A 72,089-nucleotide genomic window follows, 5' to 3' on the forward strand; every position below is an offset into this window, starting at 1 on the left:
ATTACGCACCATACTTAATGCAATTGTCCGTTGTTTGCAACTTAATACTGGAAGGGGTTCGGATGATAACTCGAAGGTGGACTTTTTAGGCATAGATGCATGCTCGGATAGCGGTCTATGTACTTTGTCGTAATGCCCAATTAAATTTCACTATACTTATCATATCATGTATGTGCATTGTCATGCCCTCTCTATTTGTCAATTGCCCGACTGTAATTTGTTCACCCAACATGCTATTTATCTTATGGGAGAGACACCTCTAGTGAACTCGTGGACCCCGGTCCTATTCTTTACATCGAATACAATCTATCGCTATATTTGGTCTTTACTATTTTCTCGCAAACAATCATCATCCACACTATACATCTAATCCTTTGTTACAGCAAGCCGGTGAGATTGACAACCTCACTCGTTTCGTTGGGGCAAAGTACTTTGGTTGTGTTGTGCAGGTTCCACGTTGGCGCTGGAATCCCTGGTGTTGCGCCGCACTATACTTCGCCGCCATCAACCTTCAACGTGCTTCTTGGCTCCTCCTGGTTCGATAAACCTTGGTTTCTTTCTGAGGGAAAACTTGCTACTGTTTGCATCACACCTTCCTCTTGGGGTTCCCAACGGACGTGTGTTAATTGCACGCATCAAGCACATTTTCTGGCGCCGTTGCCGGGGAGATCAAGACACGCTGCAAGGGGAGTCTCCACAATCCAATCTCTTTACTTTGTTTTTGTCCTGCTTTACTTTATTTACTACTTTGTTTGCTGCACTTAAATAAAACACACAAAAATTAGTTGCTAGCTTTACTTTATTTACTGTCTTGTTCTCCATATCAAAAACACAAAAAAAAATTAGTTACTTGCATTTACTTTATCTAGTTTGCTTTATTTACCACTGGTAAAATGGGTACTCCTGAAAATACTAAGTTGTGTGACTTCACAACCACAAATAATAATGATTTCCTATGCACACCTATTGCTCCACCTGCTACTACAGCAGAATTCTTTGAAATTAAACCTGCTTTACTGAATCTTGTTATGAGAGAGCAATTTTCCGGTGTTAGTTCCGATGATGCTCGCTGCCCATCTTAATAATTTTGTTGAATTATGTGAAATGCAAAAGTATAAGGATGTAGATGGTGACATTATAAAATTAAAAATGTTTCCTTTCTCATTAAGAGGAAGAGCTAAAGATTGGTTGCTATCTCTGCCTAGAAATAGTATTGATTCATGGACTAAATGTAAGGATGCTTTTATTGGTAGATATTATCCTCCCGCTAAAATTATATCTTTGAGGAGTAGCATAATGAATTTTAAACAATTAGATAATGAACATGTTGCTCAAGCATGGGAGAGAATGAAATCTTTGGTAAAGAATTGCCCAACCCATGGAGTCGACTACTTGGATGATCATCCAAACCTTTTATGCAGGACTGAACTTTTCTTCGCGGAACCTATTGAATTCAGCTGCTGGAGGTACCTTTATGTCCATCACTCTTGGTGAAGAAACAAAGCTTCTTGATAATATGATGATTAATTACTCTGAATGGCACACGGAAAGAGCTCCACAAGGTAAGAAGGTAAATTCTGTCGAAGAAACCTCTTCCTTGAGTGATAAGATTGATGCTATTATGTCTATGCTTGTGAATGATAGGACTAATGTTGATCCTAATAATGTTCCGTTAGCTTCATTGGTTGCTCAAGAAGAACATGTTGATGTAAACTTCATTAAAAATAATAATTTCAACAACAATGCTTATCGGAACAATTCTAGTAATAACTATAGGCCATATCCTTCTGCTAATGGTAATGGTTATGGTAATTCTTATGGGAATTCTTACAACAATAATAGGAGTGTACCCTCTGGTCTTGAAGCCATGCTTAAAGAATTTATTAGTACACAAACTACTTTTAACAAATCTGTTGAGGAAAAGCTTGATAAAATTGATATTCTTGCTTCTAAGGTTGATAGACTTGCCTCTGATGTTGATCTTTTAAAATTGAAAGTTATGCCTAATTGGGACATTGATAATAAGATTGTTACTACAGCAAATGCCATCCAAGTTAGAATTAATGAGAATATAAGATTAACGGCTGAATTGCGAGCTAGGTGGGATAGAGAAGGAAATGAAAAACTAGCTAAAGAGAATAATGTAGCTAAAGTTTGGACTATTACCACCACTAGTAATGTTAATGATTCACATGTTGCTACACCTTTTACTATCAATGGTAAAATAATTGGTGTTGGCAATGTTTCTACTCCTAGTGCAAAGCACGCAAAATTACCTGAAATTGCTAAAACTGCTGAAACTGCTTGTGATAAAACTGCTGAATTTTTTTCCAACATTGGGGACAATGATCCCATTGCTGTAGCTCATAATGGTTTAGATTTTAATGATTGCCACATCTCTGAAGTTATAAAGTTCTTACAAAAACTTGCTAGAAGTCCTAATGCTAGTGCTATAAATTTGGCCTTTACAAAACATATTACAAATGCTCTCATAAAAGCTAGAGAAGATAAACTAAAACTTGAAACTTCTATTCCTAGAAGGTTAGAAGATGGTTGGGAGCCCATCATTAAGATGAAGGTCAATGACTTTGATTGTAACGCTTTATGTGATCTTGGTGCAAGTATTTCTGTTATGCCTAAGATAATTTATGATATGCTTGACTTGCCACCATTGAAAAATTGTTATTTGGATGTTAATCTCACTGATAATGCTAAAAAGAAACCTTTGGGGAGAGTTGATAATGTTCGCATTACCGTTAACAATAACCTTGTCCCCGTTGATTTTGTTGTCTTGGATATTGAATGCAATGCATCTTGTCCCATTATATTGGGAAGACCTTTTCTTCGAACTGTTGGAGCTATCATTGATATGAAGGAAGGCAATATTAAATATCAATTTCCTCTCAAGAAAGGTATGGAACATTTCCATAGAAAAAGAATGGGTTACGTTTTGATTCTATTATTAGAACAAATTATGATGTCGATGCTTCATCTCTTGATAACACTTGATTCACACTTTCTGCGCCTAGCTGAAAGGCGTTAAAGAAAAGCGCTTATGGGAGACAACCCATGTTTTTACTACAGTACTTTTATTTTATATTTGAGTCTTGGAAGTTGTTTAATACTGTAGCAACCTCTCCTTATCTTAGTTTTGTGCATTGTTGTGCCAAGTAAAGTCGTTGATAGTAAGGTTCATACTAGATTTGGATTACTGCTTGCAGAAAAGATTTCTTTGCTGTCACGAATCTGGGCCTAATTCTCTGTAGGTAACTCAGAAAATTATGCCAATTTACATGAGTGATCCTCAAATATGTACGCAACTTTCATTCAATTTGGGCATTTTCATTTGAGCAAGTCTGGTGCCACTTTAAAATTCGTCTTTACGAACTGTTCTGTTTTGACAGATTCTGCCTTTTATTTCGCATTGCCTCTTTTGCTATGTTGGATGAATTTCTTTGATCCATTAATGTCCAGTAGCTTTGCGCAATGACCAGAAGTGTTAAGAATGATTATGTCACCTCTGAAAATGTAAATTTTTATTGTGCACTAACCCTCTAATGAGTTGTTTTGAGTTTGGTGTGGAGGAAGTTTTCAAGGATCAAGAGAGGAAATGATGCAATATGATCAAGGAGAGTGAAAGCTCTAAGCTTGGGGATGCCCCGGTGGTTCACCCCTGCATATTTTAAGAAGACTCAAGCGTCTAAGCTTGGGGATGCCCAAGGCATCCCCTTCTTCATCGACAACATTATCAGGTTCCTCCCCTGAAACTATATTTTTATTCCATCACATCTTATGTGCTTTGCTTGGAGCGTCGGTTTGTTTTTGTTTTTGTTTGAATAAAATGGATCCTAGCATTCATTGTGTGGGAGAGAGACACGCTCCGCTGTTTCATATGGACAAATATGTCCTTAGGCTTTACTCATAGTATTCATGGCGAAGGTTGAATCTTCTTCGTTAAATTGTTATATGGTTGGAATCGGGAAATGCTACATGTAGTAATTCTAAAATGTCTTGAATAATTTGATACTTGACAATTGTTGTGCTCATGTTTAAGCTCTTGCATCATATACTTTGCACCCATTAATGAATAAATACATAGAGCTTGCTAAAATTTGGTTTGCATATTTGGTCTCTCTAAAGTCTAGATAATTTCTAGTATTGAGTTTTGAACAACAAGGAAGACGGTGTAGAGTCTTATAATGTTTACAATATGTCTTTTATGTGAGTTTTGCTGCACCGGTTCATCCTTGTGTTTGTTTCAAATAACCTTGCTAGCCTAAACCTTGTATCGAGAGGGAATACTTCTCATGCATCCAAAATCCTTGAGCCAACCACTATGCCATTTGTGTCCACCATACCTACCTACTACATGGTATTTCTCCGCCATTCCAAAGTAAATTGCTTGAGTGCTACCTTTAAATTTCCATCATTCGCCTTAGCAATATATAGCTCATGGGACAAAGTAGCCTTAAAAACTATTGTGGTATTAAATATGTACTTATGTGTCTTATTTCTTAATAAGTTGCTTGTTGAGCGGTAACCATGTTTTCTGGGGACGCCATCAACTTTTTACCTTTGTTGAATATCATGTGAGTTGCTATGCATGTTCGTCTTGTCTGAAGTAAGGGCGGTTTTCACAATCAAATGGTTTGAGTATGCATACTGTTAGAGAAGAATATTGGGCCGCTAACTAAAGCCATGAATCATGGTGGAAGTTTCAGTTTGGACATAAAACCTCAATCTCTTATGAGAATATTATCTGTTGTTGAATGCTTAAGCATTAAAAGAGGAGTCCATTATCTGTTGTCTATGTTGTCCCGGTATGGGTGTCTAAGTTGAAGAATGATCAAAAGCGAGAAATCCAATGCGAACTTTCTCCTTAGACCCTTGTACAGGCGGCATAGAGGTACCCCTTTGTGACACTTGGTTGAAACATATGTTATGCAATGATAATCCGTGTTAATCCGAGCTAATTAGGACAAGGTGCGGGCACTACTAGTATACTATGCATGAGGCTTGCAACTTGTAAGATATAATTTACATGATACATATGCTTTATTACTACCGTTGACAAAATTGTTCCATGTTTTCAAAATAAAAGCTCTAGCACAAATATAGCAATCGATGCTTTTCTCTTTGAAGGACCTTTCTTTTACTTTTATGTTGAGTCAGTTCACCTATTTCTCTCCACCTCAAGAAGCAAACACTTGTGTGAACTGTGCATTGATTCCTACATACTTGCATATTGCACTTGTTATATTACTTTACATTGATACTATCCATGAGATATACATGTTATAAGTTGAAAGCAACCGCTGAAACTTAATCTTCCTTTGTGTTGCTTCAATACCTTTACTTTGATTTATTGCTTTATGAGTTAACTCTTATGCAAGACTTATTGATGCTTGTCTTGAAGTACTATTCATGAAAAGTCTTTGCTTTATGATTCATTTGTTTACTCATGTCATTACCATTGTTTTGATCGCTGCATTCATTACATATGCTTACAATAGTATGATCAAGGTTATGATGGCATGTTACTCCAGAAATTATCTTTGTTATCGTTTACCTGCTCGGGACGAGCAGGAACTAATCTTGGGGATGCTGATACGTCTCCGACGTATCGATAATTTCTTATGTTCCATGCCACATTATTGATGATATCTACATGTTTTATGCATACTTTATGTCGTATTTATGCATTTTCCGGCACTAACCTATTAACGAGATGCCGAAGAGCCAGTTGCTGTTTTCTGCTGTTTTTGGTTTCAGAAATCCTACAAAGGAAATATTCTCGGAATTGGACGAAATCAACGCCCAGGGGCCTATTTTTACACGAAGCTTCCAGAAGACCGAAGGAGTCACGAAGTGGGGCCACGAGGCGCCCCCACAACAGGGCGGCGCGGCCCAGGCCTTGGCCGCGCGGCCCAGGCCTTGGCCGCGCGGCCCTGCTGTGTGGGGCCCCCGTGGCGCCTCTTGACCTGCCCTTCCGCCTACTTAAAGCCTCCGTCGCGAAACCCCCAGTACCGAGAGCCACGATACGGAAAACCTTACTGAGACGCCGCCGCCGCCAATCCCATCTCGGGGGATTCGGGAGATCGCCCCGGCACCCTGCCGGAGAGGGGAATCATCTCCCGGAGGACTCTTCACCACCATGATCGCCTCCGGAGTGATGAGTGAGTAGTTCACCCTCGGAATATGGGTCCATAGCGGTAGCTAGATGGTCGTCTTCTCCTTATGTGCTTCATTGTTGGATCTTGTGAGCTGCCTAACATGATCAAGATCATCTATCCGTAATGCTATATGTTGTGTTTGTCGGGCTCCGATGGATAGAGAATACTATGTTATGTTGATTATCAATCTATTACCTATGTGTTGTTTATGGTCTTGCATGCTCTCCGTTATTAGTAGAGGCTCCGGCCAAGTTTTTGCTCTTAACTCCAAGAGGGAGTATTTATGCTCGATAGTGGGTTCATGCCTCCATTAAATGCGGGACGATGACGAGAAAGTTCTAAGGTGGTGGATGTGCTTGTTGCCACTAGGGATAAAACATTGATGCTATGTCCGAGGATGTAGTTATTGATTACATTACGCACCATACTTAATGCAATTGTCATCGTTGTTTGCAACTTAATACTGGAAGGGGTTTGGATGATAACCTGAAGGTGGACTTTTTAGGCATAGATGCATGCTTGGATAGCGGTCTATGTACTTTGTCGTAATGCCCAATTAAATTTCACTATACTTATCATATCATGTATGTGCATTGTCATGCCCTCTCTATTTGTCAATTGCCCGACTGTAATTTGTTCACCCAACATGCTATTTATCTTATGGGAGAGACACCTCTAGTGAGCTGTGGACCCCGGTCCTATTCTTTACATCAAATACAATCTACGCAATATTTGTTCTTTACTATTTTACTGCAAAGAATCATCATCCACACTATACATCTAATCCTTTGTTACAGACAAGCCGGTGAGATTGACAACCTCACTGTTTCGTTGGGGCAAAGTACTTTGGTTGTGTTGTGCAGGTTCCACGTTGGCGCCGGAATCCCTGGTGTTGCGTCGCACGATACTTCGCTGCCATCAACCTTCAACGTGCTTCTTGGCTCCTCCTGGTTCGATAAACCTTGGTTTCTTTCTGAGGGAAAACTTGCTACTGTCTGCATCACACCTTCCTCTTGGGGTTCCCAACGGACGTGTGTTAATTGCACGCATCACGCTGCGAGGCCTGCCACTGCCAGCTCGACTGCTTCTTTTTCAGTTAAACGAACCGAATAACATCGGTTCTTGACAGTTCTGAAACGCTGAATGTACTCGAACACCGTCTCTCCCCGCCTTTGCCGCACCTGCGTCAGATCGGCAATGCCAGCTTCCGTAGCTTCTGAGTGATATTGTACATGGAACTGCTCTTCCAGTTGCTTCCATGTCCGAATTGAATCTGGTGGCAACGAGGTGTACCACCCAAAAGCTGGACCCGTGAGCGATTGCGCAAAGAACCTTACGCGTAGCTGGTCGGATGCTGAAACCATGCCCAACTGTGCCAAATATCGGCTCACATGCTCAATTGAGCTAGAGCCTTCCGATCCACTGAACTTTGTGAAGTCAGGGAGCCGATACTTGGGCGGCAGCGGGATCAGGTCATATTCATTGGGATGCGGCTTGGAATAGCCGATTGTTCTCTTCTTTGGCAGGATACCGAACTGATCTCTCAGGATTGCACTGATTTGATCCATGGTATGAGCTGCAGGGGCTGAGCTTTCATAACTCGTTCCGGTGGCATATTTAGCTAGCCACGCCTGTTTCTCAGCATCTGCTCCAGAACTCCCTCCTGCTCCAGCAATCACTCCTGCTGTAATCTGGTTCGTGTGTGCCCAATTGTTGCAGTCCGGCACGTATGTGCACACGTATCCATGTGGAATCTCTTTGGGTGGCTCATACAGGAATTGGTAATCGCCAGGATCACCTCCAACCTTGTAGACAACATATGCCGGTGAACCTTGTTGCTGAGCCGCAAGCGTGAATGGGAGTTGCGGCCTGGTGTGGAACGGTATCTCTCCCTGGTGAGTCCCTAAGGCAGGTCCTGACGGAGAATACTGATGCTTCATGATTTCCTGAACCACACGGAGCGCAACACGCTCAAAAGCGTTCACCAGGCTCTCAGAATGACGATGTAGAGAATGAGCCACCATATAATTGGTTTCCTGGCGCATGGCTCTGGTGCGCTCCTCCGAAGGAAGAGACAGATCTACTCCATCGAGCACGCCTTCAGGTGTGAATCCTTTGAACCTAATGCCGTGTGAACGGGTTTTCTCGAAAGAGCCGATGAGATCGGCTTTGAAGAGAGCCTTAAGCTCATCATACTTCTTCTTGTGCTCGTCAGGCAACTCTTCGTACTTGACTGGTTCGCCTGACATCTCAGCTGCAGATGTTGACGTGGTTGTTGCAGACTGTCCCACCGGGCGTGCCAGAATGTGTTGCCTGCCAAAACCCACCGGCGGGTAGCAGCGAGCAACACGAAGAGCCGGGAGGGTCCCAAGACTGCTGGTGGGCCCTGGTCCCTCGGTCGTCGTCCCGCAATGCTCCGGCACACGCCCTGGCGGTTGCAAGGGCGTGCCACCTGACCTATACCTGGTCAGGAAGGTGTTGTATCGCGTCGATTAGTTTCCTGCATGGTAGACACGTAAACATTAAATACGAGCCCCGATCGGCTCTTAAGTTGTTCCGTGGATCGGCTCAAAGAGCCGATTGCCCCGTGGTTCACGTTAGATTTACAATGACACGGGGATCATGCTTTATCAATATCAAGCTAAGCTAATCTACGATAGTCTAGGGTTTTCACTGCATAACCGGAACATCCTACGCGTAATTGAGCCTAACAGGTACGTAAGATGATGGAAAACCAACCCTAACGAGGCCTAAAAACCAACATGAAGTTGATCCCCGGAACAATCCCTTTAGGGTTTAATAAACCACATCTTACGCACTACCGGATCGTTCAACCCGTTTGTAAGGCCTAACCATGCATATATCAAACTAATCCTTGTAGAACAAGGAACGACTATAACAGATCGGTTCTACTAAACAAAGATAAAGCAAGATGCCGCCCTTACACCTAAGATAGGTGTAAGGGCGGCTAGATATCGAGGGGCAACGTAGCTAAGCAAGCTTAACATAAACACGTCGACGTAAGCCCCAAAACATCTAAGATAAAGGTGTCGCTCGCCATCAACAAGGCTTCAGTACGAGCAACACCAAGAACGAATAAACTGATACTGCCTAGATCGCAAGATGCGATCTAGGCAGCATGTTGCTTACCCGGGAGAAACCCTCGAAACAAGGGGTGGCGATGCGCCTAGATTGGTTTGTTGTGAACGTGATTGTCCTCCTTTCTCAATAACCCTAGATACATATTTATAGTCCGTAGACTTTCTATCTTTGGAAATACACCTAACCGTGTACGGGCTAAACTCTATCTTTTAATTCTAAACTACCATAATATACAGATACACGGGCAAACTAGCCCAAAATCTCGTGCAAGGCCGCTTCAGAGACGCTCCACGTGTATATTCTCCAAGCCCATCTCAAATACGGCCCATCTCCTGATTTGGCCAAAATCTGGTGATAACAACAACATATATGATACAATTACAATGGAAAGATACAAGAAAATACTGACATCAAAAGGAAGACCATTCTAGCTTCAACATTGCTACAAGTTGCTTGAGCATAGTGACAAATAGAAGTTGCGATAACAAGAAGCACCACCGGCGAGGGGAGCATTTATCCAATTGGACGATAATCCGAACTGTTAGCTCACCGCCAAGAAGAACAATGGCCGCATATTGTCGCATATTGTTGGATGTCATTGAAACTTTACAAACCAAACCATGTGTTGTGGTTAACTTGGGGCGCCTCTCGCAGACCAGACCTCGTGATACGTTGCAAATGTATCTATAATTTTTGATGATCCATGCTTATTTTACACCAATTGATATATGTTTTCTTTACACTTTGTGGTATTTTTATGTAGTTTCTAGAACTAACCTATTAACAAGATGTCATAGTGCCAGTTCCTATTTTTTTGTTTTTGTATTTCAGAAAAATTGTACGGGAAATATTCTCGGAATTGGACGAAACAAAATCCGAAGTTCCTATTTTTCTGTCACGAAGACGGAGTCCAAAGGAGAGACGGAGAAGAGCTGGGAGGTGGCCACACCACCCATAGGCGCGGACCCACCCATGGTCGTGCCTAGGTATCGTGTGGGCCCCTAGGGCGTCCACCGCCCTCGCTCTTTTGCCTATAAATTCACATCCTCAGGAAAACCCCAGATACATGAGCCTCCATCCATGAAAAGTTCCATCGATGCCGCCACCGTCAACCCTAGTTCGGGAGGGTTCTGAAGCTTTTCCTGGCACCCTGTCGGAGAGGGAGATCATTAGTGGAGGTCTCTTCATCACCATGCCCGCCTCCGAAGTGATGCGTGAGTAGTTCATCTCTAGACTACGGGTCTATAACAGTAGCTAGATGGTTGTCTTCTCCTCATTATGCTTCATATTTACATCTTGTGAGTTGCCTATCATAATCAAGATCATCTTTATGTAATGGTACATGTTTTGTTTGCTGGGATCCGATGAATATTGAATACTATGGTTAAGTTAATTATGATATGTTACATATGCTCTCCGTTGCTAGTAGATGCTCTGGCCAAGTATGTGCTTGTGACTTCAAAAGAGAGTATTTATGCTCGATATTAGGTTCATGCCCCAAGTAATCTGGGAGAGTGACAATAACTTCTAAAATTTTAGATGTGTTGTTGCTACTAGGGAGAAAACAACAATGTTTTATCCAAACATATTCTATTATTTACTTTACACACTTTACTTAATGCAATAATCGTTGCTTGCAACTAAATACTGAAAAAGGTGTGGATGCTAACCTGAAAGTGGATTATTAGTCATAGATGTAGTTGGATTACGGTCTATGAATCTTGTTATAATGCCCAAATGAAACTTATAGTAATCATCTTGTTATGTATGGTCTTTATTCTGTCAATTGTCCAGCTGTAATTTGTTTATCCAGCATGTTATTTATCTTTATGGAGAGACACCTCTAGTGAACTATGGACCCCAGTCTTTTTCATTTTACAATTGATAAATTATCTACTGCAAAAAGCTATTCTATTTCCTTACTGCAAGCATTGTTCTCTTTTCACTGCAAATAAACATCTTTTTCCACACAATACGTCTAATCCTTTGTTTTCAGCAAAACCGGTGAGATTGACAACCTCACTGTAAGTTGGGGCAAAGTATTTTGGTTGTGTTGTGTGCAGGTTTCACGTTGTTGCTGACACCGGTAGTTCGCCATGCCAAAGTCAGCTAGCAACACCTTCAGAAATGATTTCTTTCTCCTACTGATCAATTAAACCTTGATTTTTTACTGAGAAAAAACTTGTTGTTGTGCTTATCATACCTTCCTCTTAGGATTTCCCAACTGCGTTCTCTGCACACATCACCCCGCAATACCAAACGGCATAACTGCATATTTACGAATATGTTGTTATGCCTTATGATATTGCGGCGTACGGTCTGCGCGAGCCGTTTTCAGCTAGCAAAACGTGTTGCACGTGTCTTGCATCCACGTGTATAGCAAGGTCTGCTAGAGATGCTTTAGTGGGCTTGTCGGACGGTGCAGAAGGCGACCAATACCCTCAAGCAATGCATCAATTAATATTATAACGCCCATTACCACATGAGCTGAACTTTACGTAACATCCCAAAATTTCAATAAAGAAAGTAAAGGAGTTTCCAATATTCAAAATTTAGAACCAACAAAAAATTTTATTAACACTTGTGCTATGCATAGTACCTATGTTTAATTCTTGTGCTATTGCCATGATGGATGTGTGTGTGATTAGCAATAATGCTAAAACCCTAAGATATGATCCAATGATCAACAAAGGAGAGAGAAAAAGAAATAGAAAAATTAACAATTCAACACACACATGTGCTTATGGACATTTTGCAAAACCTTGACCTAGGCCAAGTTAGCTTGTGCCATTGCTTGTAGAATGTTACTAAACACTTAATGACACTTTTTGAATCAAAGAAACTCAAATCAAATCAAATTTGAAATTAAATTATGCTCACATAAGATAATGGCCAAATCTGCCATTTATAACATGACACCTACTTTGAGCCTCTTTACTAAGAGTTTTCCAAACTAAACAACCCCAACTCTTTGCACCTCATCCAAGACCACATCAAGGTGAACAACTTTGCTCAAAACCACCCCTGCAAATTCTTTCCCAATTTCAAATTATGAGCAAGCAAAGTAGCACCCTTGAAACAAAAACAAGATCATCCACATTTTGAATTTTTGCAAATCAACTCAATTTTGAACACCACCACCATTGTGTTCCATTTATTATATGAATCAACTCCACCAAAAATCATTTCAAAATTTGAAAGTTTCTCTCTCTCGGCCATTGTGTCGAACACTTGGTGGGCAGGAATCACACAAGACACAAAACACTATTTCAAATAGTGATCTGTACAAATGTTGATCCCCATTTGATCCTACACTGTCCCCTTGTCCCCTCCAACACAATGCCCCTACTCTGCAACCCTAGACATGGCCAACATGGCAATGCTATGCCCATGCCGGCCATGCCATGCACTCACCATGCCATCCCTAGCCTCTCTCCATTCTAGCCGTGCCGACCATGTCCCTCTGCTCCCCCTTGCTCCCCTGAACCCGCTGATACTTGCCATTGGTCAAGGAGAGCACGACACGGCCCAGACCAGGCCGTGCCCACGACGCCCCGTGTCGCCAGGACGTGCACGGCCACGTCGACGCGTGCCCGACAGAGCGCGCCAGGATGCCGCGCCGCGCCACTGCCATAGCCCTCGCCTAGCCTCCGCACTGCACCGTCTCGCTTCGCCACTGCTCCGCGAGCATCACTGACACCCTCGCTCCCCCGACCGTAGCCCGCCATCGCCGGAGAAGGAACCAAAAGCCGCCACGGCCGCGCAGAACATCGCCTGCTCCCGACCGTGTTAGGCACCGCCCAGCCTCGCCATGACCACCAGGACGACCGCCAAGACATGTTGAACAGCACCGCGCCCTCGCCTACACCTCTCCGCCGATGTAGCCGTGTCGCCATGGTCGACCCTCCCGCAGCACACGGCCTCGCTCCGCCGCTATAAAAAGGGGACTCCCCTCGCTCAACTCACCACACCAGCACCTTCCCCTCTCCTATCTGACCCTCCTCGTTCACTCGCCACTCGACATTGCCTGCCGTAGCCACCCAATTTGATCGTCGGAGCCCGTGACCGCCGCAGAAGCTCGCCGGAGATTGACGCCGCCCCAAGAGACGCCGCTGGTACCAGGAGCTTCGACGTCGTCGACAACGTCCCCGCGCACCTCGCCGAACCTCGCCGGAGCTCCGGTGAGCTCGCCGACCCCCAACTCTCTCCGCGCCAGTACCCCTCTCTCGCTGGAGATGACGACGGCTGTGCGCCGTCCAATCCACATCTAATCCAACGCACCAGAATCGCCCATACCGCTTCGCTGTTTAAGTGAGGCTGACTGGTGGAGCCCGCTGTCAGGCGGCCTGCTAGCGCTAGACGCGAAGTGGGCCGGCCCGTTCTATTTTTCTCTCTGTGGCCCAGCTAGTTTCCCGCCTAAGCCCATTAGTTTAAATTCAAATATTTCGAGTTTAATCAAGTTGCTTGCAGATACTATTTTCAAAATTGAATAGAATAAAATCTACTGAGCCAAATTTAACAAAGTATATATATTTGGAAAGCTTAGGAAATTATCTAAACAACCCCACTAGTCTCAACCCTAGATTCATTGTAGAATTAATGTGATAAAAATAACAAGGCAGGGACTTTTCAAACTTCAAACATTTATTTAAAATCAACCAAAAATGCTTTTGAGTTGATTACAACTCTCAAAAATCACATTTCATATTGTCTATCCGAATATGTAAAAATATGACATAGTTGTTTTTATGATCATGGTCTAGATTAAATAATGGCTCTATGGCTATTTCTAGTCCATTTAAATTATCCAAAAATAATTATTAAATCATATGAGAGGTATTCTCTCATTCAAATCTTGTCTCAAGTAACTCAACATAAGGTAGGGACCATTGTCTATAGAATCTCATATTGAATTATTTGATAACATTAAATCACTACTATGTTGGTATTAAATTGCATGAGCGTTGGGGGGATGACCCCCGGTATGCCAAAGGCATGCCAAACCGGATGGTTTGAGCCATCAAGATACCGGTTTAATGTTTATTCCGGAGTGCGAAGTTAAACGTTTGGCTAAGTAAATCTATACCGGTATGCCCAAGAGGGGTATACCGGTATGAGCTAAGAAGACACCGGATGGTCGGTAAGAGGTGCACTGTAGCACGTCGGCAAGACTGGTCAAAGATTCTCTCAAAAGCTAGAGGACAAGGATGAGCTAAGCAAAGTAGCTTTAAACAAAGCCCTGACGCCAAAGAGGGAGGTGACGCCAAAAGCAACCGGAACCCTTTAGGGGAGCGCGTGGGGGAAAGATGCTTACCGGAACGGGATGCGAGGCACCGTCTGGACAGAGTGCACCTTTCTAAAATAATTGAAGCTGAGGGTCCACCAGGTCCGCAATGTTTTGGCCCAAGCAACATGGGAGAAGAACCACCAGTACGCAACTTCCAGTTGCCCCGGGATACAAAAACATACGATGGCACGACTAAGCCGGAAGATTGGCTAGCAGATTCTGTCACAGCTGTGTACGTCGCTGGTGGCGGAGGAAACCGTCGCTGGGCCGTGAGAATCATACCGTCCTTCCTAGTGGGACCGACAAGAATTTGGCTTAACAATTTGCCAAGGGGAAGTATCAACGGATGGCTGGACTTTGAGGAAGCTTTTGTGAGCAACTTTAGCAACACTTACAAAAGGCAAAACAGACCGCAGCAGCTCGCTCTATGCTTGCAGCGTCCTAATGAAACAGACCGGGATTACCTGACCCGGTGGAACTCAACAAGAAATACATGTGAAGTGGTGATAGAAGCGCAAGAAATTGCTTGGTTTCGTCACGGATGCCGGAGAGGATCACCGCTCTGGCAAAGGCTACAAAGGAACATGCCAACCACATTGGCTGAAATGATGCGGGTAGCAGACAATTATGCGTTGGGAGACCCAATGCAACCGGCAGTACAAGCCGAACCGGCACAAACAAGCCAACCATGCCAAGATCAGTACCGGGATAACCGGCACAACAAAAGAAGAGAAGATTTTCCGGATAGAAGGTATGGGCCGCAACAAGTAGCCGCGGTGCAGCAACATTCCGGCCCTAGCGGGAGCCAAAGGCAAAAAACCAGATCGCAACCATGGGCGGGTCCTAAAAAACAATGGGTTGAAAAGAAGAAGTGGGGAGAGAAAAAAGATTGGCAAGAACATATGAGATACACCATGGAAGCAGCAATGGAGCAACCATGCCGGTTTCACACTCCGAATCCGACGAGGCCGGCAAACCATTTGACAAAAGATTGTTCTTGGATCAAGCACTTGATGCTGAGAGGTGCGGCAAAAGATGCGCAAGCACAAGGATGTTCCACAGTACTGCCACCCTCGCATGACATGTTGCAGCAGCATCCATTACCACCGCCACCACCGCTTACCGGAGCCAATACCATACCGCTACAGCAGCACCAGCAAGTTCACCAGGTGGAAGAGTGTAATGACCAACCACCACCGCCAGCACTGATAACCCACAAGTATAGGGGATCGCAACAGTCTTCGAGGGAAGTAAAACCCAAATTTATTGATTCGACACAAGGGGAGGTAAAGAATACTTATAAGCCTTAACAACTGAGTTGTCAATTCAGCTGCACCTGGAAAAGCACTAGTAACGGGGGTGATGTGAAAGCAGCAGTAATATGAGAGCGGTAGTAATGAGTAACACAGCAGCAGTAGCAGTAATATGAGAGCAATGGCACCAGAAAATAGTTGATACTACTTCCAATGACATATAGGACCGAGTATATGATGATGAGAGATGGACCGGGGTTCCCAGCTATCTACACTAGTGGTAACTATCCAATAACAAGTGTTGGATGAACAAAGTACAGTTGGGCAATTGATAGGATTGAAATAGCATTAAGACAGAACATCAAGATTATTAATCATGTAGGCATGTTTTCCATATATAGTCATACGTGCTCGCAATGAGAAACTTGCATAACATCTTTTGTCCTACCGGCCGGTGGCAGCACTGGCCTCTAGGGAATCTACTTGGAAATTAAGGTACTCCTTTTAATAGAGCACCGGAGCAAAGCATTAACACTCCGTGAAAACATGTGATCCTCATACCTAAGCCTTCCCCTCCGGTTATCCCAGTTGTTGTTACTGCGGGGCCTCGGGTTCCGGACATAGACATGTGCAAACAACTTGTAGATACAATCTAAGCAATAAGTATAGAGCTTAAATCTAAGATCATGCCACTCGGGCCCTAGTGACAAGCATTAAACACAACAAGATTGCAGCAACAATAACTTCACAAACTTTGTAGATAGACTAATCATAATGTAACAATCCATCGGATCTCAACAAACACAACACCGATTACATCAGATGAATCTCAATCATGTAAGGCAGCTCATGAGATCATTGTATTGAAGTACATGGGAGAGAGAGTACCAACTAGCTACAGCTAGAACCCGTAGTCCATGGGGGAACTACTCACGGAGCATGATGGAGGCGGTGGCATCGATGGAGATGGCTTCCGGGGGCACTTCCCCGTCCCGGCAGCGTGCCGGAACAGAGATTCTGTCCCCCGAATTGGAGTTTCGCGATGGCGGCGGCGCCCCTGGAGTCTTTCTGGAGTTTCGTCAATTCGTCTCGCATTTTTAGGTCTAAAGGGGTCTTATAGGCGAAGAGGCGGCGCAGGAGGGCGCCTGGGGGCTCCTCACAATAGGCTGGCGCGGCCAGGCCTGGGGCCGCGCCGCCTTATTGTGTGGTGGCCCTCTGGCCCGCCTCCGACTCTCCTTCGGTGTTCTGGGTCTTCCGGGAAAAATAAGATGTTGGGTCTTCATTTCGTCGAATTCCGAGAATATTGCCCGAATAACCTTTCTGGAACCAAAAACAACAGAAAAGAGGAACTGGCACTGTGGCATCTTGTTAATAGGTTAGTTCCGGAAAACGCATAAAAACATTATAAAGTGTGAGCAAAACATGTAGGTATTCTCAATAAACAAGCATGGAACATCAGAAATTATAGGTACGTTGGAGACGTATCAGCATCCCCAAGCTTAGTTCCTACTCGCCCTCGAGTAGGTAAACGATAAAAAGAATAATTTATGTAGTGACATGCTACTTACATAACCTTGATCATACTATTATAAAGCATATGAGATGAATGCAGTGACTCAAGGCAATGATCTATAGTTGCTAACAAATAGATAACATATAGCAAAACTTTTCATGAATAATACTTTCAAGACAAGCATCAAAAGTCTTGCATAAGAGTTAACTCATAAAGCAATACATTCAAAGTAAAGGCATTGAAGCAACACAGAGGAAGATTTAAGTTTCAGCAGTTGCTTTCAACTTTCAACATGCATATCTCATGGATAATTGTCAACACAAAGTAATATAATGAATGCAAATAAGCAGGTATGTAAGAATCAATGCACAGTTGACACAAGTGTTTGCTTCTAAGATGGAAAGAAGTAGGTAAACTGACTCAACATAAAGTAAAAGAAAGGCCCTTCGCAGAGGAAGCGAGGATTAAATCATGTGCTAGAGCTTTTTAAGTTTTGAAATCATATAGAGAGTATAAAAGTAAAGTTTTGAGAGGTGTTTGTTGTTGTCAACGAATGATAGTGGGTACTCTAACTACCTTATCAACCAGACTTTCAAGAGCGGCTCCCATGAAGGACGTTATCTCTACCAGCAAGGTACATCATCCCTCTTCTCTTTTGTTTACACATGTATTTTAGTTTTTATTTATGGTTGACACTCCTCCCAACCTTTTGCTTTCACAAGCCATGGCTAACCGAATCCTCGGGTGCCTTCCAACATTCACATACCATGGAGGAGTGTCTATTTGCAAAATTAAGTTGCTTACTGATAGATCAGGGCAAATCATGTGAAGAGAATTATTAATGCAAGTTAATTAATCGGTGCTGGGAACCCCATTGCCAGCTCTTTTTGCAAAATTATTGGATAAGCGGATGAAGCCAGTAGTCCATTGTGAAAGTCTGTCAAAAGTAAATGACAAGATCGAAAGATAAAACACCACATACTTCCTCATGAGCTATAAAAAATTGACACAAATAAGAGATAATAGCTTTTGAATTGTTTAAAGGTAGCACATGAAGTATTTTCTTGGAATGGCAGGAAACACCACATAGTAGGTAGGTATGGTGGACACAAATGGCATAGGTTTTGGCTCAAGGTTTTGAATGCACGAGAAGCATTCCCTCTCAGTACAAGGCTTTGGCTAGCAAAGTTGTTTGAAGCAAACACAAGTATGAACCGGTACAGCAAAACTTACATAAGAACATATTGCAAGCATTATAAAACTCTACACTGTCTTCCTTGTTGCTCAAACACTTTTACCAGAAAATATCTAGACCTTAGAGAGACCAATAATGCAAACCAATTTCAACAAGCTCTATGGTAGTTCTCCACTAATAGGTTTAAACTACATGATGCAAGAGCTTAAACATGATTACTTGAGAGCTCAAAACAATTGCCAAGTATCAAATTATTCAAGACAATATGAAGCATTTTCTGTTTCCAACCAAATATCAATAAGTGCAATAGCTTCCAACTTTTGTCATTGAACATTAAAAGTAAGAGCGAAGAACACGAGTGTTCATATGAAAAAGCGGAGCGTGTCTCTCTCCCAAACAAGGATTGCTAGGATCCGAATTTATTCAAACACAAACAAAAATAAAAACAAACAGACGCTCCAAGCAAAGAACATATGATGTGACCGAATAAAAATATAGTTTCAATTTGGTATGCGGCATGCACTCTTTGTTTGCTTATTGTGCGCATTACAATGATCTTGTTATAACGACGAAATGATGAGTTCCAAATTCTTTGGCAAACAATATTGTAGTGTCTTTGCCTTTCCATTGTTTTTGTCTTAACTTGTAATGTCTTTGTTTCGGATATAGGTGCTGCATGGACAACTTAAAAGATTGCCGGATCCCTTCATTGTATTGCTAGGTTTAATTACCATTCAATTTCTCTGGGTTATGTAATATTTTTTCAATGCCTTGCAGCTGATGTAATATTTAGTTAGTTTTTATAGTTCTTTCGCGCATTTTTTCTTTGGTGCTTGTGGTAAGTGAGGCTATCAGCGACGAAATCAATGCTTGCGTAAATATTCTCAATATCTAAATCACGAATTCCCATCCCTTAAACGGCCCAATTAAGCGAAATCACATATGTGCTCGGCCCGCAAAATCCTAAAGCGCCTATTACGCCGGCATATAAACAGCAACTAAACGGGCTGGCCCACTTACTTATTGGGCCAGCCCACTTGATTCTTGCGGACCCCACACTTTTATTGGGCCGGCCCACTTGCTTTAAGGTGGACCCCACCCGGCCAGCCCAATTGCTTTTGTGGTGGCCCCCACATACTAAATGGGCCGGCCCTTTAAGACGAAAGTGGGACCCACCTGTGTTTTTGGCCCGGCCCACTATCTTGCTGGGCCGGCCCACTTGCTATATGGTGGACCCCACATACTAAATGGGCCGGCCCTTTAACTGGAAAGTGGGACCCACTGTGTGTTTGGCCGGCCCACTAGCGTGTTGGGCCGGCCCACTTGCTATATGGTGGACCCCACATACTAAATGGGCCGGCCCTTTAACAGGAAAGTGGGACCCACCGGTGTTTTGGGCCGGCCCACTATCTTGTTGGGCCGGCCCACTTGCTATATGGTGGACCCCACATACTAAATGGGCCGGCCCTTTAAGCCGGAAAGTGGGACCCACCGGTGCTTTTGGCCCGGCCCAGCGGCTTGTTGGGCCGGCCCATTTGATCAAATGTGGACCCCACGTACTAAATGGGCCGGCCCGATAGCGGGAAAGTGGGACCCACATGCTAATGGGCCGGCCCAATAACTTCTTGGGCCGGCCCGATTGCCTTAATGTGGACCCCACTTTGTAAATGGGCCGGCCCGATACAAGGAAAGTGGGTCCCACATGTCTTGTGGGCCGGCCCTTTTGCTCGTTGACCAGGTCAAACGAGTGCATTCGGCCGGCCCACATGCTTAGTGGGCCGGCCCATTAAAGTTTTGACCGGTCAACTTTAGAGGTTAGGCCGGCCCACGTAACTAATGGACCAGCCCGGCTATATAGTTGGCCGGTCAAACTAAGTTAGCTGGCCCGGCCCGCAAACTTAATGGGCCGGCCCGCTTAAGACGTGGCGAGGCCTCGTGTGGGCCTACCATCTACCACGGGGTTTCGGCCGGTTAACGCCGTTAGCGCCGGTTAACGGCGTACGCCACGTGTCGGTTGCATGACGTCGGCGGTCAATGGGCTCCCGGAAACACTTGGGCAACGGTCCGATTTTCCGTGGCGGAAGGGCGCCCAAGCACGACGGACCGAAAAAATCGTCGTAGGACTTTGCCTGACGCAGTTTCCACAACGGAACCCATATCGTCGGGTTAGGCCCATAGGCGACGAAAAATACCCCTTAGCGGACGATTTTGAGACGTTGTCTATCAGAACTTTTCTTGTAGTGGTCTACCCCTTTGACTGTAGGATAACGTAGCATAGAAAACAAAAATTTTCCTACCGCGAACACGAAATCCAAGCCAAGATGCAATCTAGAAGACGATAGCAACGAGGGGATTATCGAGTCTCACCCTTGAAGAGATTCCAAAGCCTACAAGAGGAGGCTCTTGTTGCTGCGGTAGACGTTCACTTGCCGCTTGCAAAAGCGCGTAGAAGATCTTGATCACGATCGGTTCCGGCGCCACGAACGGGCAGCACCTCCGTACTCGGTCACACGTTCGGTTGTTGATGAAGACGACGTCCACCTCCCGTTCCAGTGGGCAGCGGAAGTAGTAGCTCCTCTTGAATCCGACAGCACGACGGCGTGGTGTCGGTGGCGGTGGAGAAGTCCGGCGGAGCTTCGCTAAGCTACGCGGGAGATATGGAGGAGAAGGGGGCGGCTAGGGTTTGGGAGGGGGTGGCCGGCCACTTCAAAGGGGGCGGCCAGCTTGTGGTCTTAGGGTGGCCGGCCCCCTCCCTTGGCCCCTCATTATATAGGTGGATTCCCAAGAGTTGGTCTCCAAGTCTTCGAATAAGACCCGAACCAAAAACTTCCCATAAGAGGGGGAAACCTAGCAAAGCTAGGACTCCCACCAAAGGTGGGATTTCCACCTCCCATATGGGGGGGTGGCCGGCCCCCTAAGGGGGAGTCCACTTGGGACTCCTCCCCCACTAGGGTTGGCCGGCCATGGAGGTGGAGTCCCATGTGGACTCCACCTTCCTTGGTGGTTTCTTCCGGACTTTTCTAGAACCTTCTAGAACCTTCCATAGAACCTTCCGCGACATTTTAATTCACATAAAATGACATCCTATATATGAATCTTATTCTCCGGACCATTCGGAACTCCTCGTGATGTCCGGGATCTCATCCGGGACTCCGAACAAATATTCGAACTCCATTCCATATTCAATTTCTACCATTTCAACATCCAACTTTAAGTGTGTCACCCTACGGTTCGTGAACTATGCGGATATGGTTGAGTACTCACTCCGACCAATAATCAATAGCGGGATCTGGAGATCCATAATGGCTCCCACATATTCAACGATGACTTTAGTGATCGAATGAACCATTCACATATAATACCAATTCCCTTTGTCACGCGATATTTTACTTGTCCAGAGGTTTGATCTTCGGTATCACTTTATACCTTGTTCAACCTCGTCTCCTGACAAGTACTCTTTACTCGTACCGTGGTATGTGGTCTCTTATGAACTTATTCATATGCTTGCAAGACATTAGACGACATTCCACCGAGAGGGCCCAGAGTATATCTATCCATCATCGGGATGGACAAATCCCACTTGTTGATCCATATGCTTCAACTCATACTTTCCGGATACTTAATCCCACCTTTATAGCCACCCATTTACGCAGTGGTGTTTGGTGTAATCAAAGTACCTTTCCGGTATAAGTGATTTATATGATCTCATGGTCATAAGGACTAGGTAACTATATATCGAAAGCTTATAGCAAATAACTTAATGACGAGATCTTATGCTACGCTTAATTGGGTGTGTCCATTACATCATTCATATAATGATATAACCTTGTTATTAATAACATCCAATGTTCATGATTATGAAACTAATCATCCATTAATCAACAAGCTAGTTTAAGAGGCATACTAGGGACTTCTTTTTTGTCTACATATCACACATGTACTAATGTTTCGGTTAATACAATTATAGCATGATATATAAACATTTATCATAAACATAAAGATATAAATAATAACCACTTTATTATTGCCTCTAGGGCATATCTCCTTCAGTCTCCCACTTGCACTAGAGTCAATAATCTAGTTTACATTTGTAAAGATATAACACCTTGGCCTTCCGGTGTTTTATCATGTTTTGCTCACGGGAGAGGTTTTATTCAACGGATCTGATACGTTCAGAAACGTATGTATTTTGTAATTCATTTGCGTCTCAACACATCACTCATTTCCAAATGAGTCGGCATTAAATATGTTTGGTCTTCTGGTGGAACCTTAATTCCGCGGTCTGAAATATGTCACTAATATTGTCACACACAATATAGCTTCAAAGTTATGACACTATCGGAACTACACCAAGTTCTCAAAGAACTTCTTGACTTAACATCCTTTGTCATTGTCAAAACAATGACATACTCTGCCTTCTTTTGTAGAATCCGTCACAATATTTAGAACTCTTCTAAATCTAGCATAGACAACTTCTAGCTCATCTGTGCTACCTTTTAAACAACACTTAGTCTAATTTGAGATTTGAAATTTTATTTTCATATGTGACAAAATTAGTATCGGTGCAACACCTTACAGCGATTTGTTTTGTCATTTCTCCATATAAAACTATATATATACTTGGTTCTTCTTAAGTACTCAAGAATATTCTTACTGTTTTTCAGTGATCAACACATGAATCATGCTCATAACACTCTTAGAGCATAGGATATCTGATTGTGTACATATTATTCGTGATCTATAATCACTCATGTGTTTTTACTCATTGAGTGTCAGATACACTCAAGTCTTGTTAAAACTTCACATGACAAGAACATCTTCTTAATATTTCTATATTGAACTATTTCAATATCCATTCTATGTACTTTGACTTAAACTTATTTTGTGTTTCAATCTATCTTCATAGATCTTGACACTAAATTTGTTTCAGATCCATATCTTTTCATTGAAGTTAATTTCTCAATGAAACCTTTTTAATCAAGTATATAATTACATTATTTATAACCAACTATATGTCACCTACATAAAGTATTATAAATATGTCTTAGCGCTCCCACTTAATTTCTTGCAAATGCAAGCCTCTTCATCGTCTACGATGAAATCAAAAACTCTTTGACTATTTCATCTGGTGAAGATTCAAACTCCGCGATACTCACTTCATCAAATTGAAGTTTGTATACCTATCTAATATTTCACGGACCAGCAAAACTCTTGGTTGTATCTTGTATACACCTTTAATACATACTTCTGATAAGTAATGTATTTTGCCATCCTACTAGAATAATCCATATAGACTATAAGCATTTCTACGGAAGATCTAATCTTATCGTAGTCAACTCTTTGAACTTTGTCGTAAACAATTTTTCGACAAGTCGAGCTTCTTCAAGGATATTTCATCCAAGTCTATAGATCCATTTACTTTCAAAAAGTATTCATCTATTATGGATTTCATGGTGCATGGCCATTTTAACGGAGCCAGGGCCCATCATAACTTCTTTGTTTGTAGTTGGTTTATCATTGTTCAAAATCAATCCTTTGTCCACAAATCATTTATTTGATCACAAAGTAAACCATACCTACAAGGTTCAATATGTACTTCGATCTCCATGGCTAAAACACTTTGTAGTCATGGGAGCCATGATCGTTGTGGCCGCTTCAGAAACCAATTCCGATGCTACGCTACTCTGATCATTATGCTCAGGTTCATAAACCTTATCAAATTATATTGTCCTCCCACTCAAATACTTCACTAGAAACAATTTCTCGGAAATAAGAAACATTGACAAACACTTTTGTCTTTGTCTCGTGGGAAGAATTCCCAATTAAATCTCTGGGATAACCAACAAAGACATTCATCCGATTTTGGTTGTAAACTCTTAGACCAAAATTTAAAGAAAGGACTATTAGGGTTTATACCCATGCCATAACTCGTATGGTGTCATTTCAACGGATCATGATGATGCTCTATTCAGTGTAAAAGCGGTAGTCACTAAAGCATAATCCACACAAAAATATAATGGCGTCATAATATTTTATCTCATCATTAATCCAACAAGAATTGGATACATCTCTCGGATACTATATCATCATTATGATACTTCAAGAAATGTGAGTTGTAGAACAATTTCATGACTCTCTTTGATGTTCGCTAAAACTCGTAATTCAAATATTTCCACCATGATCCAATCATAGATATTTGACTTTTCTATTACGATGATTTCCACTTCATGCTGAAATTTATTTGAATCCATTCAAATGTTTCAAACTTCTTCCTTATTGAATATATCCACATATATACTCAATTCATTGTTGAAAGTTTTCATGAAGTAGAAGAATCTCCCGCACACAACTATGCCCAGTGAACCGCATACATCATCATGTATTTTTCCACTAAGTTAGTTGCCCGTTCAACTTTTGGCCTATGAACGGTATTTTAATCATTCTCTTTAGAAAAGATTTGCAAGCGCCAAATGATTCAAAAATCAAATGACTCCAAAAATCCATTTGCATGGAGTTCCTTTATGCGTTCCTTTCTAACATGACCTAAATGGCGGTTCCACAAATAAGTGGAATTCAAATCATTTGCCTTATGGAATTTTAGCGTCAGTTTTATGTATGTCTGTTTCACCATTAAGATTTATAATAACTTATCCATCGTACATGGAGTAATGTCATAATTTGAACAACTCATTGTTTTCATTTGACCAGAGCAAAATAACAATTATTAAGTTCTTTATTATAAATTCTAAGGGCTAGATAGAATGCCAATGACGAACACAATAACACTTTATTTTTGTTCCAGACGTGCATTCCTATCATATTCCTTGTCAGTCACTTAGGCCATTGTATTCTTGTATTGCGTTGTTTTGTATGACACTTCATACCAACCAATATGGTACTAATACCCAAGAATTTCATTGTGTGACCAAACAAAGAATACATTCATAATATGTATATCATTTATATACACCCGAGCTAGACTTTCTAGTCTTTTCTTTCTTTCTGCCAATAATCTTTTTGTAGTTTCTCTTTTAGCTTTCCTCATTATTCAGAAAAACACTTCAACATCAATAACTTCTAGGTTTGTTGGTCAAATACCAATAACCTTGAGGTTCTTACTTTGAAGTTGATCATCATATGACAAGTGTTCCGGATTTCACTATTAGTAACCTTTTAATATGATGAACAATTTCACTCATAATATTATCATATCATGAAGACTTTTCGAGACCATGTCTGTACATGCTAGGCTCGTAAAGTATAACCTCCGTATTCGCATGTGCAAATCTGGCTTGCACCCGTTGTATGCACACGTAGAATCTATAACACCCGATCATCACGTGATGCTTCGAAACGACGAGTCTTAGCAACGGTGCATACTAAGGACGATCACTTCATGGATATGCGAATATTGTTAGTGCCCCAATAGTTGGAGGATTGGGACGCCTTGCGTCTTCAACCTTCGTACATTCCCATAAAACTTATGAGTTTATGTAGTCTCACCAAATTATATTCTATCATCTTGCAATAAGGTCTTAGATATCATATATATCTCATACCTTGATTATTTCTGAAAACTAAATTTTCAGCTCCTTACTTTTCAAACAGATTTGAACTTCAAGTTTCATCGAGACAAGATAACTTTAGGTACTAGTTGAAACCATAGCTCTCTGAATCAACAATGTGAGGTTTACTAAAAGTTTGCAATAGGACTTAATCATTTCTTGATTCTTTAACAATACGGTACCAATCCGTAAAGTTACTTGTCAGATTTTAACAGTATTTCTATCTCAATTACAAGACTTAGCGCATGATAGAAAACGGATGCCAATACTACAAAATTAATTCAAAATACTACTCAGACTATGTTTATGATAATTAGTTCATGTTTTAATCTAATTACTAATGAACTCCCACTTAATACAACATCCCTCATAGTTGTTAAGTGGTACACGATCCACATCCACTACACCAAAACCGATCATCACGTGAGATGATGTAGCTTCAATGGTGAACATCAACATGTTGATCATATCATCCATATGACTCGTGTTCAACCTTTCGGTTTCCGTTGTCCCGAGGCCATGTCTGTACATGCTAGGCTCGTCAAGCAAACCCAAGTATTCCGCGTGTGCAACATGGCTTACACCCGTTGTATATGAACGTTGAGTCTATCACATCCGATCATCACGAGATGCTTCGAAACGACGAACCTTGGCAACGGTGCATACGAGGGGAGAACACTTTATTATCTTGATATTAATGTGAGGGATCATCTTATAATGCTACCGTCGCGATCTAAGCAAAATAAGATGCATAAAGGATTAACATCACATGCAATTCATATGTGATATGATATGGCCCTTTTGTCTTTGCGCCTTTGATCTTCATCTCCAAAGCACGGACATGATCTTCATCATCAACGGGCATGATCTCCATCATCGTCGGCGTAGCGTCAAGGTTTATGGCGCTGTCTTCATGGTTGTTCACCTCATGTAGAAACTATTACAACTACTTTGAAATACTACTCAACATGAAATTTAAAGACAACCATAAGGCTCCTGCCGGTTGCCACAATACAATAATGATCATCTCATACATATTCATCATCACATTATGGCCATATCACATCACCAAACCCTGCAAAAACAAGTTAGACGTCTCTAATTTGGTTTGCATATTTTACGTGGTTTAGGGTTTTCGAGTAAGATCTAATCTACCTACGAACATGAACCACAACGGTGATACTAGTGTTGTCAATAGAAGAGTAAATTGAATCTTCACTATAGTAGGAGAGACAGACACCCGCAAAGCCACTTATGCAATACAAGTTGCATGTCGAGCGTGGAGCAAATCTCATGAACGCGGTCATGTAAAGTTAGCCCGAGCCGCTTCATCCCACTATGCCACAAAGATGCAAAGTACTCAAACTAAAGACAACATAAGCATCAACGCCCACAAACCATTGTGTTCTACTCATGTAACCATCTATGCATAGACACGGCTCTGATACCACTGTAGGATAACGTAGCATAGAAAACAAAAAATTTCCTACCGCGAACACGAAATCCAAGCCAAGATGCAATCTAGAAGACGGTAGCAACGAGGGGATTATCGAGTCTCACCCTTGAAGAGATTCCAAAGCCTACAAGAGGAGGCTCTTGTTGCTGCGGTAGACGTTCACTTGCCGCTTGCAAAGCGCGTAGAAGATCTTGATCACGATCGGTTCCGGCGCCACGAACGGGCAGCACCTCCGTACTCGGTCACACGTTCGGTTGTTGATGAAGACGACGTCCACCTCCCCGTTCCAGCGGGCAGCGGAAGTAGTAGCTCCTCTTGAATCCGACAGCGACGACGGCGTGGTGTCGGTGGCGGTGGAGAAGTCCGGCGGAGCTTCGCTAAGCTACGCGGGAGATATGGAGGAGAAGGGGGCGGCTAGGGTTTGGGAGGGGGTGGCCGGCCACTTCAAAGGGGGCGGCCAGCTTGTGGTCTTAGGGTGGCCGGCCCCCTCCCTTGGCCCCTCATTATATAGGTGGATTCCCAACAGTTGGTCTCCAAGTCTTCGAATAAGACCCGAACCAAAAACTTCCCATAAGAGGGGGAAACCTAGCCAAGCTAGGACTCCCACCAAAGGTGGGATTTTCACCTCCCATATGGGGGGGTGGCCGGCCCCCTAAGGGGGAGTCCACTTGGGACTCCTCCCCCACTAGGGTTGGCCGGCCATGGAGGTGGAGTCCCATGTGGACTCCACCTTCCTTGGTGGTTTCTTCCGGACTTTTCTAGAACCTTCTAGAACCTTCCATAGAACCTTCCGCGACATTTTAATTCACATAAAATGACATCCTATATATGAATCTTATTCTCTGGACCATTCCGGAACTCCTCGTGATGTCCGGGATCTCATCCGGGACTCCGAACAAATATTCGAACTCCATTCCATATTCAACTAGAAGCTACCCCGCGCGTTGCAGCAGAAAGTTATGCAATGGATTTGCTACAAAACATAACGTAAAAAAGTTATAACATAATAATGTGATGGCAGAGAAATGAACTAAAGCAAACAGACGCAACATGTTTCATGTATACCATGGCAATACAACAAATGGTTTGTAAACATACAATGAACATATGTAAACGTGATATAAAAATGGTTACCCGTGGCCTTAATCTGTAGGTGCATGGTTCCAAAATTAGAGGTACAATCCGCAGGTTTGCACACTTAAATGGCTTAGGCATCCTCAAGCCATCAAATGTTCCAATCAAGTTTGCTTACCCTGCCGCAAGATGTCTTGACTAAGAGCTGCAGGAAATATGAGAGGGATCGAGGTTATTGGAGCTTGAAAGATAAAGTAAAAATTGAAACCTTGCCAGCAGAGTAAAGGACCAGAACATAAAATAAATGCTTCCTCTAGCAGCTAGTTGTCTCTCCTCTATGTCGGCTAATCGTTGATCCATATCTTTGTTAGGAAAAAATAATGCCACAACGGTGATACTTCTATGCCACACCCTATAGTCGAGTCCAATAAACCATTTCTTAAATTTGGTTTTGCCGAAAAAATTCTGGTTAATACGATCTTTTTTTATAAACATAGAGGAAATGAACCAGACTACAAAAATGATAAAAGATACTTACCTCTGCAGACCGCTAGAATTTGGTATGATAGTAGAGACATTTCATCAAGCATCCGTCGAGAAACCGAAGGAGCCTGAATCAACAAAAATAAATAGATATGTAGTCATAGAGCATAATACATCACTTGCTAAATAGATTAAGATATATATGAATGATGAGATTGTCATTCGCAGCTCCCTGCGTTCCATGTCAGATGTGCCTTTCCAATTGCCATACTGCCATTTGTATGTAGCATGTGTACAGAGAACAAAACAAAAATAAAATTATAGATGACTACCTCACCAGACAAAGCAAAATTGGAGCCCCTTGAAGTAATTATAGAGGAATCGAGAGAGTAGAAGTATTGTGTGACACGGCCGGACGCTAGCTTTTCCCAATGCATGACCTGATTTTGGGTATTGGTACGACTGGAGTGGCATGGACTCAAATCAACACGTGGGTTAAGCAATATCCAAAAAACATAGAGGAAATATCAACTTCGATCAGCAAGATATCTGGACTGGTGTCAAAGTATATGGTCATTTATATTCAGGAATACCTTGACATCGATCTGCTACTGGAGGTCGTCACGAATCCTGCTTATTCAACTAATTCCACGGTCCTGTACTGCTCCCGGATGATGCCCCCCAGCAACAATCTTGCATAAGGAAGTTGTACAGAGAAGTTTCAACACTCCCTTATGGAGGCTGCTGCATGATAGTGGAGGTCCCTCCATGGCGATTATTGCTGGTTACCAATGAATGGGATAAAGGATGGGAAGATTTGGAGAGACGTGGAGGTTCCTCCATGGCTATTGTTGTTGTTTACCAATGACTGAATGGGATAAAGGATGGGAAGATCTGGAAAGATCTGGTTAAGAAATAAGGGAGATAGTTGATGGCTTGATGCGTTACTACTTAGTGGGGAGAGGAGTCGAGCAGCCGTAGAGAATTGCAGGAAAATCCAATGTGACGGCTACCCAATCTAATTATAGAGCCTCGGTGGCTTGGTAAAATATTGGCACAAAAGAATTCTACTTAGTGGACACATGATGATGTGGCATAGCTGCATGTTTAGAGAAATAGGTTAGTGGGGATGAACTTCTTAGTTATATAGGATTTATACCATTTCAACATCCAACTTTAAGTGTGTCACCCTACGGTTCGTGAACTATGCGGACATGGTTGAGTACTCACTCCGACCAATAACCAATAGCGGGATCTGGAGATCCATAATGGCTCCCACATATTCAACGATGACTTTAGTGATCGAATGAACCATTCACATATAATACCAATTCCCTTTGTCACGCGATATTTTACTTGTCCGAGGTTTGATCTTCGGTATCACTTTATACCTTGTTCAACCTCGTCTCCTGAGAAGTACTCTTTACTCGTACCGTGGTATGTGGTCTCTTATGAACTTATTCATATGCTTGCAAGACATTAGACGACATTCCACCGAGAGGGCCCAGAGTATATCTGTTATCACCAGAATTTGACCAAGTCAGGGGTGGGCCGCGATCAAGATGGACTTGAAGATTATTATTGAAGATTATACGTGAATCGGCCTTGAATATCAAGTTTGGGCTAGTTTGCCCTTGTATCTGTAACATAGTAGGATACGTGTCGATTTAGCTAGAGTTGGGCCCGTGCCCGGTTGGGACTATTCCCACGATTAGAAAGTCCGCTGGACTATAAATATGTATCTAGGGTTTATGGAATAAACAACAACTCACGTTCAACCCAAAAACAAACCAATCTCGGCGCATCGCCAACTCCTTCGTCTCGAGGGTTTCTACCAGGTAAGCGACATGCTGCCTAGATCGCATCTTGCGATCTAGGCAGCACAAGCCCCACGTTGTTCATGCGTTGCTCGTACTGAAGCGTCTTTGATGGCGAGCAACGTAGTTATCATAGATGTGTTAGGGTTAGCATAGTTCTTCGTATAATATGCTTACGTAGTGCAACCCTTGCATGTCTAGCCGCCCTCACATCTATCTCAGGTGTGGGGGCGGCACCCTGCTTGGTCTTTATTTAGTAGATCTGATCCGTTACGATTGCTCCTTGTTCTGCAAGGATTAGTTTAACATCTGCAATAGTTAGGCCTTACAAAGGGGTGGAGGATCCAGCGGCACGTAGGGTGGCGTTCGCAAGTCCTAAACAGGATGTTCCGCGGATCAACTTCATGTTGGTTTTTAGGTCTTGTTTAGGGTCGGCTTACGATCACCGTGCGTGGCCGCGAGGCCCAACCTGGAGTAGGATGATCCGATTATGCGGTGAAAACCCTAAATCGTCGTAGATCTCATTAGCTTTATCTTGATCAAGCAGGATCACCATATATTCGTGCACCCCGTACGAATCATGGGTGAATCGGCTCTTTGAGCCGATTCACGGAGATAACCTGAGAGCCGATCGAGGCTCGTATTTAATGTTTACGTGTATGCCATGCAGGAAACTAAGCGAGGCATTCCCATCACCTTCCTGACCAGGTATAGGTCAGGTGGCACGCCCTTGCACTTCGCATCGGACGTGTGACCAGAAGAGCATTGCGGGCCGTCGCTCGGAGGGGTCTCAGCCAGCCGCAGCTCTAGGCTCTTCCCGGCTCTACCGTGTTGACCGTCGCTGCACGCCGGTGGGTTTTGGCAGTCAACACATTCTGGCACGCCCGGTGGGACGAATCGTCTACATCAACCACATCGCCATCTACATCTGAGATGGCGGACGGCACGCCAGTCACCTACGAGGAGCTGCCTGACGAGCTCAAAAGGAGATATGACGAGATCAAAGTCACCCTCGAAGCCGACCTCATCGGCTCTTTTCAGAGAACCCGTTCCCATGGCATCAGATGGAAGGGATCCTCACCACAAGGTGCACTCGATGGGATAGACCTCTCTGCCCCGTCGGAGGAACGCACCAGGGGCCTGCGGCAGGAGATCAACTACCTGGTGGCTCACTCGCTATACCGCCACTCTGAAAACTTGGTCAACACGTTGGAGCGTGTCACTCTGCGCGTGATCCAGGAGATCATGAGCCACCAGTACTCGCCGTCAGGACCAGCTCTCGGGACGCATCAAGGAGAGTTGCCACTCCAGTCCCGTCCGCCGCTGCCATATGCGTTGGCAGCACCAGCTGAAGTGCCGGCTACACCGGCATTCGTCGTCTACAAGAACGGTGGTGACCCTAGCGACTACCAGTTCTTGGCTGAGGCGCCCAAGGAGATCCCTCAAGGATACACGTGCACGTATGTGCCAGATTGTGGCAACTGGGCTCTCTCAAACCAGGCCACGACGTCAGGGACTCCGGCGAAGACAGGAGGAGCGTCAGCGACAGAGCTTGAGAAGCAGACGTGGCTAACAAAATACGTCACCCCGACGAACCTCCAGAGCGCAGCTCCTGCAGTTGGCTCGGAATCAGAGAAGCAAGCGTGGCTGGCTAAGTACGCCACTCCGGCAAATCTTCAGAGTTCCACTCCCACAGCCAGCACCGTGGATCAATTCTGGCACGCCCGGTGGGACCAGTTCGGCATGGTACCGAAAAGAAGGACGATCGGCTATTCCAAGCCGTATCCCGACGACTACGAATTGGTCCCACTACCACCTAAGTATCGGCTCCCTGATTTCTCCAAATTCAGCGGAACGGATGGCTCCAGCTCCATCGAGCATGTAAGCCGATACTTGGCACAGCTTGGAACGGCGTCAGTGTCGGATCCACTACGCGTGAGGTACTTCTCACAGTCCCTCACGGGATCGGCTTTCGGGTGGTACACCTCGTTGCCACCGAACTCGATCCAGACTTGGAAGCAGTTGGAAGAACAGTTCCACATGCAGTATCACTCAGACGCTGCCGAGTCTGGCCTTGCCGATCTAGCACAAGTACGTCAGAAGCGTGGAGAAACCGTAGCAGAATACATCCAGCGCTTCAGAAATCTAAGGAACCGATGTTATTCGGTTCGTGTAACCGAAAAGGAAGCAGTCGAGTTGGCAGCAGCGGGCCTTGCTTCACAGATCAAGGACATGGCCTCCCAAGCAGACTATCCCTCGCTGGCGCACATGGTTCAGAAACTATCAGCATATGAACAGCGCCACCCGGACCTGTACCAAGACAAGTTCAAGCGTGCAGTAGTCCTGGTCGATGCAGAGAAAGACGAAGTTCTCGCGGGAGACCAAGAAGTAGCAGTGGCTGAGTGGACCCGGGGAGGAGCCCCCGTGTCCTGCAAATGGGTAAAGCCACCAGGGCCGCCCAGGGGATTTGATTTTGACGTGACCAAGACTGAACAAATCTTCGACCTCCTGCTCAAGGAGAAACAGTTGACGATTCCTGAAGGTCTCAAATTCCCCACGGCGCAAGAGCTGAACGGAAAGCCGTACTGCAAATACCACAACTCGCTCTCCCATGCCACGAACGACTGCAGGGTGTGGCGTCAGCACATCCAAGCGGCGATAGAGAAGGGGCGGCTAATTTTCAACCAGTACGCCATGAAGGTCGACACCCAACCCTTCCCCGCCGTTAACATGGTGGAAGTCACCTACCCTGAGGGTTGCCAGCCAGGTCCCTCGTTCAGCATCAACATGGTAGGACCTGGGGGCCACTCTGGCAAGGATGGAGATGAGGGCAGCTGCTCTCATAGCAAGGACACAGAAGAGGCCGCTCCACGCGATCGGCTCCATCATGATGGCAAGCGCTACGTCACAGAGGGAGAGGTGAAGAATATAAGATACCAACGACCTCTCTCTGATCACCTCCTCAACAAATATGTGAGTCAGTACGACCAACGCCGACGGTCCAACTATGATGATGAAGGAGATCGTCTGGCTAGAGAAGCCAGAAGACATCGTCGGCATGATCGCGATGAGGAGGAGCACGAGCGCCGTGCCACGGACAAGTCAAGGGAGCAAGATGACAACGCCAGACACTAGGACTGCCCTTTCTTCAGACACTGCTGGGATTCAGGAATGAGCCGATTGCCCACAATCGGCAATTGCCCAGAATGCAACAAGAAGAAGAAGGAGGCAGCCAACGTGTCTGTGTTCGAGCGTTTAGGGCCTCTCCCGCCACAGAGCAAACGTGCTGAGTCCCCTCGATGGGCAGATCTTGAAGATTCCGAGGACGAGGGACTAGAAGAAGAAGAAGACAGGTACCACCGTCCAAGGTGGTGCCCTGACGGACTCAGCCGTTCACAAAAACGCAGGGTTCAGCGGTTGCGCGGCCTGGAGGAAGCCGAAAGGTTATACCTGCATACGCTAAGGAAGGCACGACCTGATCTGGCTGCAAAAGTTCAGCGAACCCTGGACGAAGAGGGTCGTCCACGGAGAATGGAGTGGCGTCCCAAGCAAAGGAAAGCCGACGGTGAAGCATCGGCTGGTACAAACATGGTGCTCGTCCTTCCAACAGAGCTGGGGGCTCCACGGTTATACGATGCACTCAAGGTGGACGACAGCAGGCGCATCAAGTCAGAGGTTGGGTTGGTTTTATCCAGCCTGACCGAGTAGCAGGGTTAAACCAATGAGCAAACAAGGCGAGGCTGATCCTTGGGATCGGCCCCAAAATTTTATGGAGGGACATTACAAAACCTTCATCGAACAAGCAATGTGGAGGCCGATTCCAGCAATCGGCCAAAATTATCCTCTGCACATATTCTGCTTGTGTTCAAGCGACGATCCACTGGGCGGCGGCCACGTCGGCAGATGAAGGTCAGCATGAATCCTTGCGAAGCTGACGTGCAAGTGCAGTGCCCTGACTACCCATGAAAGCCGATATCTGCAGTCATCTGGCAGATTCGGCTCGGGGGGCACCTAATCAGATGGGCATGTGCAGTAAACATGTGTGCAGTAAAGTACTAGGGGCCGATAGGAAAAAATCGGCCAATAACAAATTTTTTTAACAAAGCCGATGCGTGGCCATCGACTCTAGAACAGTTACGCAAGATCAAGACCTACTGGCTATGGCTCAAGGCTCACGTTTTCGCCAGGATGGTTTTCAGTTTGGTGTTTCATCTACGACATCGGCGTTCAGTGGAAGGAAGCTGATCAATGACATGTGCATCCACGCCGGTTTTCTCGCCTTGATTAAGGCTCGGCGGGCAGCTCGCCCTAAAAACATCTTTGCGCTGAGGAGCCGATTTGGTCAGAATCGGCTGGTTCTGCGTTCTAACTGGGAGACCAGTGGCAGCTCGCCCTGAAAGTTCTTGGCCTTGGGAACCCAATTTGGTCGAAATCGGCTGGTTCTACATCACAATTACCCTGAAGAATGGTGCTTTTGTTACAGGAGTACCAGTCTCAGCTTCCAAGCTGATTCAGCGACAGTCCCAGGTTTTGTCTTGGAATTTATCGTCAGGGGCCAATGCGTTGCAGACAGTTATTGGGCTTTGGTTAAGCTGACAGCCGACAGAGTCAGAAGAGGTATACCGATTTTCAAAGGAAGGAAGGTAGTCGGCTTTTGGAGCATCCTTTCTAAACATTCTCGCCTCGAATAAGGCTCGGGGAGCAGCAGGATTGGTGGATGCTCCGTTGAAGGGCCGATTGGGGTACCAATCGGCTGGTCTTTTATCACAATCTTCTTCACGAGATGATGAGTGTAAAAAGGACCATTGGGTTTGGTTGGAAGAATTCAAAGGCTTCTCGGAAGATTCTGCATTATCAACCAGTTTTCAAAATCATCAGTTGAAGAATAGAAGGGTAAATTTTAAAGGACCGATGCATAGCTGTCGGCTTATCGCATATTGGCAGAGGAGACAAATCGGCAAGGTCAGCAGAAAAGGAAATCGGCTAAATTAAGTTCAGAGGAATTCGGCAAGATCAAATTGGGGAAAATTCTTCATTGATGAGCCAGATTTCTTACATAGAAGAGCTGATTGCTCTCAAAAGGAGTGCTAGGGGGATACATTGCCCCGTCTACTACTGCTGATCCTACACTGGGGGTCCTATCTACGGGCCGTCACTGCCCTCATCATCGCCCTCGTCGCTGCTGCCCCAGCCCTTGGCCGGAGCCTCTTCCTCCTCGTCATCACCATCATCCTCGCTGTCCGCCCAGGAACGGAAGCGCTTGGTTGGCGGGTACCCAACGGAAGAGGAAGACTCGTCTTCCTCCTCTTCTTCTCCTTCTTCGTCGTCATCTTCGTCCTCGCTGTCCGCCCACATGCGGGAGCGTTTCTTCGGCGGGAGCTTGGCGGAGGGGGAGGCCTTGGCCTTCGCTACTTCTCCCTCTTTCTTCTCATTGTTGGAGGAGAGGGGGTTCACCTCGGAGTGAAGGTTGTCCTCGTTCTTCTTCTTCGGCGAGGATTGGGGGAAGAGGCTTGAAAAGGAAGAGGAAGAGGAAGACATTGCTACAGGAGAAGAGGGTTTTTTGGGTGCCGATAGCTGGAACAGAGGAAGGGGATAAAGAGAGCTAATCAATCGGCACAGTTAAATAATGAGAAGCCTGGTGGGAGTTAATGCCATTACAGTTTCCGAGAAGGTGATGCTAGAACTATCGAATTTTGCAGAGAAGCTGAGAAGACAAGGCATAATGATGATGGATGCTGCAAACGGCTCTGCTCTGCCACGACATGACCCGACGAAAGAAAGGCGTAATGATTTTGGAAATGTCATTTCCAAAACCAGGGGGGCATGTGTTATCACCAGAATTTGACCAAGTCAGGGGTGGGCCGCGATCAAGATGGACTTGAAGATTATTATTGAAGATTATACGTGAATCGGCCTTGAATATCAAGTTTGGGCTAGTTTGCCCTTGTATCTGTAACATAGTAGGATACGTGTCGATTTAGCTAGAGTTGGGCCCGTGCCCGGTTGGGACTATTCCCACGATTAGAAAGTCCGCTGGACTATAAATATGTATCTAGGGTTTATGGAATAAACAACAACTCACGTTCAACCCAAAAACAAACCAATCTCGGCGCATCGCCAACTCCTTCTTCTCGAGGGTTTCTACCAGGTAAGCGACATGCTGCCTAGATCTTGCGATCTAGGCAGCACAAGCCCCACGTTGTTCATGCGTTGCTCGTACTGAAGCGTCTTTGATGGCGAGCAACGTAGTTATCATAGATGTGTTAGGGTTAGCATAGTTCTTCGTATAATATGCTTACGTAGTGCAACCCTTGCATGTCTAGCCGCCCTCACATCTATCTCAGGTGTGGGGGCGGCACCCGCTTGGTCTTTATTTAGTAGATCTGATCCGTTACGATTGCTCCTTGTTCTGCAAGGATTAGTTTAACATCTGCAATAGTTAGGCCTTACAAAGGGGGGGAGGATCCAGCGGCACGTAGGGTGGCGTTCGCAAGTCCTAAACAGGATGTTCCGAGGATCAACTTCATGTTGGTTTTTAGGCCTTGTTTAGGGTCGGCTTACGATCACCGTGCGTGGCCGCGAGGCCCAACCTGGAGTAGGATGATCCGATTATGCGGTGAAAACCCTAAATCGTCGTAGATCTCATTAGCTTTATCTTGATCAAGCAGGATCACCATATATTCGTGCACCCCGTACGAATCATGGGTGAATCGGCTCTTTGAGCCGATTCACAGGATAACCTGAGAGCCGATCGAGGCTCGTATTTAATGTTTACGTGTATGCCATGCAGGAAACTAAGCGAGGCATTCCCATCACCTTCCTGACCAGGTATAGGTCAGGTGGCACGCCCTTGCACTTCGCATCGGACGTGTGACCAGAAGAGCATTGCGGGCCGTCGCTCGGAGGGCTCTCAGCCAGCCGCAGCTCTAGGCTCTTCCCGGCTCTACCGTGTTGACCGTCGCTGCCCGCCGGTGGGTTTTGGCAGTCAACAATATCTATCCGTCATCGGGATGGACAAATCCCACTGTTGATCCATATGCTTCAACTCATACTTTCCGGATACTTAATCCCACCTTTATAGCCACCCATTTACGCAGTGGTGTTTGGTGTAATCAAAGTACCTTTCCGGTATAAGTGATTTATATGATCTCATGGTCATAAGGACTAGGTAACTATGTATCGAAAGCTTATAGCAAATAACTTAATGACGAGATCTTATGCTACTCTTAATTGGGTGTGTCCATTACATCATTCATATAATGATATAACCTTGTTATTAATAACATCCAATGTTCATGATTATGAAACTAATCATCCATTAATCAACAAGCTAGTTTAAGAGGCATACTAGGGACTTCTTGTTTGTCTACATATCACACATGTACTAATGTTTCGGTTAATACAATTATAGCATGATATATAAACATTTATCATAAACATAAAGATATAAATAATAACCACTTTATTATTGCCTCTAGGGCATATCTCCTTCATTGACTGCATCCCATCGGGGGTCCCCCGGTGGGCGTATGCCTACGTTTGAGCTTGGTTAGGTCATAGGTACATGTGGAAACAAGGATCATACCCTATGATCCCAAGGTTCTCTCCGGTTCACCTCCGAGGGAGTTCCCCCTATACATGCAGAATCTGCCTAAGTGTAGGAACCCCATGTCCGAGAAGCCGGGCACACCCGGAGGGGGTAGCATTGGATATAGAACCATCTCAAATCACTTTTGTGCATGCCATGTGGACACACACAACTTTTGGGGCCATTCCCTAGGTCCGATGCTCGATTTTTGACGAAACCCTAGTTCTGTTGACCGCGCCGTCTACCCCTTTGACTGCATCCCATCGGGGTCCCCGGTGGGCGTATGCCTACGTTTGAGCTTGGTTAGGTCATAGGTACATGTGGAAACAAGGATCATACCCTATGATCCCAAGGTTCTCTCCGGTTCACCTCCGAGGAGTTCCCCCTATACATGCGGGATCTGCCTAAGTGTAGGAACCCCATGTCCGAGAAGCCGGGCACACCCGGAGGGGGTAGCATTGGATATAGAACCATCTCAAATCACTTTTGTGCATGCCATGTGGACACACACAACTTTTGGGGCCATTCCCTAGGTCCGATGCTCGATTTTCGACGAAACCCTAGTTCTGTTGACCGCGCCGTCTACCCCTTTGACTGCATCCCATCGGGGGTCCCCCGGTGGGCGTATGCCTACATTTGAGCTTGGTTAGGTCATAGGTACATGTGGAAACAAGGATCAGCCCATATGATCCCAAGGTTCTCTCCGGTTCACCTCCGAGGGAGTTCCCCCCTATACATGCAGAATCTGCCTAAGTGTAGGAACCCCATGTCCGAGGAGCCGGGCACACCCGGAGGGGGTAGCATTGGATATAGAACCATCTCAAATCACTTTTGTGCATGCCATGTGGACACACACAACTTTTGGGGCCATTCCCTAGGTCCGATGCTCGATTTCTGACGAACCCCTAGTTCTGTTGACCGCGCCGTCTACCCCTTTGACTGCATCCCATCGGGGTTCCCCCGGTGGGCGTATGCCTACGTTTGAGCTTGGTTAGGTCATAGGTACATGTGGAAACAAGGATCATACCCTATGATCCCAAGGTTCTCTCCGGTTCACCTCCGAGGAGTTCCCCCCTATACATGCAGAATCTGCCTAAGTGTAGGAACCCCATGTCCGAGGAGCCGGGCACACCCGGAGGGGGTAGCATTGGATATAGAACCATCTCAAATCACTTTTGTGCATGCCATGTGGACACACACAACTTTTGGGGCCATTCCCTAGGTCCGATGCTCGATTTACGACGAAACCCTAGTTCCGTTGACCGCACCGTCTACCCCTTTGATCGCATCCCATCGGGGGTCCCCGGTGGGCGTATGCCTACGTTTGAGCTTGGTTAGGTCATAGGTACATGTGGAAACAAGGATCATACCCTATGATCCCAAGGTTCTCTCCGGTTCACCTCCGAGGGAGTTCCCCCTATACATGCGGAATCTGCCTAAGTGTAGGAACCCCATGTCCGAGGAGCCGGGCACACCCGGAGGGGGTAGCATTGGATATAGAACCATCTCAAATCACTTTTGTGCATGCCATGTGGACACACACAACTTTTGGGGCCATTCCCTAGGTCCGATGCTCGATTTCTGACGAAACCCTAGTTACGTTGACCGCGCCGTCTACCCCTTTGATCGCATCCCATCGGGGGTCCCCGGTGGGCGTATGCCTAGGTTTGAGCTTGGTTAGGTCATAGGTACATGTGGAAACAAGGATCATACCCTATGATCCCAAGGTTCTCTCCGGTTCACCTCCGAGGGAGTTCCCCCTATACATGCGGAATCCGCCTAAGTGTAGGAACCCCATGTCCGAGAAGTCGGGCACACCCGGAGGGGTAGCATTGGATATAGAACCATCTCAAATCACTTTTGTGCATGCCATGTGGACACACACAACTTTTGGGGCCATTCCCTAGGTCCGATGCTCGATTTCCGACGAAACCCTAGTTCCGTTGACCGCGTCGTCTACCCCTTTGATCGTATCCCATCGGGGTCCCCGGTGGGCGTATGCCTACGTTTGAGCTTGGTTAGGTCATAGGTACATGTGGAAACAAGGATCATGCCCTATGATCCCAAGGTTCTCTCCGGTTTACCTCCGAGGGAGTTCCCCCCTATACATGCAGAATCTCTCCAGCCCTTTTTTTTCCCGCCCACCCTTTTCCCGCTGCTTCTCTCCCGCCCTTTTTTCCCGCCCACCCTTTCCCGCTCCTTCTCTCCCGCCCTTTTTTCCCGCCCACCCTTTCCCGCTGCTTCTCTCCCGCCCTTTTTCCCGCCCACCCTTTCCCGCCCATTCTCTCCCGCCATGTTTTCCCGCCGTTTCAGCCCCTCGTCGGCCTATATATAGCCATGGCTTCTCCACTAACAGCACCAGCAACATTTCTCCCTTCATCACTTCTCTCATCCAATAGAACCACAAAATCCTCTGAGCTGAGCTGCCGCTGAGATGGCTCCTCGTCGCCGTAGCAACACAGGCTTCATCGGCGTTCGCCTGCGGCCTGCGGGACATTTCGCGGCTGAAATCACCGCCGGTGGTACGCGTGTGTGGCTCGGCACCTTCTACACGAAGGAGGCTGCTGCCCGCGCATACGACGTTGCGGCTTGGAGGTTTGGCCGGCCGCGCCACGAAATGAACTTCCCGGAGGTCGGGTCTGCGACGGAAGCTCGAGTCTCTCTACTGAGCCACTACTTCGCTCACAGGGTGAAGCGCGGCGGTACGGGGCTGGCCAGCGGCGGATTGATACCACCGAGGCGGACGAGCAGTTCATGGCACAGTGGCGCAGAGACCATCCCGAGACGTCGAGGCAACGCGCGCATTCTGGAAGGAGAAGCAGACGTACAGGAGAGAGAGGAGGGCGGGAAAGCGGCAGAGGAAGGCCGAGGTTGAAGCAGAGTACGCCAAAGGAGAGGCGTCGACGTGGGGGGAGAATGATGAACAACCACCGCTTCAGAGGACACCCCCAGCGAGGATGAAGATTTCGACTTCTCTGATTAATATGTGTGTGTCGAGTCCGTGTGTCTAGCGGGTCATGTGTCGACCCAGTGTTAAGTGCTTTGTTCGTGTGTGGGTGTAGTTCTTTAAATGCTTTAGTTTGTGTGTGGGTCTAGTTCTTTAAGTGTTTTGGTTCATGTGTGTGGGTGTAGTTTCTTTAAGTGTTTTGCTTCCTCTGTGTGGGTGTAGTTCTTTAACTGTTTCGGTTCGTGTGTGGGTCTAGTTCTGTAAGCGCTTTGGTATGTGTGTGAGTCTAGTTATTTAAGTATTTTGTATCGTGTGTGGGTCTTAAGTTCTTAAATGTATCACTTTTATGCATGCCATGTGTACACACACAAGTTTTGGGGCCATTCACCCCCTCCGAGGTTCGATTTCTGGCGAAGGGGTTCTATACCGCCCTTATACATATATATAGGTTTCCCGCAAAGGGGTTCGCCAAAATAGCAGTGAGAAATAAATAAACAAAAAAATGATTGGGATTAATAATTATATGGGTAATAATTATCTCTTTGATGCAAAAAAATGGAAAAACAAAAATGTGCATATCATTCTATGTGCCGACGGCCAGCGTTGCGCCGAGGGTCACCGTCGGCACAACATTAGAAAGACCCACCTGTCAGTCTATGTGCCAACGGCCACCGTTGCGCCGAGGGCTACCGTCGGCACAGTTCAGACGGCTCCGTGACAGTTAACGGCTGGGCCCACCGTGTCAGCGCATGTACCGACGGCCGTCCCAGTGCCGACGGTGACCTTCGGGCACTAGCTTCCTGTGCCGACGGTCCATTTGGCGCCGACGGTGACCGTCGGTGTCGCACGCGGTGTGCCGACGGTGACTGTGCGCCGACGGGCAGCTCCGTCGCCGGTCGACGAACGCTTCTGTGCCGACGGCCCCGACATTTGGCCGTCGGCACATGGCCTGGCCGTCGGCACACGGCGTTTCTCCCGTAGTGCTACCTACTACATGGTATTTCTCTGCCATTCCAAGCAAATACTTCATGTGCTACCTTTAAACAATTCAAAAGCTATTATCTCTTATTTGTGTCAATGTTTTAAACAATTCAAAAGCTATTATCTCTTATTTTTCATGCTCACCAAATCCTCTGAATTCCTATCCAAAACTCTTTCAAGATTAAATCTCGTCTTCTCCCTCTTATATATATATTCAGGCCAACCTTACTGTTAGAGTTTATCCAAAGAATCGGGTGCATGGTCAAGGACGAGAACCAGCAGGAATACCAGAGAGGTGGATGTGGCGGGTTTGCCAAAGGGAACGTTTCTGAACTCATCAAGGACATTGAGGACAATAATAATAAGACTATCGATGCTCCCGCAATCCAGGCTTGATGACAATACAAGATGATGTACCCGGTACTATTACTGCTAGATCATACCTGGCGCCTTGCTGCGGGAACGCACAAGTATATCTTTAGAAAATAATTGTAATGAAAGTGACATTGGGTGCAACTGATAATAAGAGCCAAAGTTATCATATTTTATCAAGTAATTTCAGCATTTTCGAGTACTACCCCATTTTTTGAATTTGAGTGTTTCGTGAACAAGTGTATTAACAATGTACCAGATCGAGAACCATTTTATTATTTTACTCATCGTTACCAACGGACATATTTCAGTGAAGATTACCGAATAAGCATTTCAAATACGCACAATACCCCTAGGTTGCCAGTTTCTTTTTTGTGAAGAAACAGACTCGATCTGAAAATTATGTACAGACTCTGAAAGAACATAAAGTCGTACCAAACTTTATAATTGGTTGGCACCAACAAATAGTTAACCTGTAATGGGTATAACAACAAAGGAAACCACCTATTTGAATTGGGATATTTTAATTAGGATACAATTAACCATCCACGTATGTTTAAGTAATTAACATGGTATATAAATTGGATGTGCTCAAACCAATATAGAGTAGTCAGAAGGTGGCAAAAGAATGGCACCACACTTCACCATCTACTTGTCGGAAGCAATGTGGAATATTTTGAAATAGCATATAGCTAGGTAAGATGAATTACACAAAGAACTATGAGGAAATGGTGCTAATTATCTCTAATTCAATACAAAACCTATTTGTTGCTCCCGGCCAATCCATCATACATTCATGCACCTAGAAGTAAATATTAGCATGTTAAATATCCCTATTAAGTGCTAACACGGACTTTTAGCTCTTGGGTGCTACACACCCCCAAAATTGTAGTAATTAAAAAAAGCCAAAAAAATTAAACTTCCTGGAAACCAAGGATGATCAAATTCGTACTCGTAAAAAAATATTTGGAAAAGAAATGATTCTCATGGTCTTCAGGGCAAATTTTTTATGGCAAATAGTATAAAGTAAATAATACCTGGCCATGGGGTGTTTCGAGTTTCTTTTTTTTTTACCCAGGATACAATGAAAGTAATTCCGTAGGGAAATATTTCTATACAAGTACAATATTTGATCATCTTTGATTTAAGAAAAGTTCAATTTTTTAACCTTTTTAAAATTATCTTTTTTATTTTTCAAAGTATGGGGGATACTGGAGCAGAGCAAGGACACATATGGTGTAGAAATTAACACGTTGAGCTACTGGAAGGCACATACACTGAAACATAGTACTTTCAGGCAAACCAGCCAACTGGAAAACATTGCCTTATCTTCAAGAATTAGGCTATTACTGGATAACCAACAAACCAATGATTTGATTGTTTTTGACAAGCATGATTGAATAACAGAACCAAGAACATAGATGGAATAATAGAACTTGTACATGTATATGTGGGTACATCTAACAATTCAAAGATTCCAATTTACTCTGTATTCAGAGAAAGGAAGAGAAAACATATGTTAGACTATCCAAGAAATGTGAAATGTTAAAAGTGAAAGGAAATATAGCAAGTAAGAGTAGGCTATTTCTAGATAAGCAACAAAGCAGCCATTCGATAGTTGTTGTCATACTTTGCTAAAGCATGAACTGAATAGTAGAAAGAAGAACACATATGGAAGATTAGATAGTTGTTGCCATACTTTGCTAAAGCATGAACTAAATAGTAGAAAGAAGAACACATATGGAAGACTAGAATTCGTACATGTATATATGTGTATATCTAACAATTCATGGATTTGAATTTACTCTGTATTCAAATAAGGAATGAAAACATATATTAGACTATCCAAGACATGTGAAATGTGAAAGAAAATATAGCAAGCTAAGAGAACGGAAAATTCACGCTTACTACATCAAATTCACAGTGAATCTACAGAAGAAAATCAACCAAGTTGTTGATCCTTCTGCGGCATGAATCCGTGTTTCTATACCTGTAACGGTGAAAATATAAGATGAAAATAATTGAGATAAAAAGGTAAGCTATGATGTTTTTATATAGACTCTAATCCAACATTATCTGCAAAATTTAAACACAATCTAGGTTATAAAATATTTGTTTGACACAAAAAAAGGAACTGAAGGATATGCTAGAGCCTCAAATGATTTCTTTTGGTATATGTAACCAATGCCTACCGGGAAAACAAATAATATGCACCACTCATTCGTAAGCTTTTGAGAGGGGACCCTGATGGCTGTGAAATATGCCACTTTTCTCGCGTTAAACCCTTAGCTAAGTTAAGAAGTTGACTAAGTTTACCTCTCAACTTGCCACTAATGACAAATTAATGCAAAGATGTGCAATCTCTTCTATTTTTAGACGTTGTGCAAGAAATCACGTCATAATGACAAATGGACATGCAATTACTGAAGAAAATCGTGACAGGAGCATAGCATGGCAAAGTTGACTACGCTTGAAGATGCGGTTCCAGGGGCTTTAACGAGCATCGGTACGGGCAAGACCCGCTCGTACCGTGTGCTGCGGCATTCCTGAGGTCAAACCCTATAAGTTTCGTGAAGGGACCGCTACCAAAAGAAGAGCCATTCGTCGCCAAATAGAGCCACCATCCACCAGACTCATCTGCACCACACCGAAGGAGATCCACCACCATAGTTCATCCATCCCATCTCCCATCTCCCCCATAGCCATAGCCATCACCATTGTAATAGAGATCTCCTTGAGAATTGGCGACCATTGTAAGAATATTGTGATTTCAATCTAAGTATTTTGCACAATGATTTATATCTTTGTATTTGATCTTGATATTATGTGTGAGTAGTCCTCATAGGCTGCGGGTTGGGGTGAATCATCGCAGCGTTTATGTGCATCTAATCTTATTATATGTGTAAGGATTGAATAGAAGTTTTGCAATCTTGTATCCTTGTCTCTTTGTCTCGTCTCGGTGATATGCAGGTACCCATATCATTCCATTCGATCAAGTGAAGAGGTGGGATGAGTGGAGAATGTCGTGCTACCATGAAACCTTAGTGACAGAAAGGGGAAAGTAACGGCACATGTTTAGTGATTCATTCGGGATTATGGCGCAATCATCTAGCTTAAGTCTTTGGTCTGTATTCATTTACTTAATAACTGTTGTTGCTTGCGGCTGTAAGGACAGTGGTTGGACCATTAGGCTCTTGTCACCTCTAGCTTTAGGTGCAAGAATATTTACGGATGTGCTACTCAAAAATATTTTATCTCTATTTTATTTGTTACACATATGTGCTTTAATTTTATATATCTATGCATACACTGGCCTATTTCCATCATTGAACACAACCCCCTTAAAAGTAAACTAGATAGGTCCACTAAACCGAAGATAAAATAAACTAACAAATCTTGTAGACGTTTCCTTTACTCCATTTTAGTAGTGCTTCCCAAGGTTCGATTAAACCTAGGTTTTCTAGGGAAAAATCTTATCATACTACAATCCGTAATCTGGATCGAAGGTATTAGACCCGCTCAGCTATCATTATCCTTCAACCTAAACCAACTCAAATATAGCAGCATGCTGAAGTACTCATGTATTGGTGTGAACAAAATAGTATAATTTCTTACAAAAAGAATGGAATCATGCACATGAAAAAATTAAACGGGAAGAATCCACCTATGGAGAGATTGGAGATTTATAATCACAGGGTATGACAAAATATTGATCGGAGGTTCACATTTTTTGAACAGATCGTCAACGGGGCCGTCGTGGTGTGTTGAGAACTCCGTACGTGAAAGACCTATCCGAAGCTAGATTGGTGGCGACTGGGGAGGCCATGCTTCAATACTTTACTGATGAGTGGAAGGGGAAGGAGGAGATTGGGGGAGGGGGAGCACATCGTCATGGGATTAAAGGGAATGTATACCTCATGCGCAAGTTTTAATGGAAAAGCAAAAGTTTTAAGTGAAAAGAAGTGGTTAGAGAGGCACCAAGGAAGTTCAAACCTGAAGAAATTTGAGGAAAGTAAAAAAATAGAGTTGAGAATTACATACCAGGAAAGAATCCATTTAATAAGAAGAGAAAACGTGCAACAGTTCCTGGTGAATCAACTTGGCACTTGAAGGTGAACTTATTCGATCTTCCATACTGGTCCACTGAATTCAACTCACAACCTAGATGTTAGGAACATTGAGAAGAACATTTAGACAATATCCTTGGTACCCTTCTTGAATTGGAAAGAAAGAATAAGCATAGAACTAGTTCTAGACTAGATTTGAGAAATTCAAGATTATGAAAAATGTTGGCTGAAAAAAGAGGGTAACAATTATATCAAATGGTCTACACCGTGGACGCTAAAGAAGGAAAATAAGGTCAAATTGTGAACCTATTTGGTTAATGCTAAATTCCAAGATGGTATTGTTGTAACATTGAAAAATGTGAAGAAGCTATGAATGGTACCATCTAGGATAAGATCTACTGCATCAACAAAGCAAGTGTATAGACAAAACAAATGTATGAGGCTATTGCTGAATTGGGCAGACTTCATAGAGAGTGATACGTCGTAAACGTATCTACAATTTTTGATGCTCCATGCTTATTTTACACCAATTTATATATATTTTGCTCATACTTCGGTGCACTTTTATACATTTTCCGACACTAACCTATTAACAAGATGCCACAGTGCCAGTTCCCTGTTTTCTGTTATTTTTTGTTTCAGAAAAGTTATACAGGAAATATTCTCGGAATTGCACGAAACAAAAGACTAAGTCAATATTTTACTGTAATGAAGACATAGTCCGGAGGGTAGTCGAAGAGAGGCAGTAGGGCGGCCACGCCAGACCTAGGTGCGGCCTAGCTCTGGCCCGCGCCTAGGAGTGGTGTGGGCCCCCTGGCCTCCATCGACATCGCCCCTCTGCCTATTTAATCACGATCTCGGGAAAACCCTGGACACCCGAGCCTCCATCCACAAAAAGTTCCGTCGTGGCCGCCATCGCAGATCCTAGCTCAGAGGGTTCTGAAGCTCTTCCCGGCACCTTGCCGGAGGGGAGATCATCGCCGGAGGCATCTGCATCACCATGTCCGCTTCCAAAGTGATGCGTGAGTACTTCATCTCTAAACTATGGGTCCATAGCAGTAACTAGATGGTTGTCTTCTCCCATTTGTGCCTCATGTTTAGATCTTGGGAGCTGCCCTGCATGATCAAGATCATCCTTATGTAATGCTACATGTTGTGTTTGCTGGGATCCAATGGATTGAATACTATGTTGAGATCGACTATATATGCTTGTCATATGTTATTTGTGGTCCTGCATGCTCTCCATTGCTAGTAGATACTCTGGCCAAGTAGATGCTTGTGACTCCAAGAGGTGGTATTTATGCTCGATAGTAGGTTTATGCCTCTAGTTTTCTGGGTGAGTGACAATAACTTCTAAGATTGTAGATGTGTTGTTGCTACTAGGGAGAAAACAACAATGTTTTATCCAAGGGTAATTCTATTGTTTACTTTACACACATTGCTTAATGCGATAATCTTTTGCCTGCAACTTAATACTGGAAGGGGTTCGGACGATAACCGGAGGGATGGATTATTAGTCATAGACGTAGTTGGATTACGGTCTATGTATTATGTTTTAATGCCCAAACGAATCTCATATTAATCATCTTGTCATGTATGGTCGATATTCTGTCAATTGCCCAGCTGTAATTTGTTTACCCAACATGTTATTTATCTTTATGGAGAGACACTTCTAGTGAACTGTGAACCGCGGTTCTTTCCTTTACACTGATAATTCAACCACTGCGATCCTTCTCTGTTTACTTACTACAAGGTCTGCTCTCTTTAATTACTGCAAACATCTCCTTTCACTCGATACATTTAATCCTTTGTGTTCAGCAAAACCAGTGAGATTGACAACCTCAGTGTAAGTTGGGGCAAAGTATTTTGGTTGTATTGTGTGCAAGTTCCACGTTGTTACTGATGCCGATAGTGCGCCCTGCCACTAGTCAGCTAGCAACACCTTCACAAGTCATGCCTTTCTCCTACTGGTCGATTAAACCTTGGTTTCTTACTTAGGGTAAACTTGCTGCTGTGCTCATCATACCTTCCTCTTGGGGTTCCTCAATGGTGTGCAATATGCGCTCATCAGAGAGCTATGTGTCGAGGTGGCTACTCGGTAATGCCCATCATGAGTGGCTTAGGGTTGACGGAAAATTTCGGGAGCGAGGTGGCACACGACGTACCCAGGTTCACGTCCCCGCGGTAGAGGATCGAGAGTAGTCAGAGCCTAATCAATATTAGAAAAATTAGGTTATGTACAATACAAGATGCTTATATACAAAAATGCATCAAGTTTTTTTGTTTTATTTGCAAGTGTGTTTAGACAACCAAAATGATCTATATGGCCAGCCATCCATCTAGATAGATTCTACCTTGCGAATATTCGAAAATTGGCTTAATAGTGAGGACCATAGGTTTAAGCTACTTATTAGGATGGGGATTGATTGCCGTTATTAATTTGATCGCTTTATATATGTAGAAATAACAAGGTTTTTAATAGTAAAAATGTTTCTCGTATGTGTTGGCGTCAGAAACCCACCGGCGGGCAGCGACGGGCAACACCGTAGAGCCGGGAACAACCTAGGGCTGCGGCTGGCCGAGGTCCCTCCGAGCGACGGCCCGCAAAGCCTTCTGGTCACACGTCCGATGCTGATTGCAAGGGCGTGCCACCTGACCTATACCTGGTCGGGAAGGTGATGGAGATGCCTCGCTTAGTTTCCTGCATGGCATACACGTAAACATTAAATACGAGCCTCGATCGGCTCTCGGGTTATCCTCGTGAATCGGCTCAAGGAGCCGATCCACCCATGATTCGTACGGGGTGCACGAATATATGGTGGTCCTGCTTGATCAAGATAAAGCTAATTAGATCTACGACGATTTAGGGTTTTCACCGCATAATCGGAACATCCTACTCAGGATTGGGCCTCGCGGCCACGCACGGTGATCGTAAGTCGATCCTAGACAAGGCCTAAAAACCAACACGAGGTTGATCCCCGGAACATCCCGTCTAGGACTAACGAACGACACCCTACGTGCCGCTGGATCCTCCAGCCCCTTGTAAGGCCTAACTATTGCGAGATATTAAACTAATCCTTGATGAACAAGGAGCAATCGTAACGGATCAGATCTACTAAATAACGATCAAGCGGGGTGCCGCCCCCACACCTGAGATAGGTGTGAGGGCGGCTAGATATGCGAGGGTTGCACTACGATAGCATGTTTACGCGAAGAACTATGCTAACCCTAACACATCTATGATAACTACGTTGCTCGCCATCAACAAGGCTTCAGTACGAGCAACGCATTAACAACGTGGAGCTTGTGCTGCCTAGATCGCAAGATGCGATCTAGGCAGCATGTTGCTTACCGGTAGAAACCCTCGAGATGAAGGAGTTGGCGATGCGCCGAGATTGATTTGGTTGGTTGAACGTTGGTTGTTGTTTTTTATAAACCCTAGATACATATTTATAGTCCAGGGGACTTTCTAATTTAGGCGTGCACCTAACCGTGCACGGGTAAAACTCTAACTTTTAATCTAAGATATAATCTACCATAATTAAAGATACACGGGCAGTCTAGCCCAAACTCTTCGCGCAAGGCCGCTTCAGAGATCTTCCACGTGTGATCTTCCAAGCCCGTCTCTCTTACGGCCCACTTCCTGATTTGGCCAAAATCTGGTGATAACACATGCCCCCCTGGTTTTGGCAATGATAATTTCAAAACCACTCTGTTTTTCCTTCGAAGGGTCATGTCGTGGCAGAGCAGACCTGTCGCAGTATCCTTCATCATGATGCCCTGTCTTTTCAGCTTCTCTGCAAAATTCGATAGCTTTGGCATCACTTCCTCGGAAACTGCAATGGCATTAAATTTCCACCAGGCTTCTCATTATTTAGCCGTGCCGATCGATTAGCTCTCTTCATCCCCTTCCTCTGTTCCAGCCATCGGCACCAAAAAACCCTCTTCCCCTGTAACGATGTCTTCGTCCTCCTCTGTCTCCTCCGGCCTCCCCCTCCAATCGTCGCCGAAGAACAAGAAAGAGGACGACCTCCACTCCGGGGCGAACCCCATCTCCTCTGACAAAGAGAAGAAAGAAGGAAAAGCAGAGAAGACCAAGGTCTCCCCCTCCGCCATGCTCCCGCCGAAGAAACGCTCCCGCATGTGGGCGAACAGCGAGGACGATGATGACGACGAGGAAGGAGAAGAGGAGGAGGAGAAAGATGATTCCTCCTCTTCCGCTGGGTACCCGCCGACGAAGCGCTTCCGCTCCTGGGCGGACAGCGAGGATGATGATGACGACGAGGAAGACGAAGCTTCGGCCAAGGGCTGGGGTAGCAGCGACGAGGAGCTTCCTGGGAGCAGCGCCGACGACCTCGACGACGGCGACGATGAGGACAGCGACGACTAGTAGAGTAGGACTAGTCATAGCAGTGCACTAGGCACCAGATCCCTCTTTTGAGAGCCATCGGCTCTTTCTTGTAAAGCCGCCCCTTTGAATCAATGAAATTGTTCTTTCACTTAATCCAATTTCACTCCTTCCGCTAATCATACCAAGACCGATAACAACGTATCGGATTCCTTTTCCTTTGGACGCCCGTGAAGCCGGACTCAAATGTCGATTAGACCGCCAGTCAAGCACTTCTCAAATTCTAGCTGTGATTTAACATCTGACCATGATTTCTCACAACCCCTTAGCCGATGACTACTCATCGGCTATTTTGAGAATCGAGTCCCTTTCCTTTTCTTGCAGCGACAGGACGGTCCAAGACCTGTAAGGCCGACAGCCTCCTTTTCCGGTTCCTCTCCGTAGCTTTAGCAGTTTTCCTTTGCAAACCCTGAACTGCTTTCAGAGAAGATCACGATGCAGGGTCAGTCTATGCGACTCCAATCGGCTCCCAAAACAGAACATCCGCCAAGTTAGCTGCCCCCGAGCCTTAATCAAGGCGAGAATGCCGGCGACGATGCACAGCTCGTTGATCAGCTTCATTCCATTGACCGTCGATGTTGGTGTGAACTTTGAGCACATAGCCAGTGGGTCTTGGTCGTACTAGAGTCGATGGCTGCGCATCGGCTGTCTGTTAAAATTTTTTTTTTACTGGCCGATTTTTCTCTAATCGGCCCCTAATGTTTCATTGTACACATGTTTGCTGCACATGTTCATCTGGATATATGCCCCTCGAGCCGAATCTGTCAGGTGACTGCAGATATCGGCTTTTATGGTTGGCCAGGGCACTGCACTTGCACGTCGGCTCCGCAAGGATTCGTGCTGACTCTCATCTGCCGATGTGGCCGCTGCCCAGTAGGTCGATGCTGCACATAAGCGGAACATGTGGTGAAGATAATTTTGGCCGATTGCTGGAATCGGCCTCCATATCGATTGAAGCGCTGACTGAAGGTTCCGTAATGCTCCTTCATAAATTTTTGGGGCCGATCACAAGGATCAGCCTCGCCATGTCTGCTCATCGCTTTGCTTCGGCTACGCGGTCGGGCTGGTGGATAAAACCAGCCCAACCTCTGACTTGATGCGCCTGCTATCGTCCATCTTGAGTGCGTCGTAGAATCGTGGAGCATTAAGCTCCGTCGGAAGGACGAGCACCATGTTTGTACCAGCCGATGTTTCATCATCGGCTTTCCTTTGCTTGGGGCGCCACTCCATTTTCCGTGGACGACCCTCTTCATCCAGGGTTCGCTGAACTTTCGCAGCCAGATCAGGTCGTGCCTTCCTTAATGTATGCAAGTATACCCTTTCGGCTTCCTCCAGACCGCGCAAACGCTGAACCCTGCGCTTTTGTGAACGGCTGAGTCCATCAGGGCACCACCTTGGCCGGTGGTACCTATCTTCTTCTTCTTGTCCCTCGTCTTCTGAATCCTCGAGATCCGCCCACCGAGGGGACTCAGCGCGTTTGCTCTGTGGCGGGAGAGGCCCTAAGCGCCTGAACACGAACACGTTGGCTGCCTCCTTCTTCTTTTGGGTGCATTCTGGGCAATTGCCGATTGTGGGCAATCGGCTCATTCCTGAATCCCAGCAGTGTGTGAAGAAGGGGCAGTCCCAGTGCCTGCCGTTGTCGTCTTGCTCCCTTGACTCTTCTTTGGCACGGCGCTCGTGGTCCTCCTCATCGTGATCGTGCCGACGATGTCTTCTGGCTTCTCTAGTGTAATATCCCAGGTATTGGGGTTACAAAAATAGAGGAAACAGATGTGTGCATTGCATTCATGCATAGAAAATCTGGGGAATTTTCGCGCTTTAAAGTAATACAGATCACAATGAATCGAAGTTTCACTTGACCTTGGTGGAATTGAAGTAGCTCATCAAGTCAAGCGTTATAAACCTCAATGTGACTTTGCTTAAACCTTGTTTTAGGAAGAGATGATTTGATCTAAGGGGTTAGATCAAATGGAACTAATAATCAACACAACAACACTTTACTCAATGATCAATTTCTTGATCTTATAAAAGATTATAATATGGTAAGTCACAACATATGAACATACATCTATTTGGAAATCAAGTAACAATAACTGGAGAAACTATTCTTCACCTATCTTCTCCATATCTTAAACTAATCCATGCTCTTATCATAAACCTTATGATATCCATTCTACTTTAATCTTGGAAGCAAGACAAGGAGATCCAACTAAGGAATATAAATCTTCTCTATTCCAAATTATTATACACCAAACCTAGAGAGGTGAGAGTTCTATATTATTTATTAGAGAAGCAATGACAAGTCTTGAGCTACACTTTGGATATACATCCATATGATCACAACATCATCTTTAAAGAGAAACCCTAGACTATTATTCCGGACCATCCCTAGAGAGAGAACCCATTTATGTTAACCAAAGACATTGGTGACCACATCAATCTCTATGGAGCCTAACCTTAGGTTATCATTGAAGTCCTTTCCAAAATGAGAGAGACCAATCATACAAAACATAGCTTTATCTATTTAAGAATAAAGGACAACCATTGCACTAAAATATTAGGAGTACACCATAAACCCTAGAATAACTATTCCTATATGAGAGAACTCAAGTTATGGTGTTACACTCAAATTAATGAGGCAACACTTGGACTTGGGAAAGAGAACTATCCATATACTCGGATGATATTATCATCATTCCCTGGAAAGAACCCTAAGAATTATCTCAGGCAATCTCCTGGGATATCAATTATAGAGGCCACCATAATAGCTCATCCTAGAAAATAAAATAGAGTGCTATACCTTAGTTCATCAAGACAATGCTTGATCATGGAAGTGAGAAACCCATTTAATGAGAGATCCCTTAGGAAGCCAAACCTTGATCATCATAAATTGAGTGATGATCATAAACCCTAAGAACTTGAGGTAGATATATTAAGAACAAGTTGATCATGCCTAATCCATGATCATGCTCTTGAGGTATGTGAGGATAAGTTAAACCCTAATATGATGATTAGATATTATTCCCCACATGAAATCATAGGGAGGTAACTAGGAAGCAACCCTAGGTTTACATCCCAACCTTAACTTGTGAACCACTTAGTGATCACAAGTAGAATCCTACCACATCTATATTCCATAGATTAAAGAACCTAAACAAACCTTAGAGTTAAACTCTATGCTTTATATGATGAGAAACCATATATCCATGTGACCAAAGTTAACCATAAAAAGAACTATAACCAATGTAGTTACTTAAATGATAAATTAAGGTTAATAATAGAAGCCAATTGGTAGAAAATAAAACTAATTCTCAATATCATAGTAACTAGAGGAGAACATAAAATGTTAAGTAAACAACCACCTTATCATGGTTAGGGGAGATTAACCCTAGCACATGCATTATGGTGCCATTTCACCTCTATAACCTATAATTAGACCATATGTGAAGTGATCAATTATTTATCTTGGTAACCAAGATCAACCATGATTGAAACAATACCTACATAAATACTTTCAAAGATAAGGATAAATATTAACCTTAACAGGTGGTTTATTATAGATACTATGCAACCCTAATACATTGGTGCTCACATATAATCATGTGCAAGTGACCAATTCCCTAAATTGAAACCAAGTCTTAGTATCACCTTTAGAATACTTTGAGTTCACGAGTATCAACTCTATTAATTCAAATAAATTGATTCACAAAAGTGGTATGAAATCCAAATGAGGACCTAAATTCATGATTAATTGATATTTTGAATAAGCCTAAAAATATGGAATGTACTCAAAAATAAAACCCTTGTTCTAAATAGAAGGAATGGTGTAATAATCATTGTCTACAACTTAATCAAATTCAACACGATCGAAAACCCGCAAATAAAATAGGAATTCAAATCAGATTCAAATTGGAAAGAAAGACAAAATTGAAAATTGAAAACAGAAAAGAAAAAGAGAGAAAAGGACTTACCTAGCTTACCTGGCCGCAGGAGCCCACCAGCAGCCCAACAAGCACGGGCCCAATACAGCCCAACCTGGCCCGTGGTACCCCTTCGTCCAAAAATAGGCTCGGAGGAGCTCGTCCTCATCCCTTCTCTCCGCATGGACGACAGCACGACGGCGTGCCCGTCCTGCCCTCTCGCTGGCGACCTCCCCTGGCTCGACGCCGTGACGAGGCTTGCTCCTGCGCCCTATAAAATCTCCGTGACAAGCACTGGCCCGAGTTCTTCCCTCTCTCTGTAAAAATTTCCCCAAACCGAAACCCTAGCCGCTCGGACGTCGACCATCGCCGTCGTTCGGAGCATCCCTGAGCTTCGCCGTGGCCACCATCAGCATCGCCGTCCTCGACTTGCTCTTCCTGCAAGAGGAATCGAGCTGGGGAGACCCGTAGCACCGTCGTCGACTCCATCCTCTCCGACGGCCGGAGCTAGGAATTCCGGCGATGCCGACCTCCTCTCGTCTCGCCGCCATGCTCATCGTGCTCAGGGTGAGTCACTGATGCTCAAGCGCCTCCTAGCCCCCTCGATTGCTCGCTGTATCGCCGCCGCGTCGTTAGACCGTGAGTGCTGCCGCCGCCCCTCACCGCCGAGCACGCTCCGGCGACCATACCGGAGCGGCGCCACCACTATTAGGTTTGCCTAGATGTCCTCTCGCGATTAAGCACACGCACGGGTCCGCGGGAGGCCTCCAACGCCGGCGACCCTCGCCACTGGCCGCCGGTGAAGGCCCTGGTTGCCACCTCACCGCCACGAGGGCAGCCAGCGTGGACGCGGCCCACCAGTCATTGACTGTGTGGGTGTGCTGTCCGGGTAGATTTAGGATTTTCGTTTAAATTTAAATCCAGGAAATATCTGATACTTTGCAAATTCATATAAAATTCATTATAACTCAGAAAAAGGTAAATAATATATCAAAATTCTTAGAAAAGTAAACTCTATCCAATAAAATATAAAATGAAATTTTTATTTTTAATAAAAATTCAATTATTTAATACTTGTTATTTAAGCTTTTTTATTTTAATTCTTAATACAATTAAAATTCAGGAATTAGGAAAACTATCCAAATTAAATAAAAAAAAACAATAAATAAATAAAGAAAAACATGAAACCTTATTTTCTTTATTTATTATTTGTTAAATCTTTATTAGAGAGATTTAAACCCTAATTAATAATTACCTAATTATTAATTGTTTAAAAAAAATGCTAATTTCAATATTATTTTTATTTCCAAGTTACTAATAACTTCAACTTTACCATGAAGTTATTAATCATTGAACCATAGGGTAAATAGCAAACCCTAATTCATTATGAAATGATGTTACAACCTTATCATTTCATGTGGAACCCTAAAACCCTAATTCAACTATGCACTAAACCCTAGTTCCATTATTACATGTGAATCCTAATTTGCATCTAACCTAAACCCAAGGTTAGAACAGATGATCATGATACTTTAATTCAAATCATAGAGCTACCATTAGCAACTAAAAGACATACTTATGTCCACATAAAATGTAGAACCCTATCACTAACAATTTAGTATTACATGTATGCATGTCACCAAACCTAGTTGATCAAGTAGGATCAACCAAGTTTAAACCCTAGCTTCTACTTGTCAAGACCATCAACCTTACTCATACCAATTTAGCATCACACCCTTGTGAGGAACTCCAATAGCAACCATGATAATATTGACATCATATCCCATACACACTAAACCCTATTAGTGTGAGATAATTATTAACATCCTATTTAGGAAACCACCATTCCTTACTTAGTGAATCCAATAACAAAACCTAGACAACCTCAACCTTAACTATAATACTTCTTATTAAATAAGAAGTATGTTCTCCCAAAGTTATTCTTTTGAAGAAAATAAGGAATCATCATCAACGCTGCTTATAAGGACCTATAAAAAATAGCCAGCTATCATTAGCAAGATAAACCAACCTTGACAACAACCATGTATAATGAATTGCTTAGGATGCCTAGGTTTATCTTAAACTTACAAGCCCTAGGTGTTGATGAATCCAACTTGGTTGGGATCCATCTAATACTTACCCCGACAACTACACGAAACCATAGTCAACCATAGAAACCCAACTTAATTATCATACTTGTTCTTCATCAAAGAACATGTTCTTCAAAAGTTATTCTTTTTAAATATATAATAAGTAATCATCAACCATGCAATATTAGACTTAAAATTGACAACTGCTCTTTACTTATTATACATCTACTATTCCTGGTTGTGTATGATTGTTACTATTCATTTTGCCACCTGCTTATAATTCTAAAACAACACAACCCTGAATAAGAACCTTGTTTGTGAATCACTCTAAAAGTGCAACACACCCTGAACTAATCATTACAACTCACTGATCCTAAATCATCGGGGTTAGGTCACGCTTAGAGCGATTGCATCTCATTCTTATGCATTATTGCATCCTTGCCAATCTTTTAAACATCGCCCTTACCGGACTATGATGCTATTTCAGAATTTGGAGTTATTGCGTATCGAAGACCTTGTCTGCATAATCTTGCAGTCAAGAAAGGCAAGTTCATCACTTGCTCATGTCATTTGAGTATTTTTATCAAATTACTTGCAAAGTATTATGGTTATCACTATTGCACAAAAATCAAAACCACTACTTTCATAACTATGAATATGACTATGTGGTGGGCAATGGAACCATGGATTGTGTTGATATGGTGGAGGTTCCATTGCACGGGTTTATATCCATCTAGGATTAAACAACAAATGTCGCCGATGATTCTTGTGCCGTAATACCCGTGTTAACCATAAGATCCGGAGTGGGACGGAGTAGTCAAAAGTGTTTCCACCTCTCGTTCATCAACGGATGCGCTTTACCGTAGACACTTGTATCTGTCGGCGGCAAGCGGTAGGCTGGGGAAGCCTTAAGTCCCCACGGCAAAGTCCGTAGACACTTGTCATTCGAAGTGCAAGCGGTAGGGTGGGGATCCCATTCTAATTCCCCACGGTATTGCGGTCTATGATGGGTTGCAGCCACCGGCGTAGGAGTGTATGGTAGAGCCCAGCACTGTTGTCGTGGTCGGGGTCCACCCTGAAATTACGGGAATAATGGGACCGACGTGGACCCAGGGTCGGCGCATGCAACAAAGGGTGGGTGTTCGAGGTAGCGGAGGAACATGATTGGCTAGACCTTATACCGGGCCTCACACCAAAGGAAGTGTGGACGGGAACAATTGCCCGGTTGGCACCAAGGTTAAGATCTCTTATGGGTAAAGCAACACCCCTCTGCAGAGTGTAAAGAATCGTGACCTGTCACTCCCTGTTCCGGGATATGGAACTGCGAACGCGGCCGGAAAGGAGCTCCATGAAGTTCTAGTAAACCGGTGAAGGCTGACGGACATAGTTCTTCTGAATAAAAGCAACCTTTTGAAGAAATGATTATGAAAACTTGCATTGGTATTAGACTTTCTGGTCTAATGCCGTAGCTAGTGCATTAAACACCTCTTTCCTATAATGAACTTGTTGAGTACGCTCGTACTCATCCCACTCTTAAATCCCCTGCTTAGATATGGAGGCATCGAAGGAGGATCTACAGTGCAACTCGAAGACCGAGGAGTCAACAACTACTTCAAGAGACAGGACCCTGTCAGAGGAGTCAGATACCACAACCAACAAGGAGAAAACCTAGATTAGCCATAGAAGGGAACTAGCTTCCTATACCTAGCTCCTATTTAGCTAGAATCTATTCTTAGCCTCTATAGCTAGTCAAATACTCTACAAATAGAGTTCGTGATAGGATTAGACTACGAGTCGTTCTTCTGGAGTTTATTTGCAGATTTACCTCATTGTAAAGTAGGAGGCTGTGATGATCTTATGTAACAGAGTCAATTTTGTAATTCTATAGACATGCCTTGGACCCGCATATGTTTCGTTGTACCACTGCGAGCGATATAATACTAGTGGAACTGTGTTTCATTGGTGTTATATCAGACTTGCATACTACACCATGCAGTGGTATGCCGGGTCACCACAGTTGGTATCAGAGCAAATGCTTTGACCTTAGGATTAAAACCCTTTAAAGGAGACCTATAGGTTTTGGTAGTGTCTATAGGAAGTTGTCTTAGCTAAACCAAATTTTTCTTATGACTTGAGATGGATATTCACTTGAGAATAATCCTGACACACTTGAGTCAACATTTCTTACCTAACTTACCAAGATAAAGTTAAGTTAGGTAGCTAATCCCAAACATGTAGTGCACCATTAAGTCCTTAAACAATAGATGAGTAGATCACAGTTGGTATACAATACCTGGTAGTCCAAAGAGAGGATACAACCATAAGGAAGATATCCTATTGGAAGACGTGTACCAACACTTGTTATGGTTAAGTAAGAATTATCCAAACTTGTGAAACAACTGATAGTAAGTGATAAAAATAAGTGATATAAGGTAGTATAGACCATGATGAGTCAATCATGGGAAGTAAGGAAGAGAAATAGAAATAAATCATGTCTACTTACATAGTAGAGTTGTTAATCATATATATGATTCACCAGAGAATCGTTATGTGATGGACTAGAACATCATAAATACTTAGAAGAAATATAATAAGAAGCCAGACAATAGTGCAAGAACTGCGTTCCAAAAATATGGGAAGTGTGCCAAGCACATCATGACCATATAATTATGATAGTATAAACACTTGGAAGTATAGGAACTATGCTCTAATAGTTAGGAGTAATTTAGAGTAGCTATATTAGAATCTAGAGATAGCAGGTGTAGTAGTCCTCAACAAAATGGAAGTTAAGTAGTACTTCCAGATAAAATTAGATTAACCTTAACCATCCCCAAACCACTTTGTGTCAAGTTTATCTCATTGCAATTGTGCAATTAAGGTAAATGTTGAGACAAATAGTAGAATTCCATATATTTGTGCTAAGTATTACAATATAAACCTATATTATGTGGTGTTATATACTACACATCAGAGCCTGATGTTTAGAGATGTCCTACTCAACTATCATATTCAGGCTTAAGATGGTGTGTATTATAAGCACAAAACTGAATCTTCTTGGATTTTATTGGATTTTCATTGTTTGACTAGATCCATACATGAAGTTTGACTTTGGTATGCAAATTCATGTTGCAATATCAAGTCATTACTTGATGCTATAGATCTAGAGGGTAATAGTATTCGTGTGAGGAAGCGACGAATTCTGGAAGATTCCGAAGACAAGATGAAGGTTCATCAGAGAAAGGAAGCAAAGTTGTGGGAAGTAACCACAATACTCTGAAGATAGTACCAACCAAAACTCATGCTTTGCCTCAACAGAGGAGTACTTTAGTACGGAAGAAGCATGAAGGTGAGAAATCTGGTGATTATGGTGAAGCTGAAGCAGATTCATAGGCAACATAGAAGAGGGAATGCATGAGAAATCATTTAGGATACTATAATCATAGTGTCAGCTAGTGGTTTTCTTGCAAAATAAACCCTGAATGAAGGAAGGTGATATATGAAATCGTAGCAGACATAAGAAGACCATAGTTGATATCAGAAGACCACAACTGGTATAATATCAATACTGCGAGATAAAGTAGAAGATGTCTCGTCCAGTTGATCAGAACCTATAATAGAATCCATTTTTAGATATCAAATAGCCACAGTTGGTATAATAACCACAGTTGGTATAATAGCCACAGTTGGTATAATAACCACAGCTGGTATCAGTTGGTATTACAAATAGTCCACGATTTAATTAATTGTAACAAAAGTTTGTGAACAAATAAAAAAATTGTCGGCCAAATAGCTAGATCTATAATCATATAGTTGAAGGATTCACATTGGATGTCCACAATTGAGTGGATACACCACAAACATTCTTCATGAGACTTTTAGAAGAGTACAAACCATAAACTACATCTAGACCAATATTCTGACCATCAATCCAATGGTTGGAAGAAAAGGAGTTGAAGATTATAAGAAAACTCTAAGGGGTAGAGTAAATATTGAGTTGGATGTACAATGACTCAATACTTTGAGTAAGATAGATGAAGAAGGTCTGAACTGAGAGGAAGTTCAATCTTATTTTCATAAGATTGTTGAACACTACTTTCAGAAGGATGTCAGACCAGAAGCCGAGGATTATACCTCGAGGAAGTAAGAAGTGGACTATAATTTGAGAAAGTGAGTAATATTTACTCAGAAGTATAGAAGCTCAAGTAAGTCAAAGATAAAGAAGTTGGACGAAGGAAATATCAGAGACCAAATACAGCTCAAGAAGGCCAAAGACCGAAGGAAATTGACCATACCAGAATCATAGACTAATAGAATGATTCCTTTCATGGAACCTAAATAACCCAAAATAGTTATAGGTATCAACTATAAACCATGATTGGATGGACTAAATGAGTCTAATCCAATCTTAGGGAAATAAACCATCACGACCAATTCCATAGTTAGTACCTTATTAAGCACCATTACTGCAATTTTGGTAGTAAGGGAAAAACAAAGACCTATTTTATCAAATAGGAGAATGTTATCCAATTAGTCCTCAATTAAGACTGTCAGGACAAGAAGAAGTCCTAATTATGGAATCTTCAAAGAGAAAGGAAACAAGCTTATAAAGTTGGAAGAAATCAAGGAATCAAAGTAAGAACCAAGGTTCAGAGTCAAACCCTAATGGATTCCAGGAAGAATCTGGACAAGGGATATATTCAATTATATCCAGTGAGATCACCACGGAGTTCGAGAAAAGTCGTAGACTGCACAAGTCAGATCCACACTTCGGAAACGTAAGAGAGATCAAACTTCGAGGACGAAGTTTAGTTTAAGGGGTAGAGACTGTAATATCCCAGGTATTGGGGTTACAAAAATAGAGGAAACAGATGTGTGCATTGCATTCATGCATAGAAAATGCTGGGAATTTTCGCGCTTTAAAGTAATACTGATCCACGATAGCTGAAGTTTCACTTGACCTTGGTGGAATTGAAGTAGCTCATCAAGTCAAGCGTTATAAACCTCAATGTGACTTTGCTTAAACCTTGTTTTAGGAAGAGATGATTTGATCTAAGGGGTTAGATCAAATGGAACTAATAATCAACACAACAACACTTTACTCAATGATCAATTTCTTGATCTTATAAAAGATTATAATATGGTAATTCTTGTCACAACATATGAACATACATCTATTTGGAAATCAAGTAACAATAACTGGAGAAACTATTCTTCACCTATCTTCTCCATATCTTAAACTAATCCATGCTCTTATCATAAACCTTATGATATCCATTCTACTTTAATCTTGGAAGCAAGACAAGGAGATCCAACTAAGGAATATAAATCTTCTCTATTCCAAATTATTATACACCAAACCTAGAGAGGTGAGAGTTCTATATTATTTATTAGAGAAGCAATGACAAGTCTTGAGCTACACTTTGGATATACATCCATATGATCACAACATCATCTTTAAAGAGAAACCCTAGACTATTATTCCAGACCATCCCTAGAGAGAGAACCCATTTATGTTAACCAAAGACATTGGTGACCACATCAATCTCTATGGAGCCTAACCTTAGGTTATCATTGAAGTCCTTTCCAAAATGAGAGAGACCAATCATACAAAACATAGCTTTATCCATTTAAGAATAAAGGGCAACCATTGCACTAAAATATTAGGAGTACACCATAAACCCTAGAATAACTATTCCTATATGAGAGAACTCAAGTTATGGTGTTACACTCAAATTAATGAGGCAACACTTGGACTTGGGAAAGAGAACTATCCATATACTCAGATGATATTATCATCATTCCCTGGAAAGAACCCTAAGAATTATCTCAGGCAATCTCCTGGGATATCAATTATAGAGGCCACCATAATAGCTCATCCTAGAAAATAAAATAGAGTGCTATACCTTAGTTCATCAAGACAATGCTTGATCATGGAAGTGAGAAACCCATTTAATGAGAGATCCCTTAGGAAGCCAAACCTTGATCATCATAAATTGAGTGATGATCATAAACCCTAAGAACTTGAGGTAGATATATTAAGAACAAGTTGATCATGCCTAATCCATGATCATGCTCTTGAGGTATGTGAGGATAAGTTAAACCCTAATATGATGATTAGATATTATTCCCCACATGAAATCATAGGGAGGTAACTAGGAAGCAACCCTAGGTTTACATCCCAACCTTAACTTGTGAACCACTTAGTGATCACAAGTAGAATCCTACCACATCTATATTCCATAGATTAAAGAACCTAAACAAACCTTAGAGTTAAACTCTATGCTTTATATGATGAGAAACCATATATCCATGTGACCAAAGTTAACCATAAAAAGAACTATAACCAATGTAGTTACTTAAATGATAAATTAAGGTTAATAATAGAAGCCAATTGGTAGAAAATAAAACTAATTCTCAATATCATAGTAACTAGAGGAGAACATAAAATGTTAAGTAAACAACCACCTTATCATGGTTAGGGGAGATTAACCCTAGCACATGCATTATGGTGCCATTTCACCTCTATAACCTATAATTAGACCATATGTGAAGTGATCAATTATTTATCTTGGTAACCAAGATCAAACATGATTGAAACAATACCTACATAAATACTTTCAAAGATAAGGATAAATATTAACCTTAACAGGTGGTTTATTATAGATACTATGCAACCCTAATACATTGGTGCTCACATATAATCATGTGCAAGTGACCAATTCCCTAAATTGAAACCAAGTCTTAGTATCACCTTTAGAATACTTTGAGTTCACAGTATCAACTCTATTAATTCAAATAAATTGATTCACAAAAGTGGTATGAAATCCAAATGAGGACCTAAATTCATGATTAATTGATATTTTGAATAAGCCTAAAAATATGGAATGTACTCAAAAATAAAACCCTTGTTCTAAATAGAAGGAATGGTGTAATAATCATTGTCTACAACTTAATCAAATTCAGCACAGTTAGAAACCTGCAAATAAAATAGGAATTCAAATCAGATTCAAATTAGAAAGAAAGACAAAATAGAAAATTGAAAACAGAAAAGAAAAAGAGAGAAAAGGACTTACCTAGCTTACCTGGCCGCAGGAGCCCACCAGCAGCCCAACAAGCACGGGCCCAATACAGCCCAACCTGGCCCGTGGTACCCCTTCGTCCAAAAATAGCTGGAGGAGCTCGTCCTCATCCCTTCTCTCCGCATGGACGACAGCACGACGGCGTGCCCGTCCTGCCCTCTCGCTGGCGACCTCCCCTGGCTCGACGCCGTGACGAGGCTTGCTCCTGCGCCCTATAAAAGCTCCGTGACAAGCACTGGCCCGAGTTCTTCCCTCTCTCTGTAAAAATTTCCCCAAACCGAAACCCTAGCCGCTCGGACGTCGACCATCGCCGTCGTTCGGAGCATCCCTGAGCTTCGCCGTGGCCACCATCAGCATCGCCGTCCTCGACTTGCTCTTCCTGCAAGAGGAATCGAGCGAGGGGAGACCCGTAGCACCGTCGTCGACTCCATCCTCTCCGACGGCCGGAGCTAGGAATTCCGGCGATGCCGACCTCCTCTCGTCTCGCCGCCATGCTCATCGTGCTCAGGGTGAGTCACTGATGCTCAAGCGCCTCCTAGCCCCCTCGATTGCTCGGCTGTATCGCCGCCGCGTCGTTAGACCGTGAGTCTTGCCGCCGCCCCTCACCGCCGAGCACGCTCCGGCGACCATACCGGAGCGGCGCCACCACTATTAGGTTCGCCTAGATGTCCTCTCGCGTTTAAGCACACGCACGGGTCCGCGGGAGGCCTCCAACGCCGGCGACCCTCGCCCGCGGCCGCCGGTGAAGGCCACTGGTTGCCACCTCACCGCCACGAGGGCAGCCGGCGTGGACGCGGCCCACCGGTCATTGACTGTGTGGGTGTCTTTGTCCGGGTAGATTTAGGATTTTCGTTTAAATTTAAATCCAGGAAATATCTGATACTTTGCAAATTCATATAAAATTCATTATAACTCAGAAAAAGGTAAATAATATATCAAAATTCTTAGAAAAGTAAAATCTATCCAATAAAAATATAAAATCAAATTTTTATTTTTAATAAAAATTCAATTATTTAATACTTGTGATTTAAGCTTTTTATTTTAATTCTTAATACAATTAAAATTCAGGAATTAGGAAAACTATCCAAATTAAATAAAAAAAAACCAATAAATAAATAAAGAAAAACATGAAACCTTATTTTCTTTATTTATTATTTGTTAAATCTTTATTAGAGAGATTTAAACCCTAATTAATAATTACCTAATTATTAATTGTTTAAAAAAAATAAAATGCTAATTTCAATATTATTTTTATTTCCAAGTTACTAATAACTTCAACTTTACCATGAAGTTATTAATCATTGAACCATAGGGTAAATAGCAAACCCTAATTCATTATGAAATGATGTTACAACCTTATCATTTCATGTGGAACCCTAAAACCCTAATTCAACTATGCACTAAACCCTAGTTCCATTATTACATGTGAATCCTAATTTGCATCTAACCTAAACCCAAGGTTAGAACAGATGATCATGATACTTTAATTCAAATCATAGAGCTACCATTAGCAACTAAAAGACATACTTATGTCCACATAAAATGTAGAACCCTATCACTAACAATTTAGTATTACATGTATGCATGTCACCAAACCTAGTTGATCAAGTAGGATCAACCAAGTTTAAACCCTAGCTTCTACTGTCAAGACCATCAACCTTACTCATACCAATTTAGCATCACACCCTTGTGAGGAACTCCAATAGCAACCATGATAATATTGACATCATATCCCATACACACTAAACCCTATTAGTGTGAGATAATTATTAACATCCTATTTAGGAAACCACCATTCCTTACTTAGTGAATCCAATAACAAAACCTAGACAACCTCAACCTTAACTATAATACTTCTTATTAAATAAGAAGTATGTTCTCCCAAAGTTATTCTTTTGAAGAAAATAAGGAATCATCATCAACGCTGCTTATAAGGACCTATAAAAAATAGCCAGCTATCATTAGCAAGATAAACCAACCTTGACAACAACCATGTATAATGAATTGCTTAGGATGCCTAGGTTTATCTTAAACTTACAAGCCCTAGGTGTTGATGAATCCAACTTGGTTGGGATCCATCTAATACTTACCCCAGCAACTACCTGAAACCATAGTCAACCATAGAAACCCAACTTAATTATCATACTTGTTCTTCATCAAAGAACATGTTCTTCAAAAGTTATTCTTTTTAAATATATAATAAGTAATCATCAACCATGCAATATTAGACTTAAAATTGACAACTGCTCTTTACTTATTATACATCTACTATTCCTGGTTGTGTATGATTGTTACTATTCATTTTGCCACCTGCTTATAATTCTAAAACAACACAACCCTGAATAAGAACCTTGTTTGTGAATCACTCTAAAAGTGCAACACACCCTGAACTAATCATTACAACTCAATGATCCTAAATCATCGGGGTTAGGTCACGCTTAGAGCGATTGCATCTCATTCTTATGCATTATTGCATCCTTGCCAATCTTTTAAACATCGCCCTTACCGGACGATGATGCTATTTCAGAATTTGGAGTTATTGCGTATCGAAGACCTTGTCCGCATAATCTTGCGAGTCAAGAAAGGCAAGTTCATCACTTGCTCATGTCATTTGAGTATTTCTATCAAATTACTTGCAAAGTATTATGGTTATCACTATTGCACAAAAATCAAAACCACTACTTTCATAACTATGAATATGACTATGTGGTGGGCAATGGAACCATGGATTGTGTTGATATGGTGGAGGTTCCATTGCACGGGTTTATATCCATCTAGGATTAAACAACAAATGTCGCCGATGATTCTTGTGCCGTAATACCCGTGTTAACCATAAGATCGCGAGGTGGGACGGAGTAGTCAAAAGTGTTTCCACCTCTCGTTCATCAACGGATGCGCTTTACCGTAGACACTTGTATCTGTCGGCGGCAAGCGGTAGGCTGGGGAAGCCTTAAGTCCCCATGGCAAAGTCCGTAGACACTTGTCGTTCGAAGTGCAAGCGGCAGGGTGGGGATCCCATTCTAATTCCCCACGGTATTGTGGTCTATGATGGGTTGCAGCCACCGGCGTAGTAGTGTATGGTAGAGCCCAGCACTGTTGTCGTGGTCGGGGTCCACCCTGAAATTACGGGAATAATGGGACCGACGTGGACCCAGGGTCGGCGCATGCAACAAAGGGTGGGTGTTCGAGGTAGCGGAGGAACATGATTGGCTAGACCTTATACCGGGCCTCACACCAAAGGAAGTGTGGACGGGAACAATTGCCGGTTGGCACCAAGGTTAAGATCTCTTATGGGTAAAGCAACACCCCTCTGCAGAGTGTAAAGAACCGTGACCTGTCACTCCCTGTTCCGGGATATGGAAGCTGCGAACACGGCCGGAAAGGAGCTCCATGAAGTTCTAGTAAACCGGTGAAGGCCGACGGACATAGTTCTTCCGAATAAAAGCAACCTTTTGAAGAAATGATTATGAAAACTTGCATTGGTATTAGACTTTCCGGTCTAATGCCGTAGCTAGTGCATTAAACACCTCTTTCCTATAATGAACTTGTTGAGTACGCTCGTACTCATCCCACTCTTAAATCCCCCGCTTAGATATGGAGGCATCGAAGGAGGATCTACGAGTGCAACTCGAAGACCGAGGAGTCAACAACTACTTCAAGAGACAGGACCTGTCGGAGGAGTCGAATACCACAACCAACAAGGAGAAAACCTAGATTAGCCATAGAAGGGAACTAGCTTCCTATACCTAGCTCCTATTTAGCTAGAATCTATTCTTAGCCTCTATAGCTAGTCAAATACTCTACAAATAGAGTTCGTGATAGGATTAGACTACGAGTCGTTCTTCTGGAGTTTATTTGCAGATTTACCTCATTGTAAAGTAGGAGGCTGTGATGATCTTATGTAACAGAGTCAATGTTGTAATTCTATAGACATGCCTTGGACACGCATATGTTTCTGTTGTACCACTCTTAGCGATATAATACTAGTGGAACTGTGTTTCATTGGTGTTATATCAGACTTGCATACTACACCATGCAGTGGTATGCCGGGTCACCACATCTAGCCAGACGATCTCTTTCATCATCATCGCTGGATCGTCGGCGTTGGTCATACTGACTCACATATTTGTTGAGGAGGTGATCAGAGAGGGGTCGCTGATATCTGATGTTCTTCACTTCTCCCTCTGTGACGTAGCGCTTGCCATCATGTCGGAGCCGATCGCGTGGAGCGGCTTCCTCTGTGTCCTTGCTACGAGAGCAGCTGCCCTCGTCTTCATCTTTGCCAGAGTGGTGCCCAGGTCCTACCATGTTGATGCTGAACGAGGATCCTGGCTGGCAACCTTCAGGGTAAGTGCATTCTACCATGTTAACGGCGGGGAAGGGCTGGGTGTCGACCTTCATGGCGTACTGGTTGAAAATCAGTCGTCCCTTCTCTATCGCCGCTTGGATGTGCTGACGCCACACCCTGCAGTCGTTGGTGGCATGGGAGAGCGAGTTATGCCATTTGCAGTATGGCTTTCCGTTCAGCTCTTGCACCGTGGGGAATTTGAGACCTTCGAGAATCGTCAACTCGCTTCTCCTTGAGCGGGAGGTCGAAGATTTGTTCGGTCTTGGTCACGTCAAAATCAAATCCCACGGGCGGGCCTGGTGGCTTTACCCATTTGCAGGACACGGGGGTTCCTCCCCGAGCCCATTCAGCCACTGCTACCTCTTGGTCTCCCGCAGGAACTTCGTCTTCCTCTGCATTGACCAGGACTACTGCACGCTTGAATTTGTCCTGGTACAGGTCCGGGTGGCGCTGTTCATATGCTGAAAGTTTCTGAACCATGTGCGCCAGTGAGGGATAATCTGCTTGGGAGGCCATGTCCTTGAGCGGTGTTGCGAGGCCTGCTACTGCCAACTCGACTGCTTCCTTTTCAGTTAACCGAACCGAATAACATCGGTTCCTAAGATTCCTGAAGCGCTGGATGTATTCGGTCACAGTTTCTCCACGCTTCTGACGTAGTTGTGCTAGATCGGCAATGCGAGACTCGGAAGCCTCTGAATGGTATTGCGTATGGAACTGCTCTTCCAACTGCTTCCAAGTCCGGATGGAGTCTGGTGGCAACGAGGTGTACCATCCGAAAGCCGATCCCGTGAGGGACTGTGAAAAGAGCCTCACGCGTAGTTGATCCGACACTGAAGCCGGTCCTAGTTGTGCCAAATATCGGCCCACGTGCTCGATGGAGCTGGAACCATCTGATCCACTGAATTTGGAGAAATCAGGGAGCCGATATTTGGGTGGTAGCGGGATCATCTCGTAGTCGTCGGGATACGGCTTGGAATAGCCGATTGCCCTCCTTTTCGGCACCATGCCGAACTGGTCTCTCAGTATAGTACTGATCTGATCCGCTGTGCTGGCTACAGGAGTTGAACTCTAAAGATTCGCCGGGGTGGCGTACTTAGCCAACCATGTTTGCTTTTCCAGCTCTGAGCCAACTGCAGGAGCTGAGCTCTGGAGGTTCGTCGGGGTGGCGTACCTAGTTAGCCACGTCTGCTTCTCAAGCTCTGTCGCTGACGTCCCTCCTGTTTTCCCAGGAGTCCCTGATGTTGTGGCCTGGTTTGTGAGTGCCCAGTTACCACAATCTGGCACATACATGCACGTGTACCCGTGAGGGATCTCCTTAGGCGCCTCGGGCAAGAACTGGTAGTCACTAGGGTCACCACCGATCTTGTAGACGACGAATGCCGGTGAAGCCGGCACTTCTGGTGCTGCCAACGCATATGGCAGCGGTGGACGGGACTCGGAGTGGCAACTCTCCCCGATGCGTCCCGAGAGCTGGTCCGACGGCGAGTGCTGGTGCCTCATGATCTCCTGGATCACGCGAAGAGCGACACGCTCCAACGTGTTGACCGAGGTTCTCGCAGTGGCGGTGTAGCGAGTGAGCCACCGGGTAGTTGATCTCCTGCCGCAGGGACACTGGTGCGTTCTTCCGATGGGGCAGAGAGGTCTATCCCATCTAGTGCACCATTAGGCGAGAACCCCTTCCACCTGATGCCATGGGAACGGGTTCTGTGAAAAGAGCCGATGAGGTCGGCCTCGAGGATGACCTTAATCTCGTCATACTTCTTCTTGAGCTCATCGGTCAAGTCCTCGTACGTGACTGGCGTGCCGTCCGCCATCTCAGATGTAGATGGCGACGTGGTCGATGTAGAAGCTTGTCCCACCGAGCGTGCCAGAATGTGTTGGCGTCAGAAACCCACCGGCGGGCAGCGACGGGCAACACCGTAGAGCCGGGAACAACCTAGGGCTGCGGCTGGCCGAGGTCCCTCCGAGCGACGGCCCGCAAAGCCTTCTGGTCACACGTCCGATGCTGATTGCAAGGGCGTGCCACCTGACCTATACCCGGTCGGGAAGGTGATGGAGATGCCTCGCTTAGTTTCCTGCATGGCATACACGTAAACATTAAATACGAGCCTCGATCGGCTCTCAGGTTATCCTGTGAATCGGCTCAAGGAGCCGATCCACCCATGATTCGTACGGGGTGCACGAATATATGGTGGTCCTGCTTGATCAAGATAAAGCTAATTAGATCTACGACGATTTAGGGTTTTCACCGCATAATCGGAACATCCTACTCAGGATTGGGCCTCGCGGCCACGCACGGTGATCGTAAGTCGATCCTAGACAAGGCCTAAAAACCAACACGAGGTTGATCCCCGGAACATCCCGTCTAGGACTAACGAACGACACCCTACGTGCCGCTGGATCCTCCAGCCCCTTGTAAGGCCTAACTATTGCAGATATTAAACTAATCCTTGATGAACAAGGAGCAATCGTAACGGATCAGATCTACTAAATAACGATCAAGCGGGGTGCCGCCCCCACACCTGAGATAGGTGTGAGGGCGGCTAGATATGCGAGGTTGCACTACGATAGCATGTTTACGCGAAGAACTATGCTAACCCTAACACATCTATGATAACTACGTTGCTCGCCATCAACAAGGCTTCGATACGAGCAACGCATGAACAACGTGGAGCTTGTGTTGCCTAGATCGCAAGATGCGATCTAGGCAGCATGTTGCTTACCGATAGAAACCCTCGAGATGAAGGAGTTGGCGATGCGCCGAGATTGATTTGGTTGGTTGAACGTTGGTTGTTGTTTTTTATAAACCCTAGATACATATTTATAGTCCAGGGGACTTTCTAATTTAGGCGTGCACCTAACCGTGCACGGGTAAAACTCTAACTTTTAATCTAAGATATAATCTACCATAATTAAAGATACACGGGCAGTCTAGCCCAAACTCTTCGCGCAAGGCCGCTTCAGAGATCTTCCACGTGTGATCTTCCAAGCCCGTCTCTCTTACGGCCCACTTCCTGATTTGGCCAAAATCTGGTGATAACAGTATGCAGATTATTTACATACGCTCCGTTTGTGATCGCCTCTATAACGTGTGGAGCATTTAAACCTCTTTACGGAGGTGTCTATACAATCGAGAGATATTTTTTCCAAGGCAGTGTGAACTACAGATTGACCCTAGTGTGACTTAGTCTTTTCACTTTCTGTCTTGAACACTAGTTCAATTCCTCCCTTTAGTTGGTTTTAACTTGTGGATTGAAACGGAGAGAAATCCCTGCTAAATTTTGGTACCAAATCTGCCATGAAGCATCCGAAGAAAACACGGTGGAGAAATTTAAGAAAACAAAATCTGAACCATACATGGAAAATTCCAC

The sequence above is a fragment of the Lolium rigidum genome, chromosome 7 (genome assembly GCF_022539505.1).
Source record: "Lolium rigidum isolate FL_2022 chromosome 7, APGP_CSIRO_Lrig_0.1, whole genome shotgun sequence".
Lineage (NCBI taxonomy): Eukaryota > Viridiplantae > Streptophyta > Magnoliopsida > Poales > Poaceae > Lolium > Lolium rigidum.